This window comes from Phocoena sinus, chromosome 7 (assembly GCF_008692025.1).
Source record: "Phocoena sinus isolate mPhoSin1 chromosome 7, mPhoSin1.pri, whole genome shotgun sequence".
Classification (NCBI taxonomy): domain Eukaryota; kingdom Metazoa; phylum Chordata; class Mammalia; order Artiodactyla; family Phocoenidae; genus Phocoena; species Phocoena sinus.
This window is the reverse complement of record NC_045769.1, coordinates 32260532-32332620: the sequence shown is the minus strand read 5'-3', so window position 1 is coordinate 32332620 and position 72089 is coordinate 32260532. Positions and strand designations below refer to the sequence as shown.

General features: G+C 42.0%; 1 protein-coding gene across 2 annotated transcripts; it reads left to right on the top strand.

The window, feature by feature from the left end:
• The first annotated feature begins 58176 nt into the window (after positions 1–58176).
• On the top strand, positions 58177–64838 carry CTLA4 (cytotoxic T-lymphocyte associated protein 4). 2 transcript variants are annotated; one of them, XM_032637348.1, is made up of 4 exons: positions 58177–58383; positions 61502–61849; positions 62308–62417; positions 63695–64838. In XM_032637348.1, exons 1-4 carry the CDS (start codon positions 58275–58277, stop codon positions 63797–63799), a joined length of 672 nt encoding a protein of 223 aa, XP_032493239.1. In that variant the 5' UTR covers positions 58177–58274; the 3' UTR covers positions 63800–64838. The 2 variants fall into 2 exon arrangements, with proteins under 2 accessions (XP_032493239.1, XP_032493240.1); XM_032637349.1 differs by lacking the exon at positions 62308–62417.
• Positions 64839–72089: the final 7251 nt, after the last annotated feature.

Sequence of the window (72089 nt, the reverse complement as noted above, 5' to 3'; positions counted from 1 at the left end):
TTCTCTTATGACTCTACCAGGGGAGAAACAAAGAAAATACAAACTAATAAGAAAGTTGGAGATGGCTTTAGAGGTTTCTTTTCTAGGCATCAAAATGAAACTGGAGTGGATGGTGGGTAGAGAGCTGAATTAACACGGGTAATGCAGAGGGGAGATGAGATGGAACTTCTCTGAAGATTTCAGGAGTTTTTCTAAAGAGCAGGGCTGGTACTGAGGAGACTGAGGCATGCAAGTACAGGGTGAGGTCCCATCTTTATTCAAACTTTTGATATTTTATCATGGATTTGTTTGTATTCATTCTGACTTAAAAATATTACATTAAAATATTATTTGTCTTAATTACTGAGTTTTTTGGCATCCCAATAAAATTTGTGCCTGAAGTGAGTGCCTTACTTGCCTCACCCTAGTTCCTGCCCTGCTAGGGAAAAACAACGAGGAAAAAATTCATAGAGAACATTAGAAATTTTGTTTGCATTCTGAGCTCTACTTGAAAAGTAAAGCTTATATTCCCTAGGTGCAGAGGTCCTGGGCTCTACCTCCTATGGTTTACAAGGCCAGGATATGTAGAATTGAACATTTAACAATCAAGGGGAGATACTGCACTTTATGGTGTTTTCCTTCTCACTGCGTTGAAGACTTTCCCTTTATTACTGATTCTAACCAATTTGATTACATTGTACTTAATGAAGTTTTCTTCTTGTTTTTTTATGCCTAGGGTTAGCTGAAGATTCTTGGATCTGTGGGTTTATGGTTTTCATCAAGCTTAGAAAAATTTAAGTTATTATTTCTTTAAATATTTTTCTGTTCCTCCCACTTTCTGTTAGGGCTCCAGTACTCCAATTACATGCATATTAGGCTGCTGGAAGATCTCTGATGCTCATTTGTTTTTCGGTCTTGTTTTCTCTAGGAGTTTCATTGTGGATGATTTCTATTGCTATGTCTTCAAGTTCACTAATTCTATTTTATACAAGGCCTAATCCACCGTTAATCCTACCCAGTGTATTTTTCATTTCAGACGTTATAGTTTTAATATCCAGAAATTCTGTTTGGGTCATTTTTATATATTCCATGTCTTTTTAAAAAACATACTTAATCCTTCCTTTTTGAACATATGAAACAGTTATAATAACTGTTTGAATGTCCTGGTGTACTAATTCTAGTATCTCTTTTTTTAAAATTTTTATTTATTTATTTATTTAATTCTAGTATCTCTTGTCATTTCTTGATCTGTTTATATTGATTGCTTTTTCCTTTATTATGGGTTGTATTTTCCTGCTTCTTTGCATGCCTGGTAATTTTGGATTGGATGCCACACATTGTGAATTTTACATTGTGGGTGCTGGTTATTTTTATATTCCTATGAATATTCTTGATACTTATTCTGGGATACAGCTAAATTACTTGGAAAAAGTCTGATTCTTTTCAGGCTTGCTTTTAAGCTTTGTAAGTGGGACCAAGAGCAGCCTTCAGTCTATGGGCAATTTTCCCTCACTACTGATTCTTCTAACCAAGGGGTCAAGAAATGTAAGATTTTCCACTCTGGCTGGTAGGAACAGGAACTATTTCCAGCCTTGTGTGAGAAACAAGTATTATTTCCTCTAATCCTTTCCCTGACCTCAGGTAGTTTCCTTATTTGTATACACTGACCAGTTCCTAGCTGAAGATTGAATGGGGACCCTCTCAAGATCTCTAGAGCTTTCTCTGTGATACTTGTTTGATATTCTGCTCTGCAAAACTCTAGCTGCCTTGGCTCCTGGACTCCCAGCTTTATCTCCTCCCTGAACTGTCTTGGAAACTCTTTCAAGGCAGTAAGCTCAGACAATCATAGAGCTTTCCTCATTTGTTTTCTCTCTCTAAGATATCATTGTCCTCTGCTGCCTGGTGTCCGATTCTAACAACTGTAATTTCATATAGCTTTCCCATTTATTTTTAGTGGTTTTTTTGTTTGTTTGTTTTGTTTTGTTTTTAGAGGGAGGGTTAGTTAGGTCCTTGTTACTCCATTTTGCCTGGAGCAAAGGTCTCCAACTTTATGGCTTCTGAATGTGGTTGATGAGTAATTTCTTTGGAGAACAGAATAAATTACATCTTGAATGATCAGTTAAAGTCTCTTAATGGTTTAGGACAGCCTAATAAAATTTACATCATTTTCAAGTGTCAAAACATAATTCTCATGATTTTATACTCATAATTTTTATATAAATACTTAGTAAGCAAGTGTCAAAGTTTTATTTCTCATTAATGAGGTAAGCAGAAAGATGATAAAGGCAGATCTATTAGGAGGGAAGGAGGAAGGGAAGGAAAGGGAGAGAGAATATAAATGGAAAAATACGTTGGAATAAGTTAGGTCAATTAGATATAAAACTATTAATGTCCCACAGGCCAATAAAATTATAACCTTTCAGTTTATCTTCTCAGTGGAACAGAAATAATTTTTATTTCTATTATATAAAAACTCATTTGTATAGCATTCATTTTCCACAGGTTAACATCTAACCTTTACAGACTTAAAAATGTCAGGGCCTTAGCTAATAGTAATAGTAAGTAAAATAAAAGTTACTTTCCCCTGGAGAGTCAGATGACTGTTGGGTGGGCTTAAGTGTTTTAAGAAGGCATTAAATAGACACAGTTTTCTGACTTCCTTCTAAGTTTTGGAAATCTTCTTAAGGTAAGTGTTACCTATAAGTCAATGAGATCTGCCCTTATCGGCTGGTCACTCTGGGTCTAAATTTACTCATTTAATGAAAAGATTAAACTAGAACAGCGGTTTTAAACTGTGGTTACATGTTAGAATCATCTCGGGGAGCTTTTCAAAAATACCAGAGTCAGAGTCCCTTACCAGACCAACTAAATCCAGCTCTTTGAGGGTAAAGCCTGAGCATCATTAACTGTTTTTAATGTGCAGCTGGGGTTGAAAGCCACTGGTCTAGACTGGGTTGCTCAGATTCCTTTCAATAACAGTGCCCCATGATTCTACGGCTTGAAATCTAGGCAAATCACTTTTACACTGAAGAAAATAGACAAATACAAGCTCTGCTAACTTCCCTGCATTGCCAGTGACTTGGAAATGATTCAGGACTGCCAGCATTCACTCCATGGTGTGGAAGCTGCGAGAAAGGCCAGGGGTGGGAGAGCAGAATGACTGGTCTTTGTGGTCCAATTAGATATAGTCAGCATGAGTTGCTAGAAAGAGACAGGAAAGCTTGCAATTTCTTTTAAAAAAGAAACGGAAAAGAAATATCAAAATTCATTTTGTGCCACTGCCTTTATACTGTTGAGCTCATCTTTGTTCCCAGAGCAGGTGTTCTTTCACAGATGTTATTGGAGATTGCATTTCTGATCTAAGACTGTGCACCCATAAATTAAGACTATGACCAATAATATTCACAAAAAGAAAATAATGCAATAAGTATAAGCCTTTAAGATTATTTCAAATAACAAAATTCTATTTCAAATTCTATTCCTTCATGCTTGTTGTCACTGATAAGCATTTTTGGTAGTTTTTTTTAATTGAAAAGAATTTTTGAAAGCATCGACTTTTGAAACTTTTCACCCTAAAACTACACTTATGAGAAACACATAACAAATGTAACTGAGCAAGCCAAAAATTAATAGAAAATTTGCTAAGCTTGGTAGGAGTTTTAAAAATCATAAATTAATGCTGAATTATTTTAAATGGGTTTTGGGCATCTGTCTCAATGATTGTATGACTTCTTTTTTTTGATTTGTTAATGTAGTAATAGTAATATAATAGTAATAGATATCCAAATATTAAACTATGTTTCTACTTCTGTTATAAACCGTACTTGGTCATGATGGATTATTCTTTTAATATTCTATTTGATTCCATTTATTTCCTCCCTGACACTTTTCATGATAATAATCCTTTTTCCTTTACAGTGAAACATCCCTGTGAGTTGAGTAGGAACTGTATTAGTTTTCATAGCCATTTGACAGATTAGAAAACTGAGACACAGAGGTGGTAAATGACTTATTAGCTAAGAACAAATGACAAATAGGTGACAAAGCCTATATTTAAATGTTTGGCTCCTAGTTTCCGGCCCAGGGAATTTTTTTTTTCCTCTTCTTTTCTCTAGGAGATTTATGTTTTCATCAAAAAAATCATTCCAATCACTAAATATTTCAGATAACCTCACAATATTTCACATAACCTTAGAGTGATGTCTTGGAAACAGGATTTCCATTTCCAGCTAAATCATTAATGCTATTTAAAATCCTAATGCCTAACGCTCTCCTGTTTTTTAAATCTCCACAGTGACAGTTGTCATAATCACATTTAACCATGATGGAGCTTGGGGAAAAATGTGGGGTGGAAGTGGGAGAAGATGAGAACAAGAGAGGTCAGATGGTTGGTTGAGCCATTAGCTGAGTTGCAGAATCAACTAGGATGAGTAGATTTGAGGATGGGCCTGCATGAATGGGCTTATAGAGGCTTAGTTTGAATTTCCAGGTGTGGAACCTACAAGGCAGTTGAAAATATAGTTCTGGAATGCCAACTAAAAATTGTCACTCGCCAATTGCCTCTACAAGGATTAAGTCACTAGCCACTGCAGTCGCTGACCCTCATCACATCCTGAAGGAGTTCAGGGTGGAGATCAGGAACGAGGCTCTCTGTGATCTGGGAAAAAAATGGCAGAACAGGCCTTCAGATTGTTAGATATTTTTTCAGGAGATTTTATAAGCCCAAATTCTTGCATCTTCTCATATGTAGAAAAGCACTAAAACCATTAACAGAGACATCTGCTCCTTATGACTAGCAGCAACCTTCTGCCAAAATGTGTGCTTGACGGCACGTATTCCTCACCGAAATCACACATGTCCTGACACTCCCTGACCCCCACCTACCTCTTCAGAGCAGTTCCTCAGAGCTATTTGAGATGCTGTCTCCCAGGCTATTAGCCTTATTTTGTCTCAAATAAAAATGAATTCACAACTCTCACGTTGTGCATTTTTTACAGTTGACAGGACCATTGGAGAGAGGTTGGATTGGACATGCAGAGTTGGGAGTGATTGGCAGATAGGTGGTACCAGAGTCTTGGGAATGGCTGAAATCACCCAGGGACAGTGAGGGGAGCAAGGAGAAAGGAATATGAAATGCCAACATTTCTGTGGATAGAGAAACAGGAGGCAAGAAGAAACATAGAAGAAACACAGAGAGGGAAGGAGAAAAGCAGGAGAGGGCAGCACCCTGAAAGCCAAGGGAAGAGGAGCGTTCTCCTCCCTTCTTGCCCTAACCTTGTCTTCTCCCAGGCTTCATCATCTCAGTAAATGGCTCACCTTCCACCCAGCTGCCTAAGGAAGCAAACAGGTATCTTTTTGATTATCCACCCCGCTTCTCTCATCAGCAAGTCTTAGCAATTCAACTCCTAATCATATCTGAATTTGTTCACTTCTTCCCCTTCTATCCAGAACCCCCCACCTCACAACTCCAAGACCCTCCTATCTCTCTCCTGGGCAATTGCAACAGCCTCTTTGGTGGTCCCCCCGCTTCTGATCTTGTCCCCCCTCAACCAAGACCATTCTCCACCCAGAAGACAGAACACTCTACAAAAGCACAAAGTAGGGATCACACCATTCATTGAGGAAAATCCTCCAATGATTTCCTATTGCACTTCAACTAAAATCCCAGCTTTTTATCATGACTTAAATGGATCCACATCTGGCCCTGCCCAGCTCTCCGACCCCATCCTGTACATTCTCCCTTTACTCACCAAATCCAGCTACAACAGCCTTCTTTCTAGTCTTTGAACATACCAAGTCCATCCCCACAGGGCCCTTGCCTTTGCTGCCCTCTTGGTCTGAAGTGCTCTGCCCCAGACTTTGCACTCTGGCTCTGTCTTAAGTCAGGCCTCAGCTTAAATATCACCTCCACAGAGAGGTCTTCCCTGACCACCCCACCTCATGAGCAGACACCCACTGTATTAGTTTGCTGGGGCTGCCGTAACAGAGTACCACCGACTGGGTGGCTTAAACAACAAAAATTTGTTGTCTATAGTTCTGGAAGCTAGAAGTCCAAAATCAAGGTGTTGGCAGGGTTGGTTTCTTCTAAGAGCTGTGAGGGAGCATCTGCCCCTGGCCTCTCTCCTTGGCTTGCAGATGGCTGTTTTCTCCCTGCATCTCACCACACTGTCTTCCCTCCATGTGGTTCTCTGTGTCTGTATTTCCCCTTTTCATAAGGATATTAATCATATTGGATAAAGGTCCACGCTAATGATCTCACTTCAACTTGATTACCTCTATCTCCTCACACTCTGAAGTACTGGGGGTTAGGACTCCAGCATATAAGGGGGCACAATTCAACCCATAACACCTATGCCCAATCGCTATCCCATCACACTGTTTCATTTTCTGCATAGCATTCGGCCCTATCTGCAATTACATTGTTCATGTTTTGCTTGCATTTTATTCTTTGTCTCTGGAAGCTACACAGAACAGGAACTTTGCCTGTCTTTGGAGCAGACTCCGCTGATGCCCCTGACACATCCCTGTTACCATAGATACCCACAGCTTCTCACTGCAGGCATCTGCGACTTTCTGTCTGAGGCTTCCTCTGGCACGCTGGCCCCATGTGAGGCCTGCTGGAGGTGCTGGAAAGTTACCGAGGGGTGAGAGTTGGTGGCAGAAGGTGAGGTGTTTCCTCACCTCCTGTGGGGGACAGTGCTGAAGTTTGCTTTCTGCTGTCCCCGAGAGGCCCAAAGCAGGACGGAGCCAAGTTACCCATACTGCTTGGCTTATTCACTTCCTCTGCTCACTTCCTCACTCCCCTACCAGTGTTTACAGGGATCCCTTTCCCCAGAAAACTACTGATACCGAATTCCTATCTCTGGGTCTGCTTCCTGGGAGGAACACAACCTTAGATGGTCCTTATCACTATACTCCTGGTGCCTAAAAGAGTACATAATACTACATTTATGGTAAATGCTCCATAAGTCATGATGAATCATTCAACAGAGGGAGGTGGTAACAGACATTTTCAAATGCTGTAGAAAGAGGTTCAGTAGAAGAGAACTTTAAAAAAAATGGCAATTTGGTAACTGAGGTCAGAAGCCACTGCTAGAGGAGCTTATTAGAATGGCAGGGGTGAGAATCTGATTTTGGTGGGCAGTATGAGGTCATAAAAGTAGGCAACAAAGGACAAGAAAGAGTTAATGTTATATAACAGCAGGGTGGAAGGAAATTTGTTTCTTTGAATGAGAAAAATCTGAGCATATTTGAGGCTGATTCAATGGAGAAGGAGAGAACGAAGATAGATGTGAGAAGGGGGACAGCTAATGGGTCAGAGTTTTAGGTGACAAATTAGAGGCTAAGTTAGGGAGTACAGCTGGAGGAGTTATCATGGGGAAATAGAGACCTCTGGTCTTGCAAGAAACGATATGTGAACCTCCATCCATATATGTGTACTACTACTCAGTTTTTCTGATTTCAAAAGTAACAAGTGTTCATTGCAGAACATTTGGAAAATACAAAAACTAATAACTAAGATTTATTGGGCACTTCCAATATGTCTGGCTCTGATCTCTGTGCTTTACATATATTAACTCAGTTACTCCTCAGACAGCCATGTGAAGTAGGTACTGTTCCTATCTCTTTACTACAGAGGAGAGAGATTGAGTCAATTGGCCAAGGTCACAAGACTGGTAAATTGCAAATCAGGATGTGAACCTACCTCCCTCATCTGGTGCCATAGTCATTCTGTAACACACACAAAGAAAATCCCAAAGAAGAAAACTTATGCATCAGGGAAAATAAGCATGTATGCGAAACTTAGATATAGAAATCACCAGGAGTTCACTGCCGATGCTTCTCTTTTCTTTTTTTTTTCGATGCTTCTCTTTTCTTGGGGAAGTAGGTGGTGACTCTGAAGGAAGGAAATGGGAGTAAGGAGGACTCTAGACTCAAGCTTAGTTACAGTTTGAAGATGCTGCTTCCGGGAAAGGAGAAAGAAACTGACCAGGAATTTTCAGCAGCATTGAGGAGCCAGGTTTGAGGTTGTAAATACTGAATTTGGAGAGGGTTACTTGGCATGGTTCAGTGATTTTCTTAGGGGCACTAGACTGCTTGCTGTTTGAGGTAGGAGCACTTGGAGGTTTGCCATGGGAGGTACACAGAAGGTCGAGAGAAATTGACAGTGTAGTTGAAAAGCCTGCATCTTTGTTTCAGATCCTGGAAGGCAGACGTTGGGACAGAGAGTCAAGAGCAAGGAGTTTATTGGGAGGTGATTACAGGAAAAATGCTTGTAAGTGAGAGATGAGGAGTGAGACAAGTCAATAAGGGGTGTACACTGCAGACGATGGGAGGGGAGCTTAATCCTGCAGGGGGACTCTGGGAGCCAGTGTGGAAATGCATCTCAGAGTTATCTCCCCTGAGGGGCATGGGGGACTGTGTCCTTACACACCACTTCCCATTAGCCATTGGTTACGACTGCTCTGGGGCAAACATGCATGGGCTGAGGGCTGCCACACGCATGAATACAGAGGACTCTGGTGGCCAGAGGAAATCCTCAGTCAAAGAGATTCTGACTGTTGGAAGTCTGGTCTACCAGTGCACACTGAAAGATAAGGCCTGAGGGGATAAGACTGGGCATTGAGAGTGTCTGCTACAGATGGACCATGCATTTTGGTAGGGTCAGGGACGCAGCAAACCTACGAGGAGACTAGGAGAGCAGGGAACAGTTCTGTGATGAACTTTTTTTGGAAAATTACTTTGAATAGGTAATATTGGCACATGGAACAAAATTCAAGTATGAAAAAATATACAGTGAAAAATAAGTCTTCTTTTCTCATCATCCACCTCCATCTTCTACTATTGTTAGTGTCTTGTATATACTTTTAGAGATAGTATAGTAGGGATAATGTATGTGTATATATATTACAGGTATAGATATTATATATATATATACTCATATTATAGATATAGGTATTATATATGTGTATATATATATATTATAGATACAGGTAATATATATGTTATTCATACCCACACAAGTGGTACATATAGATTACTGTGCCTCTTTTACAAATGTATCTTGGGGAACTTTTCATATCATTGCATATAGATTTTAAAAGCCTCAATTTAAAAATTGGCTGCCTAGCATTCAATCCAATGGGTGTACCACAATTAATTTAATTTAGTAAGTCCTTCGTTGATAAGTTTTTTTAAAAAAAAATCTTTCTTCCAGATATGTTATCTTGTATGCGTGTTAATTGAGCACATGCCAATGATCTGTAAGACAAATGCCTAGGTAGAGGGTTGCTGAGTCCAAAGGCATGTGCATTTAAATTTGATAGATAGTACTGGAAGTCCTTGAACCAACATACACGCCCATGGGACTGACCATCGCAACGAGGTCAAAGAACAGAAGTGCAGGGGGGAGGGGCCGAACAACAGTGAAATGTGAGATACAGAGATTCTGGTGGAGCAGGTCCTGCCGCTGACGAAGTCCAGGGTGTGGCCGCAGCCGGAAGTTGTTGGTGTGGGGCGATGTGCTGGCGAGGTCAGTGAATCATAGGAAGTTAAGGAACTAGGAGGTGTCGGAGTGACTCACCCAGATGATGAGCCAGTCATTCCATACGGGTGACTTCGTCGTGATCTTGTACAAGGCGTTTCGAGAAACCTTCAGCTTTCCTTTAAATCCGGCAAGGAAAAGATGCCGATGTCTTCCGGTCCCCTTTCCACTCTGTGGAGCAGAAAACTCTTCCGCACTTGAGCTTGCTGGAGAGGAAGTGCGTCAAAAAATGTGGCTGCCTCCGGGGACAGGCAACAATGTCTCCATTTTTTATGATGGCCTGTGTGGCTGTGGAACAGGCAGGTCTGTTTTACCAGATCCTTTGGCTTCTAGTGAGTATCGGGCCTGTGGATATCTCATTTTACAACATCTCCAGTCTTATAGGTGTTTCTGATATTGCCAAACCAACCCTGGCCTGGGGAGCCCCCTTCTTGGTAATAAAACCACTAGCAACAATAATAACAATGGGGATTAAAGTGCTGAATCAGTAATGTAGCAGAGACCTTAAAAACACTGGTTTAAACTAGAGGGGAGCTCTCATTTTCTCTCCTGTAATGTGTAAAGTTCAGGGATAAGCATTCCACAAAAGGTGTAGCAGCTCCACAATGCCATTAATGTTTCAGGTTCCTTCTCTCCTTCTGCTCTACCTCCCCAGTGCTGACTTCCATCCTCATGGTTTCTAGATGGCTGCTGAAGCTCCAGCCATCATGCCTATGTTCCATGCTGGAAGGAGGAAAAAGTCAAAGGTAAAAGGGAGTATGACAGATGATTCAGCATCTCCCACCCCCACCATTTAAGGAACTTTCCCAGAAGTTTCACTCAGTAGCAAGAAATTTACATCTCATTGCACAGCTTACGGTCACATGCTCATCCCTATCTGCAGGGAGCCTGGGAAACATAGAATTTTAGCAGGGCTCATCGCTTTCCCCAACAAATCAGGTTCTGTTAGTAAAGAAAAAGAGGAGAATGGATATTGGCTAGGCAACTGGCAGTCTCTCCCATATTTCCTAGGCAATTTACTTTAAAATTTTTTTATAGTGGCAAAATACACATAATATGAAAGTTACTCTTTTAACTATTTTTAAGTATACAATTCAGTGGCATTAAGTACAATCACAGTGTTGTATACCTAGTACCACCATCCATTTCCAGAACTTCATCAGCTGAATTAGAAACTCTGTATCCACTAAACAATGACCCCATCACCATCCCCATCTGCCCTCAGCCCCTAATAACCTTATTCTACATTTCTGCCTCTATGAATTTGCATATTTTAGGTACCTCCTATAAGTGATCATATAACATTTATCCATTTGTGACTGACTCGCTTCACTTAGCACAATGTTTTCAAAGTTCATCCGTGTTGTAGCAAGCAACAGTACTTCATTCCTTTCTATGACTGAATAACATTCCATTGTATGGATATACCACATTTGGTTTATCCATTCACCTGTCTATGGACATCTGGGTTGTGTCTTAGTGCATTCAGGCTGCTATAATGAAATACCAGAGACTGGGTAGCTTATAAACAACAGAAGTTTATTTCTCACAGTTCTAGAGGCTGAAAGTCCAAGATCAGAGCGTCGGCATGGTCTGGTTCTGAGTGAAGGCCCTCTTCTGCCTTGTAGAAGGCCGACTTCTCACTGTGGTGGAAGAGGTGAAGGATCTCTGTGGGGCCTCTTTTATAAGGACACTAATCCCTTTCGTGGGGGCTCTACCCTTATGACCTATCCACCTCCTAAAGACCCTGTCTCTTAGTACCATCACATTGGGCATTAGGATTTCAAGATATGAATTTTGGGGAGACAAAAACATTCAGAACATAGTGGTTGTTTCCAGGTTTTCACCACTGTGAATAATGGTGCTAGGAACATTGGTACAGACCTCTGTTTAAGTTCCTGCTTTCAATTCCACCCACTTAGGGATCATATGGTAATTCTATGTTTAACTTTTTGAGGAGCCACCAAATGCACATTACATTTTATTTAGTCTTGACAAACTTGCCAGTGTTGAAACCACACATCGAAATTCTGATAGAGAGGGGCCACCTACTCTGGACCCAGGTTACCCCCAGTGGGTTACCCCCAGCAGGGCAATACTGCTCATTGCCTCCATTAAGGGACTCCTGTGTAGTATAGGCTAAAGTGAGCTGTATGGAATTTTCATTTTAGAAATGAGAAACAAATGGAAGAGGCCAAATCAGCGATATTACCCACTCTTCTCTTGGTAATGAGAGCTCCACTAACTTTCCCTGACTCTGCACTTAGGAAGCCCCACCAAGTGCTTGTGGCAGCCTTATTTGGGTCTATACTGGATTCCCTGGACCAGTGTGGACTGGGAACCATGAGGTTCCAGGAGGGAGCTCTTTCCACTCCTACGCTCAACCTCAAGGCAACCTGTCACAAATTTATCAAGGAGAGGGAAGATGAACTTAGTTCATTTCATGCCCCAGTAACAGTTCTAAATGTGCATTAGTCTAGTGGGTTAGAATGTGGTCACCGGAGCCGGATGGCTTGTGCCCAGATCCCAGCTCTACTTTTTGTTGTGTGATCTCTATTGAAATTATTTAATATCTCTGTGCTTCAGCTTCCGCACCTATAAATTGGGGATTAATGACAGTGCTTTACTTATTTCACGTGATTGTCATGAGTTGACATGGTTAAGCAAGTACTTTAGAAAGTGCCTGCACTCTGGAAGGGCTCTCAAAGTGGGGGTGGTGTTATACCCAGGAATGTAAATTCTCTAGACTATAACAGTTAATAGCAAACTGACTATAGATCACCTCTGTAGCTCTGGTAATTAAACAAACAAACAACAACAAAACAAAATTAGGAGGACACAGATGAACAAGACATGGAGAGACACAGCCAGATGGTTTGAAACAGCCACTGGGCTTTGTCTTCGGCCTGATGTCACAAGCCTAGAAAATGCTAACACTTGGCCTCTTAAATTTGTTTCTTGCCCCCAAATTGGAGTAACTCCACCACATTCATTGCATCGTGTGAGGACTTAGGCAAAGATAGGGCTTTATAAATGATGATCGTAAAACAAATAAAAACACTTAGATTAACAACCTGAAGTAGCCCTTCAAACTGTCGTTGTCCAAACGGATCTGGTGTTTGTGACCAGGTCTTGGCAGTAAAACCAAAGGAGGTTGTGGAAAACATGAAGGTTCAGAGGCCGAGGACAGACACGAGAAAGAGTTGGAGTTGTCATGCAGTGGACTTGGGCCAGATTCATGTCTGTCCACTGAGGATAGGGGTGGGATGAAACTCACCAGTCTAAGGAATTTGGGCTAATTTCCGTTCAGCATTGAATTTAAAATACCAGAAAGATTGTTTGAAGAGATAGTGAAATCTGAGTCCTCCTCTATGATTACCTAACTGAAATAGAGAAGTGGAAGCCACATGGTTGTAGCAAAGATGAGAGATGGACTGGAGGCTCTCCAGCCTTGAGACAGCGGGGGTTAGACCTGACTCATTCTGTGAGGTGATCTGGAACCAGGTATTTATTCAGCAGTCACCTTGCGCCATCTATGGGTCCGTATGCTTTACTGCAATATCAGGAGAGTGGGCTGTGATACTTTCAGACGCAACGTGGTTGATTTGATTTTTATAAACTAGTCACACCTCCCTTTTGCCGGTGAAAACCTTTCTCATTTCTTAGTTTGTTTTTGTTTTCGTTTTTGGTAGATGCAACACTTTTGCTGACTATCAATAATACTCTCTTTGGAGCAAGGGGAGAAATTTTGCCTTGAGATGCAGCTGTGCATTAGGAAGGCACTGCATGCCCAGGATTCCATTTGCTAACATGTTTCTCACAGCCAGGAAAGCCTTCTTTCTACATTAAATGACCAAGAGGTCATTTAAAAAATCCGGTGAGGCTTGCATTTTCCCACAGTTTACTGGAAAAGGGGATGGACCAGGAGTTGGAGTGATTTCTGCTTTCTATTGTCCCAGTGTTTTATTCTTTGCACCAGCTGGCCTAGGGAAGGCCACTGATTGGGACACAGGGAACCCCGAGTGCCGTGAAGGGCAGGGTAGGCAAGGGAAGTCAGGGAGGACTGTTTAGAGAGCGTGAAGTGGGTTCTGGATTTTAGAAAAAATGAGGGTAGCAAGAAAGGGGGATGGGCTGGTGGAGAAGGCCCTCTGTCCTCTATACAGATCAAGAAGACCTCACATAAAAAGAAGAAGCTTGTTCCTCATAAGGCTGTCTCATATTAAGCTTTCTTCCTTTGAGTCTCCATGTCTTTGTCATCTGCCTGTTTCCATTCTAAGTTCCCTTACCCTCTCCCTGGTCCAACCATACTGGTCTCCTTTAGTTTCTGGAAAGTATCACACTAGTGGGTTTTTGCATCTGCTGCTGCCCTCTGCCTGGAACCATCCTTATCCTGGTAAGTCCTTTTCATGCTGTAGATCTCAGCTTAAAAGTCACTTCCTAAAGGAGGCCTTGCCTTATCCCCTAGACTGTATGGGATCTCCTTGTGCACTCCGTGCTTTGCACTTTTCCCTCTCCTTTGGAACTCTCATCACAATTGTGGGGTTACAGGTCCAACACCTGTCTTCTCTATATTGCAAGTGTGGGACTGTCTGTATCCCCATTGTCCAGTAAGAGGCTCATGGAGGGGTCAGGAGGGGAAAAAGAGCAGGAAAATTGTACCTCTTCCATCATTAAGTTTTCTTTGAAGGTTTATTTAGAAGCCAAGCTAACCGTGCTCAATCACTGATGCATGGTAGGGTTGGGGGAGAGAATGTTGTGGGTGCTGTTCTCCCAGCCGAGAAATGGGGCAGGTGCTCTGGTCCTGTGGGCAGAGTAGGGACAACACTCTGGGGTGGAACTACTATTGTTACTCCTGCCCCTGGGGGTGGAGTAGGATGGTGACTGTGCAGGGGGGCCCCTGGTTGAAGCACGATGAGATCACCAAACTCAGGAAAAGGGAGAGTGGACTTTTCTCCCTCAATTAATTGAGAAAAGCCATTTCCCAGAGTGCAGAGGAGAGTTGGAAAGGTGAATTATGTCCATAGTGTAACCTTTGAAAGTATACGTCATAATATATAATAAGCTATACATAAACCGCGAAGAAGATGGCGCTGAGGTTTGAATGGGTTGAGCCCAACTGCAGATCCAAGCATGCCGATCTGAGAGGAATTAAGGTGAGAAAGGCCACGTGATCCAGTTCTAAGCCTCATCTTTTCTTTTATCATGAATACAATAAAGTCTTGAGGTCATGTTTAAAAATATAATAATGTATATATTATTTTGAAGGTGAGAAAGAGAAAAGGTACCCTGTGAGGTTAATTTAGCTGCAGTATTTAGGCTGAATTGGAGAAGACTAGTCCAGGAAAGAGCGGTGAGTGTTAGGGCTGGAGCCGAATCCACGAAGCACAGTCTGAAGGAAGACCTGGGGCTCAGGGCCTTTGGGGTGCTAAGGGTCCCAGAGGGGCAGACCAGCTGTCACGGGGCACCTGGCTCAGCAGTTAGTGCCAGGATTATTTGAGGCTTATCAGAGGATCGCTTTGGGTTGCCAGCAGGAAGCACCTGGTTTTGCAAAGCTAAGACAAAAGTAGGAACTGGTGTTTGCATTCAGTCTTGGTCATTTGACTCCTGATTGGCCAAAGAGATGTGAGAATGACCAAGGGGATGGTAGGACACTAGGTCTTGATGGTTGTACCATGATATTAGTATGTCTCCCGGGTAATGAGGTCAAGGCATATGAAGGCTCACTGACACCCCTTTAAGTTTTAGAAAAACCCTCATAGGCTCAGAGGGAGTTGCTTAGGCTATAGACATGGAGTTGGCTACGATCTTTGAATCTGGCCTGGCTAACACCATGATCCTTATTCTGACAGGGGAAAACCCCAAGTGTTGGAGGTAGGAATGTGTATTGGGTTTTTATTGGCCATACCATTGTCTCCCCCAAGGAAAATCTTTCATTGTCAGGTAGCAGGTAATGTTCTCAAGCCCTCCCTTGCTAAAATATCAAGTTCTTCAAAGTTTCTTCTTGGGCTTCCCTGGTGGCGCAGTGGTTGAGAGTCCGCCTGCCGACGCAGGGGACACGGGTTCGTGCCCCGGTCCAGGAGGATCCCACATGCCGCGGAGCGGCTGGGCCCGTGAGCCATGGCCGCTGAGCCTGCACGTCTGGAACCTGTGCTCCACAACGGGAGAGGCCACAACAGTGAGAGGCCCGCATACAGCAAAAAAAAAAAAAAAAAAAAAAAGTTTCTTCTTAAGAGAAGCAATGCCCTTGGGCATTGCTGAGGCAGTGGAAAGAGCACTGACGTGGCAGGGGAGAGTCTGGGTTCTACTCCCAGCCTCAGTACTCTGAAACTATGTCCATGAGCAAGTCATTCCACCCACCTGGAACCCAACTTCTTCACTATAAGATGAGGGAGGTGATGTTCTTTCCATCTCTCACATCCTAAAATCCTATGATCCAGTAACTGGAGGTAGTGAGGCAGTTCAGCTTGGTTCTAGAAAACAAATACAGGCATCCCTCCTATGGTGGACTGAATGTGTCCCCTTAAAATTAATATGTTGAAGCCCTAGACTCCAATGTGACTGTATTTGGAGATAGGGCCTTTAGGGAGTTAATTAAGGTTAAATGAAATCAAAGTGTCGGGCCCTAATCTGATAGGACTGTTGTCCTTATAAGAAGAGGAAGAGATACTAAATCTCTCTCCCCACACTGCTCTCTCTCTTTTCCTCTCTCTCCGTGGACCCAGAGGAAAGGCCATGTGAGGACACACTGAGAATGTGACCATCTGCAACCTAAGGAGAGAGCTCTCACCAGATAACAACCCTGCTGGCACCTTGATCTTCTAGTTTCCAGAACTGTGAGAAAATAAATTTCTGTTGCTGAAGCCACGCAGCCCATGGTATTCTGCTATGGCAGCCCAAGCAGACTAATATATCTCATCCCTCAAGAGCTAGGCTATGATTTATTGGTCTGTGGCCTCTGCGAGAATTTGCATTTAACTTTTTCCATTGTCAAGGGAATAGAAAAATGAACTAGATTCTGGAAAAGAAGGAACTCCTCAACTGCGGTACTTATAGGCCATGTCTACTAAGGCCCTAGTGACCAAGTCTTTCCCAGAGTGGAGTTGTAGATGTGCCTCAGATGTTTTCTCTGACTGCAGCCGATTCTCTGACACCAGCTGGGTGTCCAACAATTCAACTCATCTACCTGGAGTTAGCATCAGATCCCACAAGTTAAAGGACTGCCCCCTTTCAGATGTCAGTCACAAGTTCCGAGCTACCTGTACTTCTGATCAACTAGCTATAAATTGGGGGTCCCCATGACCCCCTCCTCAGGTTTGGCAATTTGCTAGAATGGCTCACAGAACCCAGGAAAACTTATGTTTACTGGTTTATTATAAAGGATGAAACTCAGGAACAACCAAATGGCAGAGATGCATAAGGCAAGGTATGAGATGAGTGTGGCAAGGAGCTCCCACGCCCTCTGCGGGCGCTCCAGCTTCCCAGCATGTCAGTGTATTAACAACCCAGAAGCTCTCCCGATATCATTGTTCAAGAGTTTTTACAACCTAATTTCCAGTCCCTCCCTCCCAGACTCCAAGACTGTTGAGTGGGCGGAAATTTCCAACACTCTGATCACCTGGTTTTTCTTGTGATCAGCTCCACCCTAAGGCTATCTAAGGGCCCTACCCAAAGTCACTGTATTACCATAAACTCAGGTGTGATTGAAAGGGGCTCATTATGAATAGTGAAAGACATTCCTCTCACTCAGGAAATCCCAAGGTTTTAGGAGCTCTGTACCAGGAACCAGGGACAAAGACCAAGTATATTTATTATTCTACCACAGAATCCAGCATGGATCATATTCAGCCTTAGGTGGTCCTCTTGTACCCTTGTGGAGGAGCCTGTAGGGTTACTTTCTGAGCAGAAATTGAGCATGAAATCTTGAAAAGATTTTGTTGTTGACTCAAGAAGTTTTCTGCAACTTCTGCCAAAATATCTTGGTTGTGGGGCACTGGGCTGAGTGGGAAGCTGTGGGGCAATTGGACTTTAGGCCACTGATTTCCAGAAGGGAAGGTCCATACTGTCACCCCAAAGACCTAGATCACAGGACAAAGAACATGGAGCATGTGGAAGTGTGGTAAGTTGAATTTCTATGTCTTCTCTTCCTGAGGAGTTCCCTGTGTGGGGTGTGACAGCAGATGGACGGTGAGTGGTCTCTCAGAACTGACCTGTTCTAAGGACCCACAGAGGAGAAGCAGGAGAAGGCAAACTGCAAAAGACAGCGACACCAGGGCTTCCCTGGTGGCGCAGTGGTTGAGAGTCCTCCTGCCGATGCAGGGGACACGGGTTCGTGCCCCGGTCCGGGAAGATCCCACGTGCCACGGAGCGGCTGGGCCCGTGAGCCATGGCCGCTGAGCCTGCGTGTCTGGAGCCTGTTGCTCCACAACGGGGAGAGGCCACAACAGTGAGAGGCCCGCCTACCGCAAAAAAAAACAACAAACAAAAACAAACCAACAAACAAAAAAAAAGAGGGACATCAAATACAGGGATCCCTGGGGGAGTCCCAGGGATCTGGAGACCCAGAGTGACAGCAAACATGTGGCCATGGATTTGATCTGGACCCCAGGCTTTCTGTGGGGCAGCAGTAGGTCTTGCCTAGGCTTTCTTGGTACAACAGGATACGTATTGACATTACCCAGTGGGATGGAGAATGCAGGGCCAAAGGCCAGCTGTATGCTCCTGTGAGCACACTGTATCTGGTCCTGCTATAAGCCTTATCCATGTGTGCCAGGATGGCCCCAGGCCCAGCAGGCCATCCTCCAGGGGCCTGCACTGAAATCTTATTATTCTCATTCCTGTTACTGGAAGTAGACTAATTTGGAAAGAGACCACACTGAAATCTGACTCCATATTGTACTCTCAAAACGGTGCGTTAAGTAGAATTATTTCCTTCTCTTTTATCTGGCATTCACACAACAAAATCAGAGTTCATAATGTTACCCCAAAGGCCCTGGCTGAGGAATCCTGAAGATGAAGGATTTTTCTGAATTCTTGTAGAAACAAATATTTTAAAGAGCACGTACATCTAAAGTTTGTAATCTATGGGCCAGGTAGAGATTTTTCTATCTCCAGAATTTTTGATTTTCCAGAATGTCTGGGATATTATTGTTTAGTGCATACAAGATTGCATGAATATATTTTATCTATGTAGGAGAATAAACTCTTTTCACACATGTTGGAAGCGTTTTTTTTAAAACAAGATTCCCTTGCTAACAGAAAATATTTATTATAGGATGTATTAAAAGAATGCAACACTTGGAATTAATTGGAGTACTGTGTGAGCACGTAACATGACATTTTCATAAATGGATAGATGTCGACGCCTGCATCTAATTCATTTCTGAGTCTTTCACAAACCCCACTAGGTACTCTATACATGCTACAGCCTTGCTGAAGTTTAGTTGAATTAATTTTTTTTTAAGTAAATAGTCTGAACCACTTATTTGCATACCTCTGGAGTTACCTTAAAGGAAATGGGAGCCTTATTCAAAACAGACTAAGAGAAAGACCCAAGGGAGCACAGATTTTCAATATGTGGTTTCAGATGTTCACAGTTCATGGGTGCCTATTGCCTGCTCTCTCTTGACACGTCCACATTCAGTACAGTACAGTTCATTGCTTTGATCTATTTTCTTTTATGCTTCACTGAACACATAGTTGCAGGCTGAGATGTTAAAAGCCATCCATAGGTGGCCAGCTCTCTGGTGGTGGGTCTGAAAAGAAGGAGACATCACTACTGGCCTAAGACTCCCCAGAGGTGGGAACAGCCCAGGTCCACCTTTCTAGATTTTTATTCTCCCCTTAGGTTCTCAGAATCTGTCAGAATTCTTAGTTGTAGGCAATGCAAACAGACATCAGCTGCTTTAACCTCACTTATTAAAATGACATTGGGTTGGGCTTCCCTGGTGGCGCAGTGGTTGAGAGTCCTCCTGCCGATGCAGGGGACACGGATTCGTGCCCCGGTCCGGGAGGATCCCACATGCCGCGGAGCGGCTGGGCCCGTGAGCCATGGCCGCTGGGCCTGCGCGTCCGGAGCCTGTGCTCAACAACGGGAGAGGCCATGACAGTGAGAGGCCCACGTACCACCCCCCCCCCGCCCAAAAATGACATTGGGTTGCTTGTAGGGTTGCTGGCAGAATAGCAGAACCAGGCTTGGAGCTACAGGAGCAGGGCACAATACCCACAGTCATGCCCCACAGTGCTCTGGTGAGGACATCACTGCCACTGCCCTTGCCGGACACTGTACTCTGTCGCTGACGCAGCAACACTTGTTTTCCAGGTAGAGGATGGCGACAGCATGAAACCACTGCTGCCATTATCTTGCTGCAAATGCCGCCACCTCTAGAGAGGGTCTCAGAGTTGCTGCTTCTTTGTGTCACTAGTACCTGATTCACAGTCCAGAGTGGGTGCTTCTGATTGGTGGGTCCTGGATCCTGGGCCCATAACTACTTGCAGGGGATGCCTGGAAAGGTAGTATTTGACATTTCAGTTTTTATAGTGGCAAGTGGGCTCTGACTTTCTTGAAGACTCATAAGAAAGGCAACTCTTCAAATAAATGGTAGGCAGTCAAAAGGAATGACAAACTGTCCATGATATGAACTAAACTATACCAGTATCACCTTCCCCAAGAAAGGGAATAAAAACCTTGCTGTACGCAGATTATTAAAAACCACACTAAAACAAAACAAAAACTACCAGTAGTAAACATGATAGCAAGGAGATACTTTATTCCCTAACTTTGAAAATCCTGGCTACCATGAGAATGATTTCAAATGTAATTGTTTAAAGTTTACTCTACTAGGAGATTTTGACTTCTTCTAAATACTTTTTAAGGGAGTTTTTCTTCTTCTTTTTCCTCTTTAGAAATCTACATTATTGGTGAGCTATGGTATTGGATTGGTATGGGTTATTTTTCATTCATGGAGATCGATAAATTGTACATAGTGGTTATGTTTCTAGAAACTTCCAAACAGGAGAGCTTCAGTCCTTAAAACCTCTGTGGGGATAATCAGGTTTTTCTTAACTCATTTAGTCAATATATCCTTGGATTTTTTTTTTTTTTTTTTTTTTTATGCGTTACGCGGGCCTCTCACTGTTGTGGCCTCTCCCGTTGCGGAGGACAGGCTCCGGACGCGCAGGCTCAGCGGCCATGGCTCACGGGCCCAGCCGCTCCGCGGCATGTGGGATCTTCCCAGACCGGGGCACGAACCCGTGTCCCCTGCATCGGCAGGCAGACTCTCAACCACTGCGCCACCAGGGAAGCCCTATCCTTGGATTTTATAAGAAATCAGAATTAGAGCCAAAAAGGCCACTTCTACTTAGATGGGGAAAAAAGCGTCATATCTCACTAGGTTTTTACTGTGTCACTTTGGCACCACAAGTTTCCAGTTCATATAATTCCACGCGTGCACAGAGGTGCAGTCTCAGTGCAGGGCGTGTGGCATAGTGGTGAGAAAAGGAGGGAGTGACTTGGCGGGAAGGGCGAGAAGCCAGGGAATGGAACTTCCTGAATCGTGCTGGGCAAGATTACCCTCCAGAGAGCACCCCCCTTCCTAAACCCTGCTGTTGTTGGTCCAGTCATTTCAGACAGTCCAGCTTAGTCCAACATTGTTGCAACAAATGAATTGGGGTTGTTCTATTATGATTTTCACCTCCGCATTGCCAATAGCAAGTCTTGATCCAAGGGAGCGTAGGGACTAGGTATATATATATATATATATATATATATATATATATATATATATATATACATACATATATTAGTTCACTCTGTAACCATTTACTAAGACCCTATTATGTACTAAGCATTGCACTAAGTGCTTTACATTTATTACCTCATTTAATAATCCCTCCAACAACCCTATCCTATGTAGTAGATCTAATTCCTTCCCCTATTTGAAAGATAAGACAACTGAAGTTCAGAGCACTTAAGAGACAGGAAAATTTGAATTCACATCACTTGACTCCAAAGTCTGTGATTCTAGCCACTGTCTCTCACGATTTTTGGTGCTCCAGATACTGAGGTGACTGGCAGACAGTGTCTACCCTCAGTGGTGTTTGGACATCAGAAAAGAGACATCACCATACCACGTGTTTCATCCTATAATACTGTTGTATCCAGGAGCCCAGCCAAAGTTTGGATGGGAGGTAGTTCATGAAGGTTTTTTGAAGGAGGTAAAAGTTGAGCTAAGTGATTAAAGGATGACCAAGATGTTTCCACAGGAAAAGCATGTGTAGAGGCGTAGAGGTGTGAGAACCTGTTCCATGGCTGGTGTGTGTGTAAAGAAGAGAGAGAGAGCTAGAGGCACAGGGGAGAGAGAATTTAAAACAGGGCTAGAAAGAAATGCAGAAGTAATGTGGGTGAAGAAAACGGTGCAGATTTGAGAGCCGCTTGGAGAGTAGATTCAACAAAACCTGGTGACTGATTGATTGGATCTGATGAATGAGGGATCCATTAATTTTTTAAAAAGTATTTTAGAGTAGTTTTAGGTGTATAGCAAAATTAAGAGGAAACGCAGAGATTTCCCATATACCCCTCCCCCACACATGCACAGCCTCCCCATTATCAACATCCCCCTCCAGAGTGGCACATTTATTACACCAGTAAACCTATGTTGATACATTATTATCCAAAACCTATAGTTTACATTAGGGTTCACTCTTGGTGTGTATTCTACGGTTTTGGACAGATGTGTAATGACGTGTACCCGTTATTACAGTGTTATATAGAGTATTTCCATTGCCCTCCAAATCCTCTGTGCGCCATCTCTTCATCCCTCCTCCTTCCTACTCCCTGGTAACCACTGATCTTTTTATTGTCTCCATAGTTTTGCCTTTTCCAGAATGTCATATAGTTGAAATGATACAGTATTTAGCCTTTTCAGATTGGCTTCTTTCACTTAGTAATATGCACTCATGCTTCCTTCATGTCTTTTCATGGTTTGATAGCTCATTTCTTTTCAGTACTGAATAATAGCCATTGTCTGGATGTACCACAGCTTATTTATCCACTCACATACTGGAGGATATCTTGGTTGCTTCAAAGTTTTAGCAGTTATGAATAAAGCTGCTATAAATATTAATGTGTAGATTTTTGTGTGGACACACAGTTTTCAACTACTTTGGGTAAATAAGAAGGAGTATGATTGCTGGATCATATGGTCAGAGTATGTTTAGTTTTGTAAGAAATCACCAAACTGTCTTCTCAAGTGGCATGCACAGAGAAGAGGCTATGTCAGGACTCAGAGAGATAGTGTCATCTTTAAGTCAGGAAGAGAGGCCAAACCGGAACCAACCCTGCCAGCAGCTTGATCTTGGAGATCCAGCCTCCAGAACTATGAGAAAGCAAATGTCTGTTGTTTGAGCCACCCAGCCTGTGGTATTTTGTTATGGCAACTCAAGTAGACTAATACTGCAGGAGAGGAGAGAGTTTCAAGGATGGTTTAAAGAAAGACAAATATCAATAAAGATACGAGTAGACATGTGTTCTCTGAATTTGGTAATCCTGTGACCCTAGCAAGAGCAAGGAAGTACCACGGTCAGAAGACAGGCTGCAGTGAGTTTAAGGATAACATCAACAGGAGGAAGGACCACATGTTTTACATGCAAGCATGGCCTCTAGGTTGGAGTGTGGCAGCTCCTACATCTGTGTCCGTAATCTTGTAAAGTCTTTGTGCCGACTCCCCCAGGGACCAGCATAGTATGTGGCACGTAGCAGGTTCACACTCATGCCTGTTGAATGACCTTCCTTAGGTGTAGAGTTAGGTGAAACTTGCTTGACCAGTGAGGCAGCCTTATATATAGTATGAGTGATGTGAATTTAGTGCTGTCTAAGCACCAGGCATTGTCCTAAACCATTTGCATATATTTTCTCATGTAATTTTCATAACAACTTTATGAGTTAGGCACTATTATTCTTGGGTTGACCAAAAAGTTCCTTTGGTTTTTAAATAAAAATAAAAGACACATTTTTCATTTTCACCAAGAACTTTGTTGAACAACATAGTCACTGTTTTGTTCCATACCTTCTGCCATTTTTCAGGCAACTTCAAAAGTTCTTCCAAAAACTTTTTATGTTTTTGAGCGAAGAACTCTTCCAGGTGTCTTTTACAGTCTTCCAGGGAGTTGAAAATTTTTCCATGAAGAGAATTTTGTAAAGACCAAAATAAATGGAAATCCAAATGTGTAATGTCTGGTGAATACGGCGGATGAATCAGAACTTCCCAGCCAAGCTGTTACAGTTTTTGCCTGGTCATCAAAGAAGCATGCGGTCTTGCGTTATCCTGATGGAAGATTATGCATTTTCTGTTGACTAATTCTGGACACTTTTCATCGGGTGCTGCTTTCAGTTGGTCTAATTGGGAGCAGTGCTTGTTGGAATTAATCGTTTGGTTTTCTGGAAGGAGCTCGTAATAGAGGACTCCCTTCCAATCCCACCATATACACAACATCACCTTCTTTGGATGAAGACTGGCCTTTGGTGTGGTTGGTGGTGGTTCATTTCTCTTGCCCCACAATCTCTTCCATTCCACATTATTGTACAGTATCCAATTTTCATCACCCGTCACAATTTTTTTTAAAAATGGAACGTTTTTGTTACGTTTCAGTAGAGAATTGCATGCGGAAATACAGTCATGAAGGTTTTTCCTTTTCACTTATGTGGAACCCAAACATCAAAGCGATGAACATAACCAAGGTGGTGCAAATGATTTTCAACACTTGACTTGGATATTTTGAGTATGTCAGCTATCTCCTGCGTGGTATAATGTTGATTGTTCTCAGTTACTGTCTCGATTTGATCACTATCAACTTCAAGTGGTCTATCTGACCGTGGAGCATCGTCCAGTGAGAAATCTCCAGCACAGAACTTTGCAAACCGCTTTTGACACATTCGATCAGTCACAGCACCTTCTCCATGTACTGCACAAATTTTTTTGCATTTCGGTTGCATTTTTACCTTTTTTGAAATAATAAAGCATAATATGCTGAAAATGTTGCTCTTTTTCTTCCATTTCAATACTAGAATGGCTACACGAAAAATTCACCAATTCTGATAACTTTTTAAAAAATGCACTCTGATATGACAGCTGTCACAATGCAATCTAGCAAAATTGTTTCAAATGAAGTTAAAGACAACTGAGTGCTACTAGAGTCATCTTACCGTAAAAAACGAACGAACCTTTTGGCTAACTCAATATTATGCTCATTTTTCTTATGGAAAAACTGAACTATAGTTTCAAACAATCTGATCCCAGAGCTCAAGCCCTTAACCACCACCTTCTGTAACTCATATCCTTTTACCCTCTGCCATCCCTGGGTACAGACCCCTGGGTCTGCCCTGTGGAGACTTGAGGAACTGACTGGGCTTTAGTATCCTAACATGCACTGTGTGGACTTTGGAGAAGATGATTGTCTAAGGTGCTTTCTGCCTCTAATGATCTATGATCTGATGGTCTGTACCAAATTACACTCCGGTGACCTGGCATTAACCTCTGCAGAAAAGTCAACCAGAAGTTGTCGGTCAAGATCAGTGGTCAGGACCATGGGAAGGTCCTATGTTGAGTGTCTTGTCTATGACACACCACCCCTTATTTATGCAGGCAGGGAACATGGGGAGTCCCTCAACAGTTAATGGGGGAGTGGGGAGATGTACACGGGATGACCGAGAGGCGTGATGTGGGTTCCATTCCAGGCAGGGTGGCGGTGGGCTTGGGAGAAGCCCCTGCCTCTGCTCCATGTTGCTGCTTCCACTCGTTGTCTAGGACGTGAGGGGAGTTCTGGCTGAGAGTTAGCGATCAAGTATTTCATGGAAGGGAACAATCAGCCCGTCACCACCACATTGCTGAAGGGTTTAACAATGCCAAGTTTGCCTTGGGGTATGCAGGGGTCTGGGCAAATTTTTCTTCCAGGGTCCCTGTCTGTATAAATGACTTAATTAAAAACATATCACAAAAAGATATGGATCCATGTGAGGCCCGTATGATTTGTCAATGAAGATATAGAAGAGTGGGTAGAGAAGAGGTACTTATGGATTCACTTATTGTCCAGTTAGTGCACAAGAAGATCCTTGGTTAGGTCTGGCAACCACCTGTTTGTTGTCAAATGCACTGTTCCTGGATAATTTCATATCTTCCACGAGGAAAAGGTACAACGCTGTTATCACAATGCCATGGTTCTTCAGAACCTGTTTGTACTGAAACGGTCTAGATATTCCAGCCTCTGCCATCCCTTCATTTCATTTACTTAATGCTGATTACAGCGTTAGTCATGATACTGCATCGTCCATCAGGCTGCCTGTGAATACTGGCTTGCGGTGCCTGTCTCTGAGATTGTTATTGGACCTCTCTGAGGATGATCACAAATGCAAGTCATACTCAGAGTGCACAGGAAAATGTGAACGATCATTTGGTCTTTGGCCATGTTCAGAATTTTGTAGCATAAGGTGGAACAGCATATCTTCCAATCACATATTCTTTTGAAATTTTTAGATCATTATCATTGCATTCCTACAACGTGATCTTCTTCCATGATGGCTGCACCTCCCTCTTTCATATACCACCCAAGCTGGGAGGAGAGGTGAAGTGGTCGTGGGCAGGTGGAGAAGAGTGTGGGCTTATTCATATAAGGAATGGGTGTCCCATGCCAGGCACAGCTTAACACTGACCCAGGAGAGCATGAGGTCACCAACCAATTGTAGGCAGGGGGCACATCACTTGGAAGAGCCTGTGGTGAGAGGGGGGACTTGGGGGGAGGAGTGCACAGCATAAATCACACCTGCCCCCATCCTGCTTCCCTCAGTGCTGTAGCCAGAGGAAGCACTTTGGTCAGGACGTGGACAGATTAGAACCCATGTACCGGCATGTACACGCGTGGCTCAAACCAGTGGCCTGTGTTTGCTTTCTATTGCTGCCATAACAACTTACTACCTATTCGCGGCTTAAAGTAACTCATCTATTATCTCACAGTCATATGGGTCAGAAGTCTGGGTACACATGGCTCAGCTGGCTCTCTGTTCCAGATTTCACAAGGCCAAAGTCAAGGTGTGGACAGGGCTGTGATTCTTTCTGGAGGCTCTAGGGATGCATCTGCTTACAAGCTCATTCAGATTGTTGGCAGAATTCAGTACCATGTGGTTACAGGAATGAGGTTCCCATTTCCTTACTGGCTGTCAACCAGGTGTCATTCTCAGCTCCTAGAGGCCACCTGCATTCCTTGGCTTGTGGCCCCCTTTTAATCCATTATCAATGCCAGCAGCAGCAGGCTGAGTCTTTCTCATGCTTTGAATCTCTCTGATTTTTCCCTTCTGCCTCATTTCTGCTTCCAGCTAGGGAAAGTTCTCTGCTCTTAAAGGCTCATGTGTTTAGATTGGGCCCACCTGGATAATCTAGACTACTCTCCCTATTAAGGTCTGTACCTTAATTATATCTGCACAGTCCCTTCTGCCATATAACATAAGAGATTTAGAGGTTCCAGGTTGGATTATGTACATGTTTGGAGGCCATCATTCTGCCTACCACAAGGATTGCTGGTTGTCCTAAACGCTGAATTCATCCTGTGTCTGATATGAATAAGCTTCATCCCAAATTAAGATGTCAGCACCATTCTGGCACTTCAATAACTGTAAGGACCCAGGCAAGAAATACCCCACTGGCCAGCGGGAACAATCCGCTTAGCAGTCCACCTTCTTGGAATGAACCTTGGCCATGGGGCCTGGCACTAAACATGAGCATGATCCCAGAGCTCCTTGGGCCAGGTGGACCCCTCCCCAAGTGGGTACAGGGGCTGGGGTAGAGGGCTGGAATGTGGAAGAGCATCCCCGAAGGGAGAAGCAGGGATGGACCAACACAGGTCCCTGTTTGTGCTCCTGCCTGGATGGTACTGCTGATTCTAGGTATTCCCAGGCACTGGAGAGGAGCTCAGGGAAGGCATTCCAAATCACAGGTGCTCCCGAAATGGGCCAGGGTAGGGACGCTGCTTGCCTGGTTCCAAGGGCAAGGCAGTGCTGCTTCTAGCAAATAAACTGAGAACTAAGAACTCAACTTTCTTAGTCTTTGTGTAATATCGCTACAGAGTGCAGCTCAGTGCCCTGCTGGGTTTGCCCTGGTCAGGCAGTGGTGTGTGTGACAGAGCCTGCAGAGACTTTCATTTCAGCCAGCCTTGGTTCAAGTCCTCAGTATTGGTTCAATAGCCCATATTGGCTGGATGACCTTGGACCGATTACTTCATCACGTGAGCCACTGTCTCTTCATCTGTGTAGTGAAATGAAGGCAATGATAGTGAACACTGGCTTTCTGATGGATGACAGATATCACAGCTACTTTACACTAATATCCACCCATTATATTCAGCTTTTAATGTTATGATGATCAAGTGAGATGGCATATGTAAAAATCTCTGGAATGCAATAAGCAATCCATACATTTCAACAATAAGCATTAACTGAGCTGGTGAATGGTTAACAACCGGCTCTCTGGGGAAGGAGAGGAGGGCTCGGAGCATTGCAGCTGGCCAGGGTGTACATACTCCCACCGCAGCTAATTTCAAACTAACCACATGGTGTCACTGAATTGGGAGTTGAGAAGCGAGGCTAAACCCTGGCTCTGTGGGCCGGGGCTGGCCAGCTCCAGCACCCACTAGGTGAGCTCTTAATTTGTGCCAGGCACAATGATGCATATGATTTTACAGTTCTCTTCTTGGAGCTCTTTTTCCCTTCTCCAACCAAACGTACAAGTCTCCAAAATGCTTTGTAAATAAGACATAGCTCTAGGTAGAGAAGCAGGAACCCGGTGACCTCTCAACATGTCTGTCAGCTCTTGCCTGAACCAGTAGAGGAAGTGTTATTTCTGGCTTCTTTGCAAGCCAGCAGTCTTGTTTCCATAGAGCTGAGTGGGGGTATGATTAAAGCCAGAAGCACTGCTCCTCTCATTAGTTTGGGGTTTGGTGTTGGTGGAGACATTTCATTTCCTGGAGGCCAACTCAGCAGCTCTAGTAGGGGAAGGTGCTGGCTCATCCATTCATTATCGTGGGGACTGAATGACCCTGGGAAGAACCAGGGTCATTTCCCAGTTGTCTGAGGTCTCACCCTTAACCACACCCATGCTTCATTCTCCCAAGCACTTCGAGGATGCCAGGGATTCCATTACGACTAGCATCTGGTGTTCTTAATACAGAAGCAATTTAACTGTTCTCAAAGTGGGAGAGAGATTTTTCGAAGGTTGGCGAAGGAAGCAGGTTGTTAAGCATCTATGTAGAGTACTTGGAAATGTGTAAACTGGTAAAACTGGAGGTCAAGGAGACGTAGGTTGTCTCTACCTCACCACCTTGAGTCATTGAACTCAGGTACTGTAAGTTGTTTTATATCATTTCTCAGAAGCCAATCTCTTTTCTCACCTTAAGTTTCCATGTAAGTGGGTATTATGGGGGAAGGAAAGCATAATGCAAGCACTGTTGTTACTGGTGTTTAAAAAGGGCCAGTAACACAATATTGTAGGTCAACTATACTTCAGTGAAAAAAATACAGGGGCTTCCCTGGTGGTCCAGTGGTTAAGACTCCATGCTTCCAATGGAGGGGGTGTGGGTTCCATCTCTGGTTGGGGAACTAAGATCCCACATGCCATGTGTGGTGTGGCCAAAAAAAGAAAAAAAAACATAAATAAATGTGCTTTTCTTTCTGAAGGAAAAAAAATTGAAAAGGGCCATTAAAAATAAAGTTAATATCTACCCTTCTTAATACACCCAGCTGGAAATTAATGTAAAAGCTGGGATCCTGACGGCTTGTGTGAGTGTGTGTGTGTGTGTGTGTGTGTGTGTGTGTGTGTATAAACTTATAATAAAATCTATTTGGGATGTTTGAGATTATTTTATTTATTCTTTTTTTAAACCACACTTGCAAAATTAAAATATGTATTTCATATGAGTTCAAGCTAAATACCCAAATTTTAGAATAAAGGACAAACTTTCAGAAATTCAAAAGCGTTCTTCAATATAAATAGAAAGAACAAATTGTGACTCAAGGATAGTAGAAAGTAGAAAACAACTGCAGCTTATTTTTGGAGCAGCATTTTGGGTATGGGTGGGGTGTTTCATTAACATATAGATGCCATGTTTTTCCATTTTAGATAACTGTAATTGATTTCTCATGTGTCAAGGATTTAACATTGTGAGTTAGTTTCTACAATAGTGTTTACATTTATTATAGAGTATTACATCCTTTTCTGGGTTGGAGCTTTGGGGTTCCATATAGTAAATGTGCAATAAGAATTGGATTATTATTTCACTTCAATTAAAAAAATCTCATCCATTTTCCTTTCTTTGCTTGGAATCTCAAGACAATGCTGATCATTATAATTTTACAATTACAATTAAAACATAAATATTTATTGAGTGCTTTCTGTATAGGTAATATTACTCTTTGTTTCTGAAATGAATTTTTAATGATAAAAAGATATTCTAAAAGTTGGCCCATGTTGACAAGACATGGAAACAGGAAAACATAGAGTTATGGGGTCAGTGACTAGCGGAAATTCAATTGAGAACAATGAAGTTAAAATGCCAAAATGTCATTTTGAGTGGATACTGTGATAGTCTTGAATGCTAGGGTAAGGTGCCTGTATTTTAAAATCATCAATGACTTCCTTTTGCCTGAAAAATTAAAAGCAGGGAAAGGGTAGTAGTGATGGTGTGATATTATCAGAAGTACTTTTTTAGATATATGTAGAAATATGTAAAAGGTGAATTGGGATACGGAGAGGATAAAAACATAAATTAAGAGTAGGATTGCCAGGGGGACTTCCCTGGTGGTCCAGTGGTTAAGACTCCACCTTTCCAATGCAGGGGCCACGGGTTCGATCCCTGGTTCGGGGAACTAAGATCCCATATGCTGTGTGGTGCAGCCAAAAAAAATAAGAGTAGGATTGCCAGATAAATACAAGGTGTCCAGTTAAATTTAAATTTCAGATAAGCAAAAAATATTTTTTTTTAAGTTTAAGAATGTCCCATGCAATATTTGGGACATGCTTGTACCAAAATAAGTATTTGTAGTTTATCTGAAATTCACATTTAGTTGAGTTACCTGTATTTTTATTTGCTAAATCTGGCAGTCCTATTAGGGGGCTGCAGCAATAGTACAAGTAAGAGGTAACAAAGGCCAACCAGGGCAGTGCAAGAAGAAACTGATAGAAGGGTATGGATGTAAAAGAACTGAGAAGGTAAAATCGATAGGACTTCACAACTGCTAAGAGAAAATGATGTGGCTTGAAATACTATAATATGGAAAGATGAGCTAGAATCTAATAGACTAACTTTCTAATAGAAAATTTAGATAATTCAAGGGAAAAAAATTGGCTAACTTGACATAGATTCTGTGAATTGATAGCTTTGACAAGTACAGTGACACAAACATTAAAAGAAATCATTGCAATTTTAAATTAAATTGAAATAAAAATTTAATAAAAGTTATATTCTTTGAAGAATAATAACATTTTCATAGAGGTATTGCACAGTTTAAATATTTTATTAATAGCATTGGGGATGTAAGGCTGCTTTTTCATAATCCAGTTAAATGAAAGCTCGTGGCTTTTATTCTCCCAAGGCATTTAAATATGTACCTTAAATCAAACAACATCCGTGTGTTTCATTTCTGCTGAGGAAATGGTCTTTGAAAGGGAATCTGTTATCAAGCTGGGCAAAATAACTTGTACCTCATATCAGAGTGTAGGATTCAAGGGTGATTTACAAAATCCGGCGTTAAAATTACTAGACAATATTCCCATTTATTTTAGTACAGTCAACTGGCCAATTATATCTTTCCAGACTTTGATTTCTAGACATACCTTTTTCTAAACATATATGTTTAGAAAGATGGCGGAATAAATTAGAAATTATAACGATGCTCCTTGAGAACTTTTAAACTCTTATAAAGCCCATTTAGATGAATTCAATAAATACTTATTAGGTACCTTTTGTGAACCTAGTTTCTACCAATTACTCACAAGAAGACAGACCCTTTCCTCATAATCTTAAAGACCAAATCAATTATGGAGCAGTCAAGTAGGAATAGAAACTTCAAGTAAAAAGCTAAGCTATGTTTCCCCATTTTCCTTGCTCTCTAAACCCCTCACTGTCTGCTACGGTAGCTCCCTGTATCTGTCAGGGTCCAGTAGGGGGACAGAAACCACACTATTTGGACAGAGAATTTAACATAAAGAATTGTTAACCAAGCATAATGATGTGAAATAGGTAATTGGGAAGCAAAAAGAGAACTCTAATGTATCATGGAGGCAGCAACAGCAACGACCACCCCCGGGGCAGGAGGAACAAGAAGAAGGGGTTAAAATGACTAAAACTTAGAAACTAACAGGAGGAGCCTTGTATGCCTGGGACCCAGACCTCTGAGGAGGGGTCTCCAGTCAGGGCTGGCATCTCTGGGGAGTGTGGGTAGGGGTAATGAAACTAGCTCTGCACATCTTAGGAAAAATTGCAATGTGGATTTAGCTGACGCTAATGGAAGGCATTGCTGCTGCCTTGGTGCCCTGGGATGATGTTCACACAAACATGGGGCAGATGGAGAAGAGCAAGTCCCTTCTTCCTGCTTCAGCCTTGCAGTCTCCTTCTAGTGCCTCTATTGGCAAAAGCCTAAATGGATCCAGTTGTCAAAAGTAGAAACGTAGTTTTCAGCCTCCTAGCCTCAGCATCACAATGCAGAGTATAGAAGAACCGATTTGAACTGAGAGACCATCACTTAATGACTGGTCCATCTAAATGCTTCTTCTGGGTCACATGTTGCCTTCTCCAGTGGAACCCCTGCCCTGTACCAGAACGACCTTTCCAAAGCCCTGCAAATCTTCTCATGATCTCAGAATAAAGGCAAAGGTCCCTACGATGACCCACAGACCTGCATGATTTGACTCCTGCCCGTTGTGTTTCCATCCTCATCCTGGACCTCGATGTATCTGGAGCCTGTTTGCCTGTCTGCCGGTCCTTGAATGTGCCATGTTCTCTTCTCCTTCAGGGCTTTTGTACACACTACTCCCTGTGCTTGGAATATTCTTCCCACCTCCCCTTCATCTAGTGTAGTCCTATTCAATGTTGAGATCTCGGCTCAAGAATGGTTACTTCTTTAGGAGAGCCTCTTCTGCTCCCTAGACTAGAGGCCTCTCTGTTAAACATTTCCATGGCTTCCTTGCTCTCTTCATGATTTGAAATTGGGTTGTTGTATTTGACTAACGTGTCTTTCCCCACTATATAGTGAGCAACTGAAGGGTAGGGATAATGTCTGGTTTGCTCCCCACTGCTTTTCAGTGTCTACAAGGTGTCTGGCACATAGCAGGTGCTCAACGAACACTTATCACATGACCAAATGACTGAAACAAATTATTTTGTGAGGATGAATGGTTTATTATAATAATTTAGGAAGCGATTGTCACAAATACTGTCATTTCACTATAAAGAAAAACAGTTGTTAAGGAGCACTCTGAAAACATGTTAGTTTTTCAGGGTCCAGGTTCAGAACAGTGAGTCCCAAACAGTGGGAGGCTTTTCCTTATTAACTCATTCCAAGGTCCAGCTTCCCAGTGCTCTTTTTATTTCCTAGATTAGTTTATTTCTAAAGGAGGTCAATCCTGTTCACAGAGTATACACCATCACAACAGAATGTAACAGGCCAGTATTTTTACAGACAATACACATACAGAGGTATATGTGTGTGGATAAGTGTGTGTGTGTGAGGTCTTATATTTTCCCTTTCTGAATTCCAAAAGTAAAGGGCAGCTTGCTTATTGATTGCCTGACTGATGGATTGACTTAAACCTTTCTCAGAGCTGGGGTCACATGGGTTTCCACAGCACCACAAGTTGTGTTGTAATGACAGAGTTCTGACTGGGTGCCACCGAGCCCAGGCCAGATGACTTTTCCATGAAGTGAAATAGTCTGTACACCCTGCATTTTCAAGGTCCTAGCAACAGATTTTCTGCATGCCTCTCTTCATACAAAATCCTGTTCCATGGGAACCAGCACAGACATGCAGGCCCAGCACCATCCAAGTTCATTCTTAGAAAAGAAACATTTCTTCAAAGAAAGCATGTTCTCCCCACCCTACAGACAACCTTTTACATTCTCAGAAGAGCAGTTCGTTTTCCTGGTGCGACACGTCTCAGACACCTGTATTTATTATTAGGGTCTTTATTCTATAAACTGAAGGCTTACTCCAATAATTTTCCCAGAACCACAGATTGGTCTCTACCAAACATTCTTTTGAGTCTCCACCTTGCGAGACAGAAAAGTGTTTACAGCCTTGAAGCGGTGGTTCCAGTTTTCACCCTTCCCATCAATGCCGCAAAGATGTGAAGGCTAAGTTACGGTCAGGGCTTAGGTTTAAAGTACCGTGAGTAACACAGCCCCCCAGCAGGCCCTGCAAGAAGAAAGTTTTTTACAAGCGTGTTTATTCATTTAGTCATCCACTCATTCAACCCACATTTACTGAGTGTTTACTATGTGTGAAGCATTGCTCTAGGCACTGGAACTATTGAGTTGATAGGGAGAAACAGATCATAAATAAATAAGATAGTATCAGGCTATGATCAGCACCAAAATGAGTATAGGGAGGGACTTGTGGACCTGCACTGGCATGGGTGGTCGCTGATGTCATTGATGAGATGAGCTTTAAGTAGAAATCTGAGTGACAACAAGTCACCGATTATCAAGACATGTGGGAAGAGCATTTCAGGTAGAAGGGGAAATTGTGCTAAAGCCCTCACGTGGAAGTGAATTTGGCTAAGCGTGGCTGGTGTGTAGCGGGTGAGGGGCCTGGGAAGGAGAACCCAGCCCAGAGATGATGGCACAGAAGAGTGACTTACCTCCTCCACACTCTGTCCCATTTTGTCTTTTCCCTGTGCTGGGACTAATGCATTTTCTGTTATATCCATTCATGATTTCTGCTTAGGTTCAGCTGGAGCAGCCATTTGCTCTACAGCTATACTCCATCAGTTCAACTTTAAGTACAGTTTGAGAAAAAGATAATACAGTTCTGAGCTTAACCTTGGAATCTTGTATAAGGCAGCTACTACATAATACACTTGGGTTTTAGAAAATAAGATAAGTAAAATTGGCTATGGGGCTGTATGTTCTGCTAGATAACCCCCCTCCCCACTAATCCTCTGTTAGATTTTTACAGCCCATAAGAACAAATTCGCGTGTTTATTAAGCCTTCAGCAAAGCTGTACATTCACTGACTTCCCAGCCTACCATAGAACCATAGAGTCTGGGTTGGTACAAGCCTTAGGGTCACCTCATAATCTACACCAACCTCCCTCTAATTCTAATAGTTTTGTGTCCTGAGGAGAGATCATCCTGCCTTTGCTTGAACACGCCCAGTGACTGTCTGCTTTTTGAGTCAACTTGTTTCATTGCTGGATAGCTCTGGTCATTAATACAAAGACTGGCTTTCTAAGTTGAACTCTGCCACCCTATCTTTCACCCTTGGGGCAGGCAAGGACAAACAACAAAGGAACTTCCCAGTATGTCTTCTAGCATTTTTGGACTTTTTGTAGGCTAATCGGAGGTACGGTATAACTGAACACACACACAAACACACACACACACACACACACACACACACACACACACACACATTCAAAAGCAACTGTAAAATTGGAGTCAGGTTACACTTTTATCAGAGGACCTTAGGAGGGGGTACTTCTGTCACTGTTTTGTCTCAGATCTTTGCCGTTTTCAGAGCCAGCAGAAGTAATGAGGCCTGGCTGTCTCTGACTGACTATATGTTTTGGCCCCTCCTATGGCTGAGACCTGTAAGCACCAAGTCCTTTACTTTGGATTTCTGGGATCTAGAAGCAGACCTTTTATATTCCTCTCAAAACAAGGCGAGGGCTTCCAGAGGGTGGAAGATTGAAAGTATTGAGAAAGAGTGAAAACATGCTTGCAGTATTCTGTAGTTTGGCAAAATGGTGATTCTCACAGAATGTCTCTCCATCCCCCCTGCAGATGAATCACCTGGGACCATTTTTATTTTTAATTAATTTATTTTTTCCCAACCTTACAGTGTTTATTTGATCATTTTTTCATTTATCTGATTGTGTTTACATGCATTAGATTCTTTATTCATTTGGTTTTTAAAAAATTTTTATTGGAATATAGTTGATTTACAATGTTGTGTTAGTTTCAGGTGTACAGCAAAGTGAATCAGTTATACATATATCCACTCTTTTTTAGCTTTTTTTCCCTATATAGGCCATTACAGAGTAGTGAGTAGAGTTCCCTGTGCAAACAGTAGGTCCTTATTAGTTATCTATTTTATATATAGTAGTGTATATATGTCAATCCCAATCTTCCAAGTTATCCCTCCCCCTCCCCCCTTACCCCCTGGTAACCATAAGTTTGTTTTCTACATCTGTAACTCTGTTTCCGTTTTGTAGATAAGTTCATTTGTACCCTTTTTTTTAGATTCCACATATAAGTGATATCATATGATATTTGTCTTTCTCTGTCTGACTTACTTCACTCAGTATGAAAATCTCTAGGTCCATCCATGTTGCTGCAAATGGCATTAAGGATCTTTTTTAAATGTACAGGCTTCAGTCAAATGAATTCATATTTCTAGGGGCAGGGGTCCCGTGTCTGAATTTTTTGTTTGTTTGTTTTTTTGCGGTACGCGGGCCTCTCACTGTTGTGGCCTCTCCCGTTGCGGAGCACAGGCTCCAGACGCGCAGTCTCAGCAGCCATGGCTCATGGTATGTGGGATCTTGCTCCGTGGTATGTGGGATCTTCCTGGACCGGGGCACGAACCCGTGTCCCCTGCATCGGCAGGCGGACTCTCAACCACTGCGCCACCAGAGAAGCCCCCATGTCTGAATTTTTAACCAGCTCTTCAGGAAGCCATAATGCTCATAAAATTATGAGAATACTGCTATAAAACATAAGGAAAAAGAAGAAAAAGGAATGAGGAATAGCTCTGTTGAAGGAGAATAAGAAGGGAGGAAAGGCCTCCTACCAGTGGTCTCAGATAGAAAAAGAATCCCTTATGTAAGTTATGGTACAAACAACCATCATAAAATATAGCAAGCAAATGCTGTAGATGAATATATATTGACATGAAAATATATCGATGATTTACTGCCAACTGCAAAGTAGTGTGATGAGATAATTCCATTTTACGTGTATATATGCATAGAAAAATCTCTCAATTCATGTAGCCTAAGGCTATTCATTGAGTTAACAGTGGTGAACAAGACTGGTAGAGTACTTTGTTCGCAGTCTAGTAGGTATACATTCAGCACTGTGTTAGCACACTATTCATGGATATAGAAATTTCTATTGCCTTTATGAATTTTCCAACTTATACGTAGCTACCACATTGTTTTAATAATAAAAAATGAACATAAATGCTCTCCTAATACAGTATATGCCTTAGGTATTATGAATCATGTTCTTTTCTGCCCTCTTCTTCTTTTGCACTGGTTTTTTTTTTCATCACGGTCTATCTTTTCTTTTCTATATCCAAGTCATCAGTAATATTCCACCAATTTTGTGTGGAGAAAAATCAAGTTCATTTATTATGCATATAACATGTATGGGTATATCAATATCTGGCTGCATAAGTATTGTTCGTGACATCTTTCCTGTTGTTTTCTCTCCACTCTGGTGCTTTTTTCTGGTTCAGACTACATGATACACAAATGAGTAATAATTCCTGGTAAGGAAGCCAGGAGTCAGTGGCAGTACGTCTCAGTGTATTTCAGATCAGTCCGTAGTATGGGAGTACTCCCTGAGATTTTATGTCTAGTTCTAACTGGTTCCTCTTCCAGAACCAAGCAAGACTGGACATGAACTAAAGGTAGTCAAGTGACTTTAACAGGGAAGCACCTTGAACTCAGCTGTATTGGCTGAAGGAGGAGCTGTACAGTGAAAGGAGAGAAGTAGGAATTGTGTCAGGCAGCCTTTCTGCCTTCCCTTCCCTCCTGACCAGACGTGGTTTAAAGACTCTCTTTTGTTTTATAGACATAGTTTCAATAATCCTGAATTTTATAGGCTATAGGAAGACCGAGCAGGTGCAACATCTTTTAAATTCAACTTTATCGGAGCCTGAGACCTGAGGAAGTCTATTGCACAAGTATTCAGTTACCCCAGAAGATGCAAATCTAGAAATGAGAAACATGTTTTCTTTCCTTTTTTCCTTCTTTCTGGCTTAGCAAAGTCACCAAAACTCTAGGTTATCATGTTGTAATATGTTTTCAACATATTTTCAGCTCACAGATGCCTTTGCTTGATTTCCTTCCAGCAGACCCTGTTCCTCATGCATTTCTAATGTTAAGTCATGGGCCACAGTCAAGCATATGATAAGCCTTATGTTTCTTCTGGACCAATATGAGTGAGGCTTAGTCTTAGAACTGTGGGAGAATGTAGATGGGAAGAGGAGTGAGGGGTTTCTCCCACACTCTAAGCCCACTGTTAAGCTATTACTATCCTGGGAGTGATAGAGAGAACATTGCTGAGATATTTGCTGTGTGGGACCAAGGTTGTGTGTGTGTGTGTGTGTGTGTGTGTGTGTGTGTGATCCTGACAGTTATACCTTCACTTCAACGTTGCTTTAAAGCAACGTGTAAAGAGGCTGTGATGCAGGGATCTTAAGAACAACATTTTATTATTCTTTTCTCAGCCCAAAACCATTAGAAATCTCTTTGCATAGACATCTGGAAACCATTTAGGACCTCCTCCTTGTGCACGTTGGAGACTAAACAAGTGCTATCAACTCTAATGCAGTTGGGAAGTTGCAAATTCATAAGAGCAGCTGTGATTCTTACCAGCATTCCTTCCAGCTTCCTAGTAAAAGTAGGGCTGTGTCCAGGTTAAAATGGAAAGTTCTGATTTGGTGTCCATGTGTTTTTCAATTTAACATTCCACATCTAGATTTTAAAAAAGTCTCGGTGCCTGACTGTTGGAATATTCATTGTGATTTTTGATACCTGCCTGGAACCTCCAAACATGTGAACACAGATTGTTTGTACTTTTGGAAAGGTTTTGTTATTGCCTTTGAGAAGCCACCATAATGGAAGGCAGTCTGATAGAATGGATAAATGAGTGTGCTGATTGACCAAAGAAAAGAAATGCGAAGGGGGCAGATAAGGAAAAAAAATAAACATAAGGGTAAAGCTATGCTACACGTTCCCACCTCCTCTGGGAGATAATTCTGAAGCATTTTATTTATTTATTATGTGCACACTCACTATTCAAAATGTTGATGACATTAAGATAAAAATGATATGGTCCCTGCCTTCAAGGAATAGAATACGGGGAGAAGACCTGTGAATTAACAAAAGTTTCTGATTAGGTACATCCTGGCAGAAGAAAAAGTGGTAAATCTATTGGGGTGGAGATGAGGGAGGGGGAAGGAAGAAAAGAATTCATGGAAAAGTAGGCATTTGCCAGGCTAATGAAAAGGTAGGGCAGCCCAGGCAGAAGGAGTTACATGAGCAAAATAAGTTTCAAAGAGCCTGGTAGGTTAAGTGGATTGGTCTTACCAAAGAGCAGGGCGTATAAATGTGGAAGATTCAGGAGCTAGGCAGTAGCCTCCAGAGAAGTTGGATCTTCATCCTCCTGACCATTCTGTGGAATATTATTAAACGTTCCCCAGGCAGCAGCACCTCAGATTGATGTTTCTCTTTAGTCAGTTAACGTTCAGTTTTATGAGCAAAAACTAAGTAATAAAAACAGACTAAAATAATGAGAAAACTTTCACATTTATGAAATTAGTGGATATTAAAAAAAGATAGGAATATCAGAAAAGCTGCAAAATCTATATACTTCTGATGGGGACGTAAATGAATAGACTTGCCCAGAACTTTATATATGTATGTTAAAAGCCATACAATTCTTTGACTCATGGTCCCACTGCTGGAAATTAACCTTTTAGAATAAAATTAATCCTTGATTTTAAGATAAAATATGGGACTTAGGTTTTTTTTGTGTAACTTTAGGAACATGAATGACTGTCACACCACCAATGAGGAGGAGATTGGGAAAATTATGGCCTGTTATTTGAGAAAGCTTTAAGTAAGCCTACATGTGAGTGCATGGAGTTTGAATTAGAATTACCTGCATGAAGTAGGTAATCCAAATGGAAGTAACATTAAAACTAGTCTTTCCACAGGCTGCTCCCAGCTAATGCCTGAATGTGGCAGGGTTACCTAGGCAGGCATCCCTAGGTATGGGAGACACATGACACTGTTTATAGCTGTGTTTAGCATGAGGATTCCCCAGAGGTTTGCTCAGCCTTTCTTAGACTATGGAGCTTCTAACCAACCTTCCTTCCCTTCCACCTTCACTCAGGATTAGAGTTGCATGATAATCTGATGACTCTCCCAGCCTTCTCCAGTTCCTTCCTCATTGTATCCCATGCATCTGTTTGCATTTTGGCATTTGTTTCTTCTGAGAAGACAAATGCCTTGATCTTGGAATTTGGGGCTAGCTTTTCCCATTAACCAGCAGGTGAAAGGACACAGTCCTCACTAGTAGATGCAGATAGTCCCTGACACAAGGTCAATTGCTAAAGATTTCACCAATCGTGACCTAAGAAAATGTCCACGTGGAGGGGAGTACTGAGTAAGGTGCGATGATCCAGGCTATTAAAAAATATGGAAGGAATAATGTAAACAAAGATAGTGGGGTTGGCTGGCTACTACTATGTTGTATTAATGTCCCGCAGAAGGATACTCGCAGGCTGGGGATGTTAGGAAGCATTGCTAAGTGTGAAAGTCAGAGAACTTCTGTGGTAGCTCTCAAAGAGCCCTGTATCCCCTGCAGTAAAAGGACATATGTAATTAAAGGCAGATTGAGGACCTAATTGTTAGAGTCACAGAACTCCAAAGACATTTGAATGTTTAGCCAAGGCAGGTCTATTATGCAAAGGTCAGGGATCTGGTGGGAAAATTTAGAATACTGAAACATGGGCTAAAGATATCTAGATAGTGCCCTGCGGATGTTGACTCTGCAACCTTCACAAATTCTCTTGGCTTGCAGAGGTGGCCCACCTTCTGTATTAAGAGCTAGCAGTTCTATGGTGCTGAAGGATGCTGCAGAAATCTCACCTCCATAACAGAGGCCACCTTCAGGACCTGACCCCACCTCCTCTCCTGCCTGCCAAGCCATTAACTAAGGCTAAACCCCAGTATACCATGGTTGAGGTCATGCTGGGCCTCAACCCAGCATGAAAGAGACTTGACATCCAAAGAATTGTAATAATTATCTAGCATGTTTTGGCAGGAGCCAGGGGAATACTCATGGGATTGAATTCTGAGGGTGTTTGATCAAGGGTGCTGGAATGTAAGACTGGATAAGAAAGAATTAGTTGACTTAAGAGTGCTTTCTTGAGACATGGGATTTAGCAACCTAGTGAAGTTGGTAGGGGATGGGTCAAACTCACAAACTCTTAGAAGTCTGGATAAAGCAATGGTCACCACTCACGAAGTGGAAATGCCTGAGGTGCCCAGCAGATGGTAAAAGAAGGAATAAAGACCCTGAAGAAGTGGGCATGGGCAAATCATTCACCAAGGCCATAGGGAATGTGCTGAGGAGAGGGGCATCAGCAGCTCAATGGTTGCCTTCTCTGGATGCCAGAGATTATGGTAGGACAGGCAGTCACAGATCTGGGCTTATTAACATCCATGGGGATGATGGAGCTCTGGGAAGCCATGAGACGGAAAGAAAAATGAGGCAAGAGTGGAGGATCAGGAGGCTGACGACTGTTGCTCCAATAAAAAGTCAAAATCCCTTTCTCAATTCCTTGACCTGAGCCAGTTTTCAGATCTGGAATCCATTAACTGAAGAGGTGACCAGGTACCTAGGAGGAAGGACCCTTCAGCACTGTGCCAAGAATATACTGTGACAATTACCTCTGTCTTTCTCCCGAGGGACTTATGACAACTTACTCAGATGGGGGAAAGGGGAATAACCAGATATACTGAGGGTTAATGGACATAGGGTCTGATATAACATCAATTCTTAGAACCCCTAAGTGTCACCATGGTACCCTTTGTTAGAATTAAAACCTATGGAGGCCAAGTAATAAATGGAATCCTGGAGGACTGCACAATTGGAGTTGATATATTTGGAAATGGAGTAAGTTCACACAGGTTTCCTGGTCTGTGGAATAAGAGTTATCATAGCAGGGAAGGCCAAGTGTAAACCTTTGAAATTTCCCAACCCCCTTTCTGTCCTATTCAAGATAATAGACCCCCCCCAATATCATATCTTGGGGAAAGGGGATGGTGGAGATTAGTGTCATCATTAAAGACCTAAAGGACGCAGGGGTGGTAGTTGCTACCATATCTCCATTTAATTTACCAGAATAGTCCCTTCTAGAAAATGGATGGATCCCAATAGTTCTGTAGATTACAATAGTAGTAGCAGCTCCAAGTGCAGCTGCTGTACCAGATGAGGAATCATTCCTAGAGCAGATGAGTAAGGACTCAGGCTTGTGGTATGTAGCTATTGTCTTGGCAAATGAATTTTCTTATTCCAATTAGGAAAGAGGATCAGAAACAACATTCACATGGCATGGGCAACAATATTCATTTACAATTTTGTCTCAGGTCTATCTCTCTCCCATCCTCTGTTGCAGAATAGTCTGAAGAGACCTGGACTGCCTGAACATCCCACAGGACATCAAGCCAATCCACCTAGGTCCACCTTGGCTCAAGGACCTTGACAGTCTGGCCAAAGCTTTCTTAGACTTCACGGGGGTCTAGAGTGCTTCCACTCAACCTTCCTTCCCTCCTTCCTTTCCTTGGGAGTAAGATTTGCATCCTGATCTGCTGTTTATCCCAGAAATCCCTATCTCCTTCCCTATTTTCAGTCACAGATAATTCCCTGAACAAAACCCTTATATGTTTAATCACATTTTGGCCCCAAATGTCAATAGTCCTGAGGTTGAGAAACCCTGGCTTAGATAGATAATAACAAGGGGAGTTGGGCATCAATGTTGGCTTAATTATTTTGTGATTCCCTGGAGATAGAGGTCTCGGGGTTTGGTCCAGATAACAGATGCTGCACCAAGGAAAATGATGTTTCTGAGAAGCAGTTTGACTAAGAGTATCCTGTTCCTGAGGGGTTTGGTCAGAACTGGCTTGCTCTGAGAATGCATGGACTTAATAATCCTTGTCTGCTTGTTTGACTTCCCTCCCTCCCTCCCTCCTCCCTTCCTTCCTTCCTCCCTTCCTTCGTTCCTTCCTTCCTTTTTCCCTCCCTCCCTCCTTCCTTCCTTCCTCCCTCCCTCCCTCCTCCCTTCCTTCCTCCCTTTTTCCCTCCCTCCCTCCCTCCTTCCTTCCTCCCTTCATTCCTTCCTCCCTCCCTCCTTCCTTTCTTCCTTCCTTCCTTCCTTCCTTCCTCTCTTCCTCCCTCCCTCCCTCCCTCTCCCCTTCCTTCCTTCCTCCCTCCCTCCCTCTCTTCCTTCCTTCCTTCAAGCCTTCATTCTTCCTCTCTCTCCCTCTCCCTCCATACCCTCCCACTCTCTCTTTTCTGGCCCCAGTGACTTCTTGTCTCCTACCTCAACATAGTAGTAAGAAAATAACAATGATTACTTGACAGTTCCATCCTGAGAACGCAACTCTCATGCAAACAGTGAACAATGACTTATAGTTTGAAATTTCTCATGGTTCAGTTTCGGATAAAGGGTGAATGTTCTTGGAAAGTTTGCACTTAATCAGAAAAGTTATTTTCGAATTATGGTCTTAGAGTAATTGCTGGGCTTTTAGATTTGGAAATATTTTCTTACCAGGTATTGTCCACTCATTGCTCCGAGATTTGGGTTAATAATTTTATCACTTAATAATTTTTTCCTCCTCTTCAGTTCTTACACACTTGCACATATTTAGTTTCACTTCTACTGTGAGCACTGCACCCCCAAATTACAGCTGAATTCACTCCAACTTCAAGTTCTAACTGGGTCAGGTTTGTTAATAATCAAGCCCAGTTTAATCAACTTTTTCATAAAATTGATCTGGGTTTCAAGAACGTAATGAAACCAGAACATGGGGGAGTTTAGAATATAGTCTGGTCTCAATTTGCCTGCTCTTTGAAAACCACAGTGTGGTTTCGACCCATCTAAACTTGGATAGTTTAATTGAAAAAAAATAGTGACTGGAAAATCCCACCAACCAATGGAATATAATAGCACCCTTCTAAGGACAGTAACCCAGAGGGAAATGTTATTTTTCTTGTTAGGTTTGTCAGTAAAGTGATAGATATTCTAAAATAAGTGTATCAGAATTTATGAGTGCTGATCACTGTAGAAAGTGACCTTGGACATCCAATCAGTCATTATTTAATATAAATAATCAAGAAACTGTCTTGATCAGTTTATTTCATCTGTGTTCCCAAGTGTCCCACCTCACCTTCAGAATCTGTTTTACCTCACTCCTAAAATTCTCAGTCTTTCACTGAATGAGGCTTAGCATTAGTAACTATCCAAGACTTGGATCCAAAGAAGTTTTGACTATTGGGCTTACACCTTGGGAAATAGTCACTAGGCTCTCTCCATACTCAGACAAGGCCCAGCTTTCTTCCAAGTCCCTTTGTCTGGATCTCAGGACTGAGTTTCTGCTTTGAGACTTCTGACTGTCTTGCTCTGTCTTGCCCTTTCCCTGAGGCCAGAAACTTTCTATCTTGGGACCTGGGACTCATTAGTCTGTGGGGAAACCTTCTGAATGAAGAAGAATCCAGTTACTGTCTACCTGGATTCCTACTTTTTGTGTTCTACTCACCGTATACAATCTTTTCCTTGGGCTTCAGTACTGCTACTTGTGCCTTGTGAAGGTTTGGAATTACCCCTCCTCTGATCCCCCAGGGGCCTGAAGCTTATCTGCAGTCCATCACTAGTGATGGGTAATGAGAGAATCAGCCTTCCTCTCCATCTCCACATGACTTGTGTGGCAGGATTATATCTCCTGCTCAAATCCAAGTTGTGATAGCTCATCCTTTGTTCTATGATGCCACCATTACTGAAAATGTTCTTGGTATTGAAAGGCCTGTAGCACAAGCCTTCCAACATTTTCAAAGGCAGTAGTTATTTGTTGTCTGAATATGAATATGGTATTTTTCCCTCAACAATTTCTTCCTTAACTGAGGACCTTGGTGACCAAACCAGGTGTTTCCAATTTTGTATCAAAACCAAAATATAATTGTAAAGTAACAAGACACGGAATTTATTTTCTCCACCACAAAAGTGAGAAGAATTTCAGAAGAGGCATCCCAGGGATGCCTTGAACAATGACAGTGTCACTGGAAAAATACAGTCTTCCAAGATGGCATATTTGACGAACTGCCACCATTTGGATTGGCAGTTTTATGCTCATATCCGGCTGAAGATGAAACAATTGAATCTTTCCTCACTCACAGCTTCTTTTTGTTTGTTTTGTTTTGTTTTCCCAGCTATAATGAGCTGTGGGGAGCTAGTCATCCTCACATTTCCTTGGGATTCTCCTTGTGACACAGTGATGATGTCTCCTCTAATGTTACTGTGTAACCTAAGTGTGGAGAACTAAAAGAACTCCCTGTGCTAAAGAAAGCTGAGTCTCTTCTTTTCCCCTTGCCTCTTTCTGCCAAAGAGACTGGCATGGTTGAGGGCCTTAGACTACACTCCCGTAGCATAAAGGGAAAAGTATCAAGTAGGAATACAATTTTGACATAGAGAAATTAGCCAGAGAATTTCTAAAATTGCTTAGTATTGGTCCTTTAATTTTCTGCCCTTGTTATGCTCAAGGTCATGTCTAATTTATGTTACTGAATATGGGAATTTCTAGGAATTCTCTGATACCTGATTCTGACATTTTTACGCCTTGACACCTGAAGTCCACCTTAAATGGCAGCTCATCTGTTTGAATGACCTGCTTGGTATATCTTATGTAGTTTCTATGAAGTTAGAAACCAAGGACATGCATTCAGAGAATGGAAAGTTTTCAGTGGGATGTGAAGCCAGGCTTATCTATCTGCCTGTAAAGATCAGTTTCTCCTTGTCACAGCCAGTAAGAGATGGACTTTAAACTTAAGATTCCCACATTCAATGTCTCAATGAATTAAGACCTGAAGAGTTCAGACTACATTTAACAAACTTCCTCTTTTAAAATTTAGCCCACTAATGTCTCTCTCCTATGTTGGTCACATAATCCATTTATTTGCATGTCTAATTAACCATGTCCATAAACATTATGTATCTGTATGTTACATTATGTATGTAAGGAATGTGTTTCTTAATGTGTACAGTATTTTTCATAGTATTCTAGGAAAATTAACACAAGAAATGCTTTTAGATTATGGTGATGGGTAGCTGATGGCACAATATGTTGCGCTGGAGAAATTCTTCTTTGGTAGATATTTTAGAAGCTGGAGTTCTTGTATAGACTTATCTTGAATTTCAAATCCCTGCATGAAAAGGAAGCTATATCCATATCTTATCTCCTTTAAACTTTTTACAAAAATAGGAATGCTAAAGTTCTGATAACTCGGCATACACTTAGTGCTCTATAAACATTAACAAGACTTTTAAGTTTTATTGTTTGCAATATATTATCTGTTTTTCTGACCACAAATAGTACATGTACATTCATAAAAATGGAAAATAGAGGTAGATGAAATAAGAAAATTAAAATTCTATGTAATCACCATTAACATGTTGCTGTATAAAATTCTGCATGTATTTTCACTTTATTTTTACAAAATGGACCATATTCTAAATACAATTTTCTAACCTGTTTTTTCCACTTACATATCATGAAAATTAGAGATTCTTCCTAATTGGGCCTCCTCATTTTCATTGATGAGAAAATTAAACTCTAGTGAAATTATATGACTAAATTGGTTTCCACTTAGGTAGCATCAAAGCCACATCTATAACTCCAAACTCTTAAATCCCATGCCACCATTTTATGCATTTTTTTTGTGTGTGTGTGTGCGGTACGCGGGCCTCTCACTGTTGTGGCCTCTCCCGTTGCGGAGCACAGGCTCCGGACACGCAGGCTCAGCGGCCATGGCTCACGGGCCCAGCCACTCCGCGGCACGTGGGATCCTCCCGGACCGGGGCATGAACCCGTGTCCCCTGCATCGGCAGGCGGACTCTCAACCACTGCGCCACCAGGGAAGCCCCATTTTATGCATTTTATCTCTTATGTACTATAACTAAAGTCTGACTCAATAAGTTGGAATTAGGGAGCACGAGAAAGTCTTTATCTTCCCCTAATGTATTTTATCTTGGCTGAATGTTTGCTGGGAAACACAGTGGGAAAGATTAACTAACTCAGAATTTATTAAAAATATTTTATAGAAAATAATTTGTGAATTTTGTTGATTGGTTTTCAATCTTTAAGGCTTCAAATTGAGGCCTCTCTGCCAGAACAACCGGTTTTGCAGCATTAAATCTTGGTACATCCCAAACTGCTATAAATCTTAAAACTTTATTACCTAAGCCAGTGTCAATAGAAATGTGGTTAAATCTAAGTAAGAGTTTCCTGACTTTTAAGCTAGTGAGTTAAAAAAAACATTTATACTGTGGTAATTTGAGTTAAAGACTTAAAAAAATGTTTCTATGAATCAGTCTTATCAATTACTATCAATTTTATTTGCTAAATTTAGTACTAGAGTGACATTATCTGTACATTCTTTGTATATAAACATCTAACAGAGCATCTTTTTTGGGGTTTTGTGATATTGAGAGCTTTGTGGAATTTTATGAAAGTTCCACCCACAATCAAAACCAGTGATCTCTGATTGTTGATTAATTCTGTCAGGTAGGTCAGAATTGATACTTTTTTGAATATATACAAACTACCTTTCATTTAAAGTTTCTGTTTTAATAAATGCTGGAAAGGGTGTGGAGAAAGGGAACCCTCCTGCACTGTTGGTGGGAATGTAATTTGATATAGCCACTATGGAGAACAGTATGGAGATTCCTTAAAAAACTAAAAATAGAGCTACCATATGACCCAACAATCCCACTACTGGGCGTATACCCTAAGAAAATCATAATTCAAAAAGACACATGTACCACAATGTTCATCGCAGCACTATTTACAATAGGACATGGTTCATTGCAGCACTATTTACAATAGGACATGGTTACAACCTAAATGTCCGACAGACAAATGGATTAAGAAGATGTGGCACATATATACAATGGAATATTACTCAACCATAAAAAGGAACGAAATTGAGTTATTTGTAGTGAGATGGGTGGACCTAGAGTCTGTCATACAGAGTGAAGTAAGTCAGAAAGAGAAAAGCAAATACCGTATGTTAATGCACATATATGGAATCTAGAAAAATAGTACTGATGAACGAGTGGTAGGGCAGGAATAAAGATGCAGATGTTGAGAACGGACTTGAGGACACAGCGGGGAAGGGGAGGCTGGGACATAGTGAGAGAGTAGCAATGACATACATATACTACCAAATGTAAAACAGATGGCTGGTGGGACGCTGCCGCACAGCATGGGGAGATCAGCTCCATGCTTTGTGACCACCTAGAGGGGTGGGATAGGGAGGGTGGGAGGGAGGCTCAAGGGAGAGGGGATATGGGGATATGTGTGTGCATATGGCTGATTCACTTTGTTGTATGGCAGAAACTAACACAACGTTATGAAGCAATTATACTCCAATAAAGATATATTAAAAAAAGTTTCTGTTTTGCCTTCCTCTGTTCCATCCATTTGTCTCTCATTTCTCTTCTTCTTTCTTTTCATCTTCCTCTTTACTCCCATTCTCTTAAAAATCCTGAGGATGTTTCCCCAAGTTTTTCTTTGCTATAAGAGATTTTGAAGTTAATCAATATGTTCAGATTATACAAATGGCATTCACTTAACATAGACATTTTATGACGCTAGTTAAAAGAAGGCCTGGATATCTAGAGAGCAAGCCAGAGAACTGAGAAGTGATTTATTTTCTCAAATGAAAAGAGTGGTTCCAAATGATGAGAAAAAAAATGTATTTACTCAACAATATTTATCACCATAAACTTGGTTACTGAATTTAACCTGTAAATCAAGATAATGAACTCCAGTAGCAAAGACTTGATATTTATAAGTCATAACTTCCTTTAGCTCTTTTTTATATTGTGAATCAAAAATTCCTAACAAATTCATTTGGTTTTAAGCACACGTCTGTCTCTCTTATCCAGAGGGTGAAATGCAGGGGAGATAGTTGACCAATGCTTCTTGACCTTCTTATATTTGGGGAGGACAGGAAAAAAGTGTTTCTGGTATTTTCTACTTGTCAGCATTTCTCAACCAATGTAAAAAAATGGCAAGAACTTTATGTGATCAGACTGAATTTAAATAATGTTGAGAAATAACAAAAACACAAGAAATGGATTCCTCAGGGTTTTAAAGGCAACTTCATTGCTGTAACATGATTCTCTTAGATGAGTACAGAAACTGGGCTCTACACATGTGCCAGACAAAACCTAAAGACCCTGGGTTTTAGTCATGGTGTATCACCCTTGCTGCCTTCAACAGGTCCTGATGTGACCGAGTAGGTGCCATTATTTAGCTTCCTACTCATGGATGAAGCTCTGGGCCAGAGAGTTTCCTCTTGGAGCAGAATCCATGAAATAGAGCCTGCTAACAAAAGCTGCTAAATGTAACCAACTGCTTCTAAATGATTTTCTCCTAAAGCATGCTTGAATAATACAGTTCACTGAGCCAAAGTTTCCTGCCATGGCCTCCCTCTATCTCATTTAGTTTTTCTACAACCAAGTAACCTATTAGAAAATTGTGCCCAGGAGAAGGTAGAGCCAAATGATGCATATTTTAGATTCTGGTTGGTAAATGGTTCAGTGTGACGTGTGGTCAGAACTGGAGGTGGTGAGGAGTAACCAGAATCTTTTCTCCCTTGCCTCAGCCAGATAATGACATGTTTACCAGTTCATCCCTTTTGCTCTCGGAAAGAAGCAAAATTGGCTATGTGTTGTGTCCAGATTACACTCAGAGAAGAACAAAAAAGTATGGCCATATCAATGATACACTTTTTAAGATGGTGAATGCCACCCGAATCCATTGGCATGACCATATGTTTGTGTGTGTGTATGGTAAATATAACGTAAAATTTACCATTTTAACCATTTTAAAGTGTACGATTCGGGTATTTATACGTTTACTATGTTGCGCAACTATCACTCTTGTCTAGTTCAAGAACGTTTTCATCACCCCCAAAAGAAATCCTATACCCGTCAAGCAGTCATTCTTCATTTCCTGATTCTCCCCCTGTCCCTGGCCATCCATAGACTGCTTTCTGTCTCTATGGACTTGCCTATTTTGGATATTTCATACAAGTAGAATTATATAACGTATGGCCTTTTGTGTGTGATTTCTTTTACTCAGCATAATGTTTTCAAGGTTCATCCATGTTGTAGCATGCATCAGTACTTCATTCCTTTTTATGGCTGAATAATATTCAATTGTATGGATATACCTCATTTTGTTTATCCATTCATCAGTTGATGAACACTTGGGTTGTTTCCATCTTTTGGCTATGGTGATTGGTGTTGCTATAAGACCAATGATTTTTTTTTTATTTAAATAAAATCTGATTTGCTGATTTGTGCTTTTGGGTACTCAAGCCCCACCAGGAAGTCTGGTGGGGCTGGGTTTCAAGTTGCAAACTAGCAGGAAATTAGAGTCAGAAGCCCTGTTAATTTAGTAGGGCTTGGGAAGATGGGGAATGATGGTGAGGGCATGAGAAGAGAATTAAACTAGAGTTAAGGACTTTTGGGCTCTCATCTTGGTTCTGCCACTAACAGGATGTGCATGTAATTTTGGGTAGATCAGTCTGCCTCCCTGGGCCTTTGTTTACCATCTATAAAATGGGAGAGCAGAACTCACATTTCCTCTAGGATTCAGTGCCTGCAACATGCTGTGCAAACCCATGGTGTTCCTTATCATCTAACACACCTTTCTCCACCATCATAGTTGCTATCACTCACACTGCAAAGGACTAAAGATGCTCCTTTTCTGTATTCAAGGTGTGAATATAACAGTTTCCTTTGAACTGGATGTGTGGAGGAGGTCATGACCTGAAATCATAAATGCTGCAGTAGCAGCAGGGCTTGAAATAACACAGCTCAAAATATGAAAACAGTGATTGTCTCTGTCACCAAGGATCTGAAATAAGTGCTTCAGGCTGAGATTACCCAGCCACAAATATCATGGAAGAAATGGGTTCCATTAAATATTTGACAGTTCCAGTGTCCACTACTTATAGCTAGCAACTATTTGGGTGTCGGGTGGGTTATTCAGCATTAAAGACAATTTTGAGTCATACTCCAAGGTTTCTTCCTCTTTCACTGAGACAAGTAAACAGTGACTTGTGCAGTTTCTTCTTTTGCAAAATGGAAATGATACTGGGTCATCTCAACTTGTCCTAAATGGGAATCAGGCAGGCTCTTGAGTACCATTCAGGTGAAGAGAGCTGGGGTGCAGCATCACAGGTTAAATATTGGACTATTTATCCGTCCCTTTCTATCTATTTGTCCTTGATGATGAAGGAGTAAGGCTTATATGTGTGATCCTGGGCAAGCCAATTTAATTCTCAGCATCGGTTATCCAATCTATAAAAGTATCATCTATTGATATTTTGAAAACTTCTATTCTTGGTTTTTGATAAAGTCACTTACCTAAAATATTCATGGCTGGCTGTGTTGCAACAGGGGTGAAGGATTAAGGATAAAACACAGTTAACTTTAATTGTACTTTTTAGGTGTGAGAAGCTAAGAAGATTGAGAGATAATCAGTGATGATAATGGCTGAAACCAGAAATATGAGATCATTATCCATAAATGGAGGTAAGATATTCAAAAGCACTCAATCAAACAAAGTAGGGAGCTTGGGTAATTAGAACATAGATTCCCCCTTCACATTACTTTGTGATGGTTGTAATCACAGTTGACTTTGTCATTTATTCATTCAAAAATATTTGTCTTCATCTCTGCGTAAGTAAAGCTCTGACAGGTGAGTATTAACCTTCAGCTGAAGCAGCCCCTGCATTTCATTTTGTCATCCAGACCACCAAATAAACCTTTGCTTCCCTGACAACAGTTTTCACTTTCCCCCCAGCGAGGGGACAATGTAGACTAAAAAGCCAGCAGGAATCTACTCTATTTCCCCACTAAGGGACTGGCAGAAAGTCCACAGCTCAGAACCGTCCATTTTTACCTGACTTTATGATGTAGATTACAGTTTCCTAGGGACTGAAAATTCACCTACCACATTTATTTAAGTAAGTTCTTGCCCAGCCCATATTTTCACCCTTTAATGGTAATGAAGCTAAAATTTCTTTCCAGTCACTTTGCATATCATTTCCTTTCTCTTTAACTCTCTTTCGCAGTGAGATGATTGTTAGATCCTTCTTTAGCAATCACTTTGGTAGATGATTTTCTTTTTCCTTTGAAGTCGATTTTGAAAGGAGATGTACTGTGATGAGCTAATTACCATAAAAACACAGAGTATATAACCTTAATTAGGCATGATTATAGGCTCAACGTAACGGGATGTCCTGAAACTGCACGCTATGCAAATATAGACTTTTCATTCTACCCGTTACGTCTGAAACCATCAAGCAAAGGATGTTTTGCAGTATGTACCACAGTCAATGCCAGGTGCAAATCTTTCAACAAAAGATGTTTTTCTTTTTTTTTTGGTTGGGGGGTGGTTGGTGGTGTACCAGTTGGGGAAAGGATAATAGGAGAAGGTTCAGAAAAAATAAAAAATTTTAAAAGTTCAATTAAGCTCAAGACGAGCTTTACAAATTCAGAGGAGTTTTACAATTAAGTAAAACAACGCAGTTACCCTACCCAACCCATATCTCCTCTGGAATTCTGAAGGCACTTCACTCTAGGCATCATTGTGAATTATGCAAATCTTGAGAGATCTTTCAAATCCAGTAACCACTAAGAGTACTACAAAAGCAGTCTGGGGTTTAGTCAAACTAGTAGGATATAGGAAGATAGTGAGGAAATGAAATCACAGTGAATCCCCGGACCCTAATTTTAGCCAATTATTTTCATTTCCTTTACCACCAACCTTTCTTTTCTAATTGGAGTGGTAAAAGTAAATAACAAAATTGATTTTCCCCTTCCTACCCTGAAATGAAAACATCCAAGGATGCGGTACGCTTAGACATTTAAATATTCAACCACTGAATAATTGAGATCTCACAATGGAGAAATCTTAGATTATGTCTAGCGTTGTGAGTTTTCAGACTCAATCAGGTAGCAAATAATAAGCTATTTGGTTCCACATACTGATAGAGACAATGACAGCAGCAGAAAAGAAAGTTAGTCTAATATACCATCCATTCACTAGCACTGATAATGAAAGAAGGCTTTATATAACAGCTAAAATTTGAAATCCATAGTTTTCTCTGTATTTAATAGATGAGTTAACGTTTACCGGGCACGTACTGTATTCTAGGTCCAGTTTTCAACAATTTATTGGCATAGTTGAATGCCAGTAACCATCATTACAATAACCCTATAAGATGGTTATATAACTAGCCATATTTTATAGATGAGATAGCTGGGGATCAGAGAAGTTCGAAAACCTCACCCAGGATACATCTAGTAAGCAGCGGAGTCAGGATTTGCACTCAAGTCTGTCTGACTCCAGCCATGCTCTTAAGCACTGTGCTGGGCTTCTTGGTGTCTGTCAGTCCTCTGATGGAATCCTTACTTATTCGTACTTCTCCCAGAGCTGGAAATGAGATGCAAGGGACAGAAAAAGTGTTGAGAACAAAATTGAAATGCAGAAATCCTCCACCATTTGTTATGTACAAAGGAGGTCCTAGTTAGTTGCTAGGTGTGGCGTGAGGGTGCAAGATGGAATATTCAATAGAATCTGAAATAAGGGAGACAGAATTGCCCACAACTGTAATAACTACAAACCGGTATGACAAGACATATTATTACTGTACATGACATAATAGGGGAAAAGAAGTACTGGGCGGGATGAGATCAGGATTTAAATCCAGTTTTCACCACATACTAGCTGAGGGACTGGGTCAATCAGAGACTCTACAGGAAACAGGTGGTTCAAATAAGAGACTCAGCGAAAGGACTGCAGTTGACCCTTAAACAATGCAGGAGTTTGGGAAAATCTACAAATAATTTAGAGTCAACATTTGGTATCCATGGTTCCTCCATATCTGTGGTTCGGCTTCTGTGGATTCAACCAACTGAGCATGGTGTGGTACTGTAGTGTTTATGATTGAAAAAATCTGCATATAAATGGACCATTCAGTTCAAACCCCTATCGTTCAGGGGTCAACTGTATTTTAGAGGTCTTAAGGAGGGCGGGGCAGACGATATTAATGCACTCACACTCTAGAAACAGTGGAAGCTGATACCACTTACAGGACTGAAAAAAGCAGGGGAAGAAATAGTGAGAATTAGCATCATAGAAGTGGGGGTACCCGACAGGAACCACAGTTGTACGGAGCTACTGTCACTACCAGAGACAGGGTCTGAATCTGGGAAAGAGCCGGGAAGAAATACCCCAACATCCATCCTCATGCTCTCTGATCTTCTGCTGGTGCCTCAAATCAGCTGATCCCTCCAGGAAGCTAACCTGCCTGAGAACCCAATCCTCTGTGGGGGTCTGTCTCCCACGTGGAGAACGGCTGTGAGGGAAGGGGTTGGAGAATAACCTTGAACAAGTCACCTCCTCTCTCTAAATTTCAGTTTGCTTATCTGTGCTATATTGCCTACCATATTAATAGTGGCCTTATAATTTCTACTTTCAACTTTTGACTTTGAAAATTTTCAGTCTCACAAAGAATTTATAAGAAAAGTATTATGCACACAGTGATATAACCTTCACCTAGATTCTCCAGTTGTTAACATTTTGTCACTGTTGTTCTCTTATTATTATTCTTTCTCTCTGCTGGCACAAACATATACACATATTTTTGCTGAACCATTTGAGAGTTATTTGCCAACATCCTGAGACTTTATCCCTAAATATTTATGCAAATATCACCCCCAAACAAAGACATTTCCCTACATAACCCCAATAAGATGATAACACTCAGCAAATTTAAAATTAATGCAATGCTATTATCAAATAGAGTCTGTATTCAAATTTACCCAAGTATCTCAACAATACGCTTTATAGTTGATTTTTTTCAATCAAGGATTACACATTGGATTTTGTTGTCATGCCTCCTTAATCGCCTTTAATCTACAACAGTTTTTCAGGTTTTTTATTTTTTAATCTTTCATGATATTAAAGCCAGTTTTGAAGGCCAGTTGTTTTGCAGAATGTTCCCACTATGGATTTTTCTAGTTGTTTTTTTTTTCATAATTGGATTCAGTTTAAGCAATTTTGGCAATAATACTACAGAGCTGTGTTCTTCTCAGTGTATTGCATCTGGACTTGATGTCAGAATGCCCATCATAGGTGATCTTCAGTTTGATCACTTGGTTATGGCAGTATATGCTAGATTTATCCATTATTTTCTCCCCTTTGTAATTATCAAGTCATCTATGGGAGGATATATGTGAATATATCTTTTTCACCAACATTCTTTCACCCAGTGGTTTTTACAACTGTTTGGCAGAAACAGTTTCATAAAAGTATAATTAGGGGAGCTGGTAAGAGCTCTTTAAAAGTTTCTACTACGACCCTCATCTCTTTTTATGTTGAACTGTTTTCATTCATTTATCTATTAAAATGTTTATAGTGTGCTCATCATGTACCTTGGCACTGTGAGATTTTTACCTGTGGCTTCATGGTTGCCTAAGCTAATATCTTTAGCTTGGCTCTATCTCCCGTACTCCAGATCCACACTAGCAATTACTTTTGAGGGTCTCCACGTTACCATCTGTGGATACCTTAAAATCAACATGCTGGAATGGAACTCATCATCTTCACTTCCTGATCTGCTCTTCTTCTATTTTCTATTCCAGTAAATTACACTTCTGTTTTCTCAGTGACTCTGTAATAAAAAGGACTCCTAGTTACTGAGTAATAGGTCTTTTATATACGTTACATGCATTATCTCATGAAATCCTTGCAATAGAATTGCAGCTATTTTCTGAAGGCCATTGGGCCCTTAGCCCCAGATAAACAGCTAGCAAGTCTTCATGCTAGGATTCAAATCCAGTTCCCTTTGGCTTCAAAGCCTTTGCTTTAGTATAGTAATTAACGGCATCATTGGCTTCAAATCCTGGCTCTCCTACCAACGATGGGGGATTGGATAAGCCTCCTTAACTCTCAGTGCTTCGGTTTTCTCCTCTATAAATTGGGAAAGCCAATAATCCCTGCCTTGTAGGATGGTTTGGAGACTTAAATCAGATAAAACTTGACAAACATTTGAACAATTCCTGGCAGCACCAAGCCATAAATCTGGTGTCACCCTAAACTCCTCCATCCACTCACTGCTTGAGGATTAGCCCCCTTAGGGACCTTGTCACCACTGCTGTCATTGCCTTAGTTTAGACCTGGAGTTGGCAAACTATGGCCGGGAGGCCAAATCCAGCCTCCACCTGTTTTTGTAAATAATTTTTTTTTTATTGAGGTATGATTGACATTAAAAATAAGGTGTTATTGGAACACCGTCATGCCCATTCACTTACATATTTTTTGGGATTGCTTCCACCTTACCACAGCAGCGTTGAGTAGTGGCAACAGAGACCACTCTGTCTGGCCTGCAAAGCCCAATATATTTACGGCCTAACCCTTAACAGAAAACCTGGTTGCCCGTGGTATTGCAATAGTCTCCTTCCTGGTTTTCCTGGTTTTATATCTTCTTCCTCCTTGAACTCATCCTCACCACCCCTTCTCCTGTGCCGGGGAATCTCCCTAAAATGTGCCCTTAATCATGCCTATTTGCTCCTCATGGTGCACTGAAGACTAAGAACCTAGTCTTCCACGTACTGGTGAGCCCCATACCAGGCTTGTTCTCTGGCTGTAATGAATGCTTTACGCCCTTTCTAGTCTGGCACACGCTGTTTTTCTGGTCTGAATACCCGCCTCTTGCCCCTTGTCCTTAACGACAAGTTCAGCATTTACTTCTCTGAGAAGCGCTTTCTGACTTCCACAGGCCGAACCAACGGCTTCTGCCCCTTTATGGCTTCAGCAATACTTCACCTTCAGCATTTATCCACAATTTCATGATCGTGGGTTTAAATGTCTGCCTTGTGGCTGCTGTGACTTCCTCTCAAGATTAGGAACATACATTTTTCACTTTTGTATCTGGATGTGGCCCTTAGTAAGCGTCCTTTAAGTTGTTACTGCCTGCTGGCATTTCAGGTGGGGTTTGAAGGCTTACATAAGGAGTTTGAGGAGTATGGGAAAGAGGCAGGTCAGGAAAGAGGTGGCACCTTAGCTAACAGCTGGAGGATAAAACAAGATAATGGGAGGGAGAAGGCAGTAGGAACAGTGTTGGTTAAGCTGATGAAACCTGAAAGAGGTGTGTTGGAGAGATGACGAGCAGAGGAAGGGGGCATGTGAGGGGATGCTGGAAGATAGTCTAAGAAGAGAGGCATCAGGCCCGTACTCTACACAGCCTCCTTTGCTGTGCTGAGGAGTCTGGGCGAGGGAAACCATGAAGGGCTGCAGGAAGCAAACACCATACTGTCTGCTCGTGTGTAGGTCTTCTGGAAGTCCTTTGAGGCATTGACTACATTTTTGTTTTGTCGTCATTCAGTCCTACACACACACAATTTCTGGCATATCATAGGCTCTCAATAAATGTGTCTTTCATCATTGAAATATAAGAAAAGTCCTCAGTTTTAAGAGTGGGGTAGTCTCTGGTGCTTAGTATTTTCTTAGAGGATGAACATTTGCTCTGTCTGCGACTTTCATAAATTTAAGAACTTCAGTCATATTTCACCTCAGTCCTTGGGTTTTCTGCTTGAAAACTTCCCATTAGGAAAAAAGAGTCTATCCTCTGATGGAAGGTTTGAATTTCTTGGGTCTTTTTCATTGACTTTTTCTTCTTCAATTCTGTTTTGTCTTTGTTGAGTTAAGGCTTTCAAGAGCACCAGAATTCTTTCCTCATCTGCAAAACCAGAGGCAGATCAATTTAGTTCTTGTGATTTTGGTATTTTCTCCTAACGAAAATCTTAAATGGAGCCAGGAGAAATAAACTCTGATTTGCAAAGCATGCCAAAGATGGTGCCTCACAGGTGGAATGCAAAGCCTTTATTAATGATGCCCAGACTAATTCTGTCTTTAGCACAAGGGCTCAGAGAGCCAGCAACTTAGCAGTTTTGTGGGGTAGGCAGGGGGGCGTATCAATGAAATAAATTGGGTCGTAAAATATTCCTAGACAATTAAATAAAACTGGGACTTATGGGGACTCCTGCACTCCAGGAAATTCTCCAAGTCTCCACTTATCCTCAAAATGAACAAGAAGCTTCAGTTTCAAATTGAGTGCATTTTCCATCCATGGATTGGCTTGTTTTGTTCAGTTTTACTTTGAGTATTTGAGGTTATCTTTTCGACGTAACAGCTAAACCCACGGCTTCCTTTCTCGTAAAACCAAAACAAAAAGGCTAGAAATTCAGGTGCCTTCTGTGTGCGCACATGTGTAGTACATACCTGGGATCAAAGCCTGCTATATAAAGTCCTTGATTCTGTGTGGGTTCAAACACATTTCAAAGCTTCAGGATCCTGAAAGTTTTCGCTCTGCTTCCTGAAGACCTGAACACTGCTCCCATAAAGCCATGGCTTGCTTTGGCTTCCAGAGTCATGGGGCTCGGCTGGACCTGGCTTCTAGGACCTGGCCCTGTACTGCCCTGTTTTCTCTTCTCTTCATCCCCGTTTTCTCTAAAGGTGAGTGAGGCTATTGGAGCATGGAGGTGGAGGAGGTGTTTCTCCCACCTGGGTTTCATTCCTTTTAGCAGTCAAGGGCAGTGATTTATAGCAAATCCAGAAGCTAAAGGTGAGACTCCAATCTCCTGGCATGGGCAGCTCTGTATTCCAAGGCAGGCAGGGGACAGCTGACAGCAGCAAATCAGCAGAGACACAGCTCTTAGCAGTTTGCTGGGCATGGAGTGGGAGCTTAATGAATACGTGTGAGTTGGTCTGGGAGACATGAGCAATTTCAGACACTTCTATAAGATGAGAAGAAAATACTGCAAAGTTAAGTGATTTAAGAGAGCAAAGATACCCACCATCCTAAATCCATTTGGGCTTAGAATCAGGGTTAGCTCAAGATTTCCCTTTTTCTGACTTACTTCACTCTGGATGACAGACTCTATCTAGGTCCATCCACCTCATTACAAATAGCTCAATTTCATTTCTTTTTATGGCTGAGTAATATTCCATTGTATATGTGTACCACATCTTAAGTCAGAAAGAGAAAGACAAATACTGTATGCTAACACATATATATGGAATTTAAGAAAAAAAAAATGTCATGAAGAACCTAGGGGTAAGATGGGAATAAAGACACAGACCTACTAGAGAACGGACTTGAGGATATGGGGAGGGGGAAGGGTAAGCTGGGACAAAGTGAGAGAGTGGCATGGACATATATACACTACCAAATGTAAAATAGCTAGATAGTGGGAAGCAGCTGCATAGCACAGGGAAATCAGCTCGGTGCTTTGTTACCACCTAGAGGGGTGGGATAGGGAGGGTGGGAGGGAGGGAGATGCAAGAGGGAAGAGATATGGGAACATATGTATATGTATAACTGATTCACTTTGTTATAAAGCAGAAGCTAGCACACCGTTGTAAAGCAATTATACTCCAATAAAGATGTAAAAAAAAAATTCCCTTTTTGAAGAGCACTGATTTAGACAAATTATGGGAAGTTTCTTTCCTACCCAATTCAAGGTTTTAAGGTCCTCTGATTCACTTAAACGGATTAGCCTGCTTGTTTAAACTTTCAGCATTCTTTACTCAATGCAGGGTTTTAAGGTCCTCTTAATCAACTCTATAGTTAGCTAATTATTTTAAAAAAAGAAAGCAATTTGACGTAGTAAAACAAACAAACAAACAAAATGAAAAAAAGAAAGGAAGAAAGAAAGAACAAAAGAATGAAAGAAAGAAAGAGCCATAGGTCTGTTTGGCATAAGATACTTAATTGCCGCCTGACTTATCTCTGGACCTTAGGTGCAGATTCCCCAGTTTTCAGATGAAATAAAGCTCTTTAGAGGTTGATACCTGGTCTGTTACAATGGTGTGAAATGGTGACCGTTTTACCAGAAGGTGAATTTCAACCTTCTCTCCCTCTAGAGCTTCTCGGTTGAAAAACCAAGTGGTCTATACAAAGTAGGTGCTCAAAAGATATTTGATTATTAATTTTTACTGTATAAGAAATATTCATACACATTTTCTTATTTTACATGTTTTGAACATGTAAAGTTAAATATCAGGGAAATAATCAAATTTACTTTTAAGAAAATTTATCTCTACCTGTAACTGGGATCCTCCCATGGTGGATATTGGAAAATTGTGTAACCAGATTTAGTGGTGATAATTGGGAGCTTGCCTCGGGGGAGGGCAGGAAACTTGGTCTTCTTTAATCTTAGAGTCAACACAACAAATGGGCAGGATATAATGATTAATGCACAAAAAACCTTTAATACAGGGCTGAATTTGATTAAGTACTGCGGTGGAGTTATAATAGTACAAAGGATGCTCAGAGGGCATCTCTGATAGACAGAAATGAGGGTTGGGAAAGAAAACTACTGTCTAGCCAACCAGGGCTGCTGGATTAACCATGGCAATGGTTAATGGCTGCTGCCATATTGTTCTCTCTTCTGAGGACACAGGTTGCCTACTACAGGTGCTTGGGGGAAAGGACTAATGTTTTCAGAATAAAGTGATTTACACACAGGAAGAGGTGTCCTGGAAGCTCAGATTGGAGTGGTAAGCTGGGATCAGATAACGGAGACAGTGAAAGTTATTTGTTTTTGTAATCAGTGGTATATAAGGCATGAAAGGGTTTGAACAGAATGAGTGTCATCGTTCAATCCAAGTTTTGAGTGTCACTTGTGTGATTGATTGACTAGAGAGGGGCCCAGTTAGTTACAGGAAAGTAATTTGTCATGAAGCCACTATTTTTTAGATGATGTGAGCCCTTTTGTATGGAGAGCTGGCCTCCCTTCTCCTGTAGAAGCCAGAGGGAAAAGAACAAAGGAACACAAGGTGTTCGAGTGAAGGAGAGAGGGCGGTGGAAGAGGTGATGACAGTGGCAGGGGAAGCCCGTAGAAGTGAACAGCAGGGTTGCCTCAGCCTACAGAGGAAATGACCCGGTGCCCTTGGCTCGGTGGCTTCCTTCATCAAGCAGCATCCCTCATTCTCTAGCGATAATGCAGGGAAGGGGGTGGCCGGCACCATGGGCCAAGGCTCAGCTCCTCGTGGGCGATTGAGGTCCAGGGCCAGATCAATGCGGGTAGAGGTTATTAAGGTATACTTTGAGGGATAAAGCAAGACTCTATACCTCAGCCTCCAAACTTTCCCCTACTACTCTTATGGGTCCTACAGCTCTATCATAACCTTAGAATACCAGAGTGGGAAGGCACTCTGATGTCATCTGATCTAATCCCCTCTTTTGCATGTGAGGGAAAAATGAAGTCCACGGGGGAGGCATGGCTTTCCCCAAATCACCTATTTCACAGTAGAGCCAGCCCTTCTCTTTGTCACATCAGTGTTCTTCATGCCACAACCAACTGCCTTCAAGGCACTGTTTTCCAATAAGGAAGCACCTTCATGGAGAGTAACCAGAAGACAGTGGCGAGATGGAGGGGGTGCTGGGGTGGGTGGAGAAGGAAAGGGGTAGGGGAGGGTGATGGGTTTGTTGATGGGGGGAGAGAAAGGCTGACAGGTGAAACTGGAGGGGGCCATCAAAGATCAACTTTGCCCGGCCTGAGGGTTTTGCCTGGACCTTGTCATGGGCGAGCATGAGTTCACTGAGTTCCCTTTGGTTTTCTTGCTTTAGGGGTGCACGTGGCCCAGCCCGCAGTGGTGCTGGCCAGCAGTCGGGGTGTTGCCAGCTTCGTCTGTGAATATGGGTCGTCAGGCAAAGCCGCCGAGGTCCGGGTGACGGTGTTGCGGAAGGCAGGCGGCCAGCTGAACGAAGTCTGCGCCGCGACCTACATGGTGGAAGATGAGCTGACCTTCCTGGAGGATTCCATTTGCACTGGTACCTCCAGTGGGAACAGAGTGAACCTCACCATCCAAGGGCTGAGGGCCACGGACTCCGGGCTCTACATCTGCAAGGTGGAGCTCATGTACCCACCGCCCTACTATGTGGGCATGGGCAATGGAACCCAAATTTATGTCATCGGTGAGCATCACTGACGACGCCTTTTGCATTGCTGTCTCTTCTCTGTGTGCAAACAGTTTTGCTCCTTGATTTCAGGTCGTTCATGTTTAGGATTGTGGGAATTCTCTTTAAGAGTTCTCTGGCCTACCGCATGAGTCCTACTCAGTATGGGTGGCGAGGCAAACGGCATTCTGTTTATAAAATAAAATGAGCTGGAGAAGGTGTGTTTCCTCCTGGCAGGTTGGGGCACTCACACTGGAGTGATACCCAGCATGAAATTTGGCCTTGGCCTTTGATCTGAAACTCCTGGCAAAGTAGCCCCAACAGTCTGACTTACCTGGGGTCCAGCGATTCCAATTAGGGGTGGACATCAAGGTCTGGAAGCTTGAACTTTTTCCTTCTCTCACCGGTGTGGGGGGAGTACTGCCCTAGAATTTAGAAAGCATCTCAGGGAAATTCTGCTTTGTTCTCTGTTGCAGATCCAGAACCATGCCCGGATTCTGACTTCCTCCTCTGGATCCTGGTAGCAGTTAGTTCAGGGTTGTTTTTCTACAGCTTCCTCATCACAGCTGTTTCTTTGAGCAAAATGGTGAGTGCTGTGCCGATAACGCACCATCCTTGGTCAGTACCTTTAGTGATAACAACTGGCCAAATGATGCTGTTGAGTGGAGTTTTCTTGAGATGAAGCGGTAAATGAAGACGAGGAAGGACGGTGGTAAAGAACACACTAGAACCCTTGGCATTGGCCTTTGAGGTTTCAGGATGACTAATATTTTATATGAGTGTGTTTGACATTGAATGTTTGTGTGCTTTTGCATAGGGTTTCATTTTGAGTAGCTGAACAACACAGGGCAGCTGTTTTGCTCTTTATCTTCATGACAATTGTACTTAAGTTAATAACCCTGAAACATTAGGTTGGGCAAAATGCTGCTGGAGAAGACCGCAGGGGTGGTTAATGTCCCTCTACTTTACCTGGAAGGCATTGCTCTGTGCGACTCTACTTGAGCCTTCCTTGACCAAGCTGTAGGCGTCCACGTAACACATGCCCAGGGTGCCCTGTTACCCAGTCTGCTCGACTGGCAAGCCTCACGCTCTTCTCCATCCCAGTAAATGAGAACCCAGTTTTCATTTACTACAGTTGTTGTAGAAGAAGCAGAGGTATGGAATCCGGACTTCTGTCAAGATTTCTGACAGTCGCTTGCAGCCTCCTTTGCCTGAGGCTGGATTTGCCATTCACAAACCTCTCCCTCACCTTCCTCTCTCCCTCCCCTTCTCTTCCACTCCCTTACTCCCTCCCTCTCTCCCTCCCGCACCCCTACACTGTATTCCAAGAACCTCTACTCAGTCTGTTCTGTTGCTGTAGCTTCTTTCTACCTCATTTGCTAAAAAGTGCCACACTAACTAGTAGACTAGACCTCAATTTACTGAGGTGATAAAAACTGGGAACTAATGTGGACCGAGAAAAAAAGTAATAAAGCGTATGTGAGGAGTAGAGATGAGACATACTGCTCGCAAAGAGAATAATTGAGGTTTATTATCTTATCAAGCTCATCCCCTCACAAACAAGACCCAGTCAATTATCATAGGCATTTTGGATGTTCTTTCTAAAGCTTTCTTGAAGTTTCTTTCTGCCATCTCCCAGTCAGGGAAAATGATTTCTATCTTAAGTCAATAGCACAGAGTTATTTACCCGAAATGAATTTTAATAGCTGAATCAAGAAAATCTCCTGGGGCTTATAATTCTGTATGTTGTGAACATCAATTTTTCAGTGGGGTAGGAACCCAATATTTGTTGAATCCTATTATAGTTAGAAGTGGCTTCTGTATTCCACAATACTAATTACTGTTTCTTTTAATGTTTGGCAGCTAAAGAAAAGAAGCCCTCTTACTACAGGGGTCTATGTGAAAATGCCCCCCACAGAGCCAGAATGTGAAAAGCAATTTCAGCCTTATTTCATTCCCATCAATTGAGAGACCATTATGAAGAAAAAAGACTATTTTCCAATTTGTAAGAGCTGAGGCAATTCTAACTTTTTGCTATCCAGCTATTTTTGTTTGTTTGTGTATTTTGGGGGATTCATCTCTCTTTAATATAAAGCAGGATGCAGAACCCAAATTAAGCGTACTACAATTTAAAACGGAGGAGCAGAAAAACAGAGCCGGGCTGGTTCTGTCACATCTGATCCAATTTTAGTAAAAGCCTCACTTGGGAGCAATATTGGGATGCAGCATTACAATGTGAAGTCAAGACATAAGTTAGGGAATGGTACAGTCCCAAGAAAGCAAAGGAAGAATTAAGAGCGAGGATGGTATTATATACATCTTGTATTTACCTGTGAGAAGTTTATAGCTGAAATGATGTTTTCAAGTAAAATTTTTATGCTGTGTTATTTTTCTTAACAAATATATAATTACATAAAGACTTAAAAAATACTCACATGGCTATATTTTAGCCAGTGATTCCAAAGGTTGTATTGTAACAATATGTATTTTTTATGATAGTATTGTGCATGGGGGCCACATGTGCTTTTGTGTATTTGCTGGTAGTTTGAGTATAAACACTATATGGCAGTGTCTTCCCACCATGGGTTCAGGGGAAGTTTTGTGGAGAGACTCAGGACACTAATACACCAGGTAGAGTACAAGGTCACTTGCCAACTGGCTTGGAAACTGGATAAGGCCATAGCTCATCCTTGCAGACATGTTGGGCTGAGTTGGTGTTGACATGGGCTTTGGGCTTTTATGCCAACTCCTTCCACTGGTTTGCAAGGAAGCCAAAGCTGGTGGTATCTGAGTTAACTTGATACAGCACCATCATCGTCGAGAAAATGGCTCATTTCAGGAGTCTTGCGGGTATGAACCTCAAGGAAGCTCCAGTTCCATGGGGGCCCCAGTTCCTTACACATGGTTAATGCCACCGACAGAAAAAAGCAGCAGATGGCAGAACAGAATGCGAGGGTCTCTGAAAACTAACACTGTTGGTGTTTTTTAACTTGATATTTTCCGTGAAAATGCAACAACATGTATAATATTTTTAATTAAATAAAAATCTGTGGTGGTCGTTTACCAGAGTTGTTTTTGACATTCCTTACAAGTGAGTATTGTGTTTGAGTTTATTTTTGGTTGATTCATTTAGCAGTTGGTTGAGTCTCCAATATTAGGAATACCGAGAACAAATCGAAAAAACCCAAAAGGGGGGCTTCCCTGGTGGCACAGTGGTTGAGAGTCCACCTGCCGATGCAGAGGACACGGGTTCGTGCCCCGGTCCGGGAAGATCCCACATGCCGCGGAGCGGCTGGGCCAGTGAGCCATGGCCACTGAGCCTGCGTGTCCGGAGAAAACCCAAAAGGGCAAATAATGCTTCATGAATCAGCCCTTTACCTGCAAGCCATTCTTGGAAGGAATTCATCTTCTGTCCTTTTGACTGCTTCCCCAATGTTTGGGATATGAAGCGATCTACCACAGCTACAGCAGCCCTTGATAAATCACACAGCGTTCTCTTTAGCACAGGTTCTTTACCCCCTCTTTCTCACCCAGACCTTTCCCAGCTCTACTCGAGCACTGATTACAGTTGCCATGGCGACTCCAGTGTTGTCAACCTTGGTCCTTGCAGCCATTTTGCTCTGCTTCTGTGGTAAACAGAGCTTTCCCTTGCAGCTTCCAGAGGGACTCTTTCACAAATGTGAGGAACACATCCCCTCTGTGATCCTTGGTTAAGCAGTATGTAGCCTCAGCCTGCTTGGTTTCCATTTAAGGTTTCTCATTCTTGACCTCCATATCCTGTTGTTGTTCTGTGCAACGATTCTCAGGGTGGCCAGGGATCACCTATAATTGAATCAACTGGGTCACTTCCTAAAAATGCTGATTCAAGCGCTTAACCTCAGATGCACTGTATCAGAACCTTTGGGCAATGGGGCCAGGAGTTTGCTCTCCCAACAGCCTCCTCAGTGCTTCTCAGACCCCTCAGGTTTTGAGGATCGCTGTTTAGGCAGCTCTCTCTCTTGCTCACTAAAACTCTCTCTTTTTTTGCAAGCAAGTGCTAACAAATAAATGAGAGGGCACATAGTGAGCATTCCAGAAAGATGTGTTAAATAAAACGGAATAGGTCTTCCAAATATGGTAATGGCACTTACCTAGAATAAATTCCTACTATGCAGAAGACTGTTTCTCTTGATTTCTTGGTCTTTGGTTGGAAGCCATGAAGAAACGCACAGTTTATGAGGCCCAACGGATAGTCTGATACCATTTCTGCTCCTCCAAATGTCTTTAGAGAGATCATTCTTCTCCATAGTTGATGGAAGAGCTAAATGACAGAGGGCCTTAGGCAAGGGATCTCTCGGACATCTTTCAGACACCATTAGACAATGGACTACTTTACATAAGCTTAATATCTCCTCTACTATTATCTGAAATTCTGCCATTAGCTATTCATTGAGTTAAGCATTGCCTACTTCACTCAGTCTCAATTTTGAAGACATATTAATAAAATACTCTTTGGCTCCAAAGAGTTTCTCCTATGATATTTCTCCTATGAAGAAATAGGCAAGAAAGACTGTGACCTGAAAGGGTGGAAAGCAAATATGGGGTAGGGGTGTCTGGAGACCACAGGAAAGCCTTTTCTAATCCCTAACTTGTTTATGAGGGTAGATCCATTATCTGCAATACTCAGAGAGATGCATAGCCCTCAAATCAGGGGACCAATGGCTTTATGGCCTTCCAGCCTTCATCACCATCACTATCTCTGGGATCAAGGTCTTGGGGAAGCCCCAAGACTCCAGTCATCATCAAATGAGGCTTGGTCCACCGTGGCTGAGAGAGGAGGGGTCCACTGTGCCCCTCCTCCCGGAACCACTAGTCTCAGGTAGGAATGTGGAGACAAGAGGAGCAAGAGAGAGCTACCAGGGGTTGCCTGGGTCAACCCCAACTCTTACCAGTTCCCAGCACATACCTCTGCTCATCTTCCTTATTCCAATATGGTACTCTCATTTCTGCCACTTCCTGTTTCTCTATTCATCACCCCCAAATATCTTTATCCCTCATTTTTGCATCCATAAACACTCATTTCAAATTCTGCCTCGTCCATCGGATGTGCTGACACTTCAAGCCTACATGGATTTTTCTCTTCTGTTTTGCAGCTATATTCAGTTTCGTCTCTAATAATTTCAGATGCCTATGTCTTTTCTCCCTAGCTTGGATGGAAACTTCTCCAAAATAGGCATCACCACAACTTTAGGCACACAATAGATGCTCAAACAAGTGTACTGGAGAGTTGGGGAGCTAGGACATCTGGGACAATGAGAGGGACATGTCTTCTATGCAGAACATGGCTGTTTTGAACGGGGAATGACCCCAATTTACAAGGAGCATGCTATGGTTGTATCTTCCCATTGGCTGTATTACTGGTTTCCATTTTCCCCATTTTTGAGTGAGAAGTTCTAATGCTTCAAGCCTAATCTCCTTCCTCTTTGACCAAGAGAATTATGTGTAGGTCAATCTGTTTCTCAGCTTAAACCTTTAAGACTGGAATGTGAGCTCCCTCTGGCTCCCTTGCCCCACGCATTCTACTTTTATCTCAATCTAATCTTCCAATATTTTTGTGGGGGGGAGGGAGATGAATTCTCATTTTTATTCTCTGTATTTTGAACTGCGGGTTGCCGCTAAAACTGACTATATTTTTATACTGAGTCTGTACCTTCTTTCGTCTCCACAGTTGATACACACTTACTTTACTTGGGACCAAAACTTGCAAACTGTTGATGTCACTGTGCTGTTAATTGGAGCAAAGCCAGTTGGGAAGGTTAAGAATTTAGACACTTAAGTTATTGTTTTTGGAGTTCTCAAAGTGAAGGAGAAGCTGGCTTTCTCTGGAAAGCTATTTCTATTGTTTTACTTCTCTTTTGCACCTGGTTAGAGCAATGGTTTAGGCAGCTTAGAGACCTTGTTTTATTTTATAAACTTGTTTTTCTCAGCTCAGGTCAATTTTCTTTGTTCAGACCAGAAAGATAACACATCCTATTGGTGGAGATGGAGGAAAGGTTCTTTACTTCCTCTTTTCTGTGTCCTTGTCTACAGGCTGGGATAGGAGTTAATAGGTAGGTTTGCCAGATTCAGCCAAAAGAAAAAAAAACAAAAAACCCCAAAAGCCAAAACAGGATGCCCTGTGTTTGATCTGACAACCTTATCAGCAGGAAACTTTGTACCTTAATATGGTGTGAATAAAAAGTGTTCTGGAGACCCCTCCCCAGGAGTTTCTGGGCAGCAACAGCCTGAGACCGGGGCTGCTGCTTCAGGACTACCACAATCTCCTCTTCTCACTCCAGGGCACATGTTGGATGGATGCTCAGTATCGCTGGGGGCTAATGGGTCCTACAAAGTTGGCAGTTACTTACCTATTAAATTTTTTTCTTAGAAGTCAACTCACTTTGTTCTATACGGTGAAGAGTCTGACATTCAGACCCTTCTTGGAAATCTTTGCTTTCGTGGGTGCACTCTATTACAGCTGTTCTTACACCGATTGTGCACCATAATTATCTGGAACATTTGGAAAAAATGTGGATTGAGGTGCCTCAGATCCAGAGCTTCTCGTTTATAAGATCTGAGGTAGGGCCTGAGGGATTTTAATTCTTCAGTGAGTCTCTGAGATCTTACTCTCAGATGCCCTGGTCTAACTCAGGATCCTACCATCACAGATGACTAGGACTGGAGAAAGGACCTTGGAAATTGTTTTCACATTTTAGAAGAAAACGAGCCTCAGAGACATTAGGAAACTTGTCCAAGGTAGCAAAGTCTGAGAAGACAGGTCTGTAGATTTTCACATCAGGGCTGTGCTGTGGGTGACACTTTGAGCCTTTCTGCTCAGGGACTGTCCTTTTTAGGCTGCTTCTGGAACATCACTGCCATCACCCCAGGCTACCTCTAGAAAACCTGTTTTTCCTCTCACCTCCACGCCAGCTGCTCTGTTAAGTCTCAGTGTTACCATTACTACTCTTTCCTGCCTGATGTTGACTCCATCTTTTCTATCTCTGCCTTAACCTTCTGGGGCCCTAGCAAGAGGGTCTCGGGTGATTCTCAGCAATCTGGCAGAAGGATGCAGCAGAAGAGAAGACAAAACACTGCTGCCAACCTTCTGTCAGCAAAGCCTACGGTGCCCTGAGAAAGCTTCTCAATTCTGCTGGAAGTCATGGAACAACCCAGTGAAACGATACATGTTCTTTTTTTTATATCACATGCCATCAGGTTACCATAGCAACCAACCTTGCTTTAAAAACATGATATTAGTCACCCAAAGTGATATTATCTATTTGAACAAAAAGAGGAGGCTCTCTCTGGGAGAAACTGTAGGAAATATATTTCAGGAGGTGACTTCAAATTTTAGAATGCAACGAAAGTGATGTCTCACGAATTACACTTTTCTGAGGACATTGCCTTTTTCTTCTTGCTTCATCTTGACAACATTTTAGTTTGTTCTCTAGTCCTCACATTGTTATTTTCTTTAATGCATTGAACACGAGCCTTGCTTTCCTTCCTTGCAGTTAACTGCAAGTCAGACATAGTCTTTAGTCTCCCGTGAGCATCTGTTTGCCCCTGGCACATCAAAGTTATCCTTAACCATGACTATAAGGACAGGAAGCTTGGATTTGTGAATGAAGACTAACATTCTCTAGTGTTGCTTTCCTATTGAGGAAGCCGCCATGCTGGATACAGTTCATGAGCTCCTTATTTGGATTGAAGAGGGAAAGGAAACCAACTCATGAAGGCTTCAACACTGCATGGGTGTAAATTAGCTAAAGTAATCCTCACAAGATCCCTGGAGAAGAGACACTGACAACACCCGCATTTTACAGTTGAGGAAGCTGAAGTTTTAGGGGGTTTTATTACTTGCCTAATCTCACACAGCTAGTAAGTGGCAGAGTCAGGATTAGAACTGATGTTGAATTCCAAGGCTCAGGCTCTTTTCAGATGACCATGTCTGAATTCTGGGGGTCTATCTGCGAAAGGAAAAGGGTAAAATGGAAAGTGAATGGGGACCAAAGTGCTAGAGAAGCAAATCGTGTTTCATGGGCGTTACACATGAGGGGTTACACATGGGGGGTTAAGCAAATATTCTTGGGGGTTACACATGGGGGTTAAGCAAATATTCTTATTTTGAATAACTATTTCAAAACAAGTGTTTTTAAAGGGTTTTTGAAGATGTTCATTATGAGATTAGCTCCAGCAGCTGAGAATTGTCACCAGAGAATGAGGGAAACAGGAAATCGAAGACATGTAAAAGTGGACCATGGGTGGCAGTCCACAGTTTACATAGTAGCTGCTTTCCCAGTCACTGGCACTGAAGTCCATGCAGCAATGTTGCTGGCTGGCCTTGGGTATTAGAACTTCTCACTCAAAAATGGGGAAAATGAAACCAGTAATACAGCCAATGGGAAGATTCGATTCTCGCATAACCATAGCATGCTCCTTGTAAACTGGGGTCATTCTCGTTCAAAACAGGCTGGAGGTAAAAGAAAGTAATGACCAGTGGAAGTCAGTGGGAGTGACCTTGCATGTATACCTGTGACCCCTGGAATGGGGCTAGTTTCTAAAAGGATAATAATCAGCTTGGAATAGAAGGTGAGTTTGGGGGATGGGGGTAAAGAGAAGGGAGAGTCTCTGAGTTGGGACTGAGGGGTGCTGGAAAATATCAATGAGTCCCTTTGAGGAGAACAAAAGAAAGAAAACAAAAGACAGAAGCCTGGAGTTCCCCCCAAATGGCAAATGAAGTAGACCAATATTCTGTGAACAAAATTATCAAGCAAGACCCAATGCCACAGGTCACATAGAAGATTGAGAGAAGCCCAGGTCAGAAGCAGGGGACCATCCAGCTGAGACTGTGACTGAGGTAGCCACGTAGACGTAATTCCTACCAGAAGTCAAAGTGTGGGAACCATCGGAAAAAAACCCTTCCCTGCCAGGAATGAATATGAAAGGCAATGGTTCTGCTCGGGATGGGTGGTGCTGGAGGCAGGTATGTGTGTGGGACAGGCTGGGCACTGTGCAGGGGTGAAAGCTGATTATGGGGGAGCATCACAAAAGAACTGCTGAATGGAGAGCCTTAAGCCTGTGCACAGCTGAGCACCCTGGACTGGGCTTGTGCCGATTTGAGTGTTCATGGTGTTTGTAATTTAAGCTTGAGGAGATGATTTAGGAAGGGCATGAGAGCTGTGTTCAAGACATGAAGGGCTGTCATGTGAAAGAGGAACTAGATTTGTGTTGTGGGCTTCCTGGAGCGCTCATCCCTGGTGTTCCAAGGAGCACGTGATAGAAAGGAGGTTTAGCACGATTTTCCTTCTAATGTGTACACTTGGATTCAGAGCCAGGGAGAGTGCATTCTGATGGGTCATATTGCAGATTGGCTTGGGGCAGGCCTGCTGGAGCCTCATCAACATCACTGGTGGGGAAGGAAAAGAATCAGGGGAAGTGGAATCCTGGACTCCAACCCCAGAAACTTTCCTCTTGTGTGGTGCTTTATATACACTGGGATCAAACTAGTCTGGATGAATCTGGCTTTTTCCAACTCTCTTAACACTTTTGGCTTCATCAGTCACAGCTGTACTGATGCTGTCTAACTTGGCTGCCTAACCTATAAATTTTTTCAAATCAGACATCACTATGCCTAGTGAAACTGAGAGAATTATTTTATAATCTCACTCTCTGGAAACAAAATAGTCAATGGAAATTTTTAATACAAAAAGAATGTGGTAGAAACACAAATTTAAGTCATGAATTGAAAACATGCAGCAAAATCTTTATCCACTAGACTCTACAATATTCTGTGAACATCTGTGGAAATATAGAGATATTAAATTAGATACGGGCTGGTTCTTCTCTTCGCAGAACATAACAGAAACCTAACTGGAAAACCCACAGCAATAACATAAAACCAAATGTGATGTCTAGTCTCTTCAAGGTCAAAATTCATGTGCAAGTGAGAAGAAAATTACATGCTTTGCCCTTGAACAAAAGGACCTCTGTTGATATTCTTATTAAATACTTCATGTTTCTAAGAGACGGTTAAGAAAGCAAATGTACCATCTACCCGGAGTCTAAATTATATTCAAAAGTGATGATAATAGAGACAAATGTGTAACACACAAGGTTGGTCTTACTTTGCTTGTATTCCATTGTTGGAATGTTTTCCTGTGCATATATTTATAAGTCTATGTTCAGTTCCTTAAAAAAAAGTCACTGTCTTTTCCACAGAATCAAGAAAATGAGTGCAAAA

Excerpts from the sequence above, each read along its gene's own strand:
- CTLA4 (XM_032637348.1), top strand. The coding sequence starts at position 58,275 with ATGGCTTGCTTTGGCTTCCAGAGTCATGGGGCTCGGCTGGACCTGGCT. Across the intron at positions 58,384-61,501 it reads CATCCCCGTTTTCTCTAAAG|GGGTGCACGTGGCCCAGCCC; the intron begins GTGAGTGAGGCT and ends TTCTTGCTTTAG. Across the intron at positions 62,418-63,694 it reads CTGTTTCTTTGAGCAAAATG|CTAAAGAAAAGAAGCCCTCT; the intron begins GTGAGTGCTGTG and ends AATGTTTGGCAG.